At 39.4% G+C, this 72089-nt stretch overlaps 3 long non-coding RNA genes across 4 annotated transcripts; 2 read left to right on the forward strand and 1 right to left on the reverse strand.

Annotated features, from left to right (window-relative positions):
• Window positions 1–6572: 6572 nt before the first annotated feature.
• LOC123957094 lies at window positions 6573–7340 on the reverse strand. Its single transcript, XR_006821716.1, has 3 exons — window positions 7201–7340; window positions 7035–7107; window positions 6573–6943 (listed from the first exon to the last, which is right to left on the reverse strand). It is a non-coding gene; the product is annotated as an uncharacterized LOC123957094 (long non-coding RNA).
• A 37972-nt stretch (window positions 7341–45312) lies between these two features.
• Window positions 45313–57275, forward strand: LOC123957869. Of its 2 annotated transcripts, none has more exons than XR_006821924.1 (3): window positions 45313–45426; window positions 54085–54323; window positions 57185–57275. It is a non-coding gene; the product is annotated as an uncharacterized LOC123957869 (long non-coding RNA). The 2 variants fall into 2 exon arrangements; XR_006821923.1 differs by lacking the exon at window positions 57185–57275 and adding an exon at window positions 54685–54785.
• LOC123957870 lies at window positions 48560–49928 on the forward strand. Its single transcript, XR_006821925.1, has 2 exons — window positions 48560–48750; window positions 49389–49928. It is a non-coding gene; the product is annotated as an uncharacterized LOC123957870 (long non-coding RNA).
• Window positions 57276–72089: the final 14814 nt, after the last annotated feature.

A 72089-nucleotide genomic window follows, 5' to 3' on the forward strand; every position in this document is an offset into this window, starting at 1 on the left:
CCCATCATTTTCAGCAGAATAAGCGGACATGTCAACTAGATCTAGCTGGAATTGCCAATCTATTGAATTCACTAAAACCTTGTTTCTCTTAAAATGTACTGGAGCCGTCTTGTGTAGAGTATAGTCATCTTGCTTCATAAGCCAGTTTTCTACGTCTGAATCTGCGTACCGAACTCGCATAGTGTATATTTCTCATCACCTCCTCCATGATACAAAGACTGACGCTTCAACGTCTGTGACGCAACATATCCGTCAGCAATGATTACATGTATATACTTTTCAGAAAATCAGTACAAGCACCTATGTTTTTACAAACCAAAGATTCAGTAAAGCAATACATCACATCAGCAACATCGACATGTTGTTTTCTGGTTAGCATTAAAACACACAAATCAATGCTAAAAGTACAAAAACAAAACACATGACCCGTATGAAAATCATTATCGTTCACAGGAAATACATTTGCTATATCGAGTAGAGTAGATTTCGCATCTGCATATTTATCCGCTGTCATTTGTGTTACGGGTACCGGGCAGCTGCACACATTGGCAGCTGAAATACAGGAAAAAGGGTGAGACAGAGAGACGTGGTATATCCTCTCTGAAATCTCCGCAGTTATTGAGGGAAAACAGCGGAGCATGCGCTCTTGGTCATGGTCCCTGAGGGTAAACCACAGTCTCACACTGCCACCTACTGCCGGGAGGCTGCTACAGCAGGCCAATCTTTCACATTTCCAAAGCCATCTTACTTGTTTTACATCACATAAAATCCTCTTTAAATAAAGGAAATAAAATACAGATATCACTTTAGCGGATCTTATACCATAAAATCAAACACCAATGTGATTACACTCTAGTGGGCATCACATTTGCACCATGGTACGCCATCCAGAGGTCATTCGTCTAACACATTCTGTCTGTTTGTCAAATCTAGAACAACATAGTGTCCTATCTGTGTCACATATCGCATTGTTAACAGCTTCACACAACAGTGTTCTCATCTTATACACGATGTATCTCTTTTTGACATGGTTTAGTAGACTAGACACATTCCCCATTGTTTTTTTAGTGTTGCTCCCCCCTTCCAGATGTCCAGAGATTCCTTAACTATTGTGCTCACACTGTCCTCCACTCTAACTACGCATTTAAGCGAAGCAATGAGAAAAGGATTCCTCAGCCAAATCTGTAGGAGCTACTACTGCAACGTCTCGAATACTGCATTCAAACGTTGGCACCAACCCAAGACCACGTAGGACATACTTTTGATCATCAGCGAAATCTTTGTTAAAAAGCTTCTGTGTAATTTCCCTCTTATGTCCTTTGATATAAAAGATGGGTAGCGTGTCAATGCATGTGTGAGTTTGTTTTCTGCTCCATTCGTCTGTATATGCACAATACACATGTTTGTATAGCTTTTTGTTGCAGTATATCATATAAATAATAAGCTACGGTTACCTGTATAATACCGCTAGCAGTAGTGTTAGGAGATGTGTCCTTGTCGCAACAGTCCAGAGCGTCCAAACAGGCACCCTTAAACGGCTTGCTCGACGACAACATCCTGGAGTAATGGAAAATATTTAGGGCTGCTCGATAGACCCTCATCCGCTGCACATGTCCTCGTACCGGTACAAAACATTTTAATTAGAACAATGTCACTGTCAGCCCTGTCGTGGAGGTCTTTGAGGTTGTCTGTGGTGTTGTTTGTTGTTCATCTTGCTTGTCCTCAGGACCAAAAAGTTTTCTTTTGATCCCTACATAGCTAACATAAGGTTTATACCATCTGAATAATTTATCAATGTGCGAGAAGACTTCAAGGGTTCTATCCCATTCTCCCCACTGGACCACAAAGCCTGTGCTGAACCAGGTCTCTACTCTTTAGACGTGATGGGGTAGCCTTTTTGTTGCTCTGGGGTTCCCATCCTTGCATTTTGAATGATAGAATCATCCTTGCATGATCTAAAAAAGATGTAGGATTCTGGATCGTAGACTTCAAGGTCTGTCTCTACATGGTAGAGCTCTCCAGGCACAGAACCGCACCATTGTGTCGTATGGACTCCTTTTGAAGCACTCATATCTTTACAGACTTTGTTTCTGAATTAATTCCAGTCTTTGGCTAAAAAACTAATGTGCGGTGTGCTTTTACAAAGAAAAATTTCATCAAGCTCTCTTGTATAAAGATGAACTGATCCATGCTCAAACAAGAATCCCGACATTCTAAAATCTTCCACCGTCCATTCAAACTGAGGCGCCCAAGCCTTTCGGTCCAGAAAATCAACATTGAGTCACACGAACCCCCCTTTTCAAATGAAGAATGTAAATGATGATGAAAATGTATTCACGTGCACTGTGCGCATCATGCACGTGCATGTTCACACGCACGCCCTCAAAAACACTGGTGGAAAAACACTGAGCTGCAGCACACCTCTCCTCTCTTCCAAACACTTGCTACCCTCCAAGCAGTCAATGGACATGAAGTTGTTACTGTGATGTAGAGACAGAGCTCAGTTAAAACATTATAGATGAATTTTTGTTACAGATTAATAAGTCACCACTCTGAAACTCTTGCTCCAGTCCAAATTGCCAACCTGGTCGGCAACATGTAGCCTACAGCTGAATCAAAGCTGTTTACCATCTTTCCGCTGACCCGCCTTTCTCTGCTTTTGATTGGCTATTGCCAGCCTTTCGCTGACCTGCCCTTCTCTGCTTCTGATTGGCTAGTAGTCCTTAATTATGCATGTGCAACTCCCAACAAAGATCATTTAGAGACGTCACTCCATTGCTAAAACGAAGCCTTCAACACAGGGTGAAAAGAGGAGCTGCAGCAATGTGCAGTATGACAAAAGAAAAGTTGTTTTTTGAAAATTAAACCATGTAAACCTGTTCTGGTACAACCCCTAAATAGGATTTTGAACTTGAAAATGAGCATAACTCCACCTCTTTAAACTGAACAACATTGTAAACTTAGTTAAAGTAGTTTCTTCAACTAACTTTATCATGTTTCTTGTATATAGTTGGTCTCAATGCAAAACTTATGGTAGCACAACTTTGAAATTGTAGTTGGATTCAAGTTGAGGCCAGGTCAAGTACCCTTCGCATGCTTCTTAAGAATGGGGTGTACTAAGCAGTCCTGCAGAGGTTTTCATCCACATGTCAGTGTTGGACATGCCAGGACAGCTCTCCTGTTTTCCTGAGAACCTGAAGTCAAAAAGGTGCGTATTTTTTTCGAATATAATACTGAAAGTCTGCCTTGCAGTAGTCACATGTTTAATTTTTTTTTTCAAATTCTCTTTGAGGTTTTTGCATATAAAATACAAAAAGACAAAAACAAAATAACAAACAACAGACTTCAGAGGACATCATTGCCATCGCCATGCCAAACACATCAATTATACATTTGCACCAAAATAATCTATGTAATACATTTCAGATTTCCCCCTCAACAAATATTTAATTGTTTCCAATTTCAAATGAACTATTATGTCTTTCAATAAGGCTGAGTGAGAAGGGGGCATTTTCTGTTTCCAACACAAGAGAATTAATCTCCGCACCATAAAGGTGACAAAACAAACCATACTGTTTTGGGTGTCCGAAAGTTGTACATTGACTGGCCTCCTTGAACTGCAAAAGTCCATGTCTAATACATACAGAGGTAGAATGAACATATCTTTGGGCTTTTGAACATTGATTGTCTGTAATGATCACTCCTAGGTCTTCCTGCCAGGCTCTTTACAAATGGTCCCATGTAGGTGTTGAGTCTTCCTGTGATAGCACATTGTGCATTTTAGAAATTAATCCTCTTTTAAATGGATTAGACAAAAACACCATTTCCATTGTGGAGTTCGAGGGCCAATTAGGAAAAGATGGAAACACATGATTAATTTTTTAGTTAATCGTGTGCTTGATGCTACACTGTAGCTTGCCTGCTAACTAAGTAGTCAGCCAATGTTAGCATGGTAAACAACTGGGTTTGATAAATTCCATCAGAGACCTTTTAGAGGAGACACGCCACTCAATCACATCCTCAATACATCTCTATGGTGAAAGCTCGTAACGGCAAAGATGGCGGTTATTCTTCTACTGCGCATGCATGGAAGTGGTGACGCATGCGTAATAGAAGTATAACCGCTTGGGACAAACGCTTTTTAAACGTCTGTAAAGATTCTCAGTCATCCAGGTCATAGTTACCCAAAGAAGGTTGAAGTCAAGGGCAACTGGACTTGGTTGAAGATACTAGAAGACGTTGCGTCCCTCATCCAAAGGACTTCTTCAGTTCTGACTGACTGGTAGGGAAACTAAGCTATAAAAGGATCAAAACATCACTCTCCTGCAGTACCTGCTGATAAAGGAAGATGCACGGTAGTCCTTAACACAGCGGACTACTGGAACAAGGTCAACACACTACTAATGGACACAAACACATATGAGACACTGAGGCGAGACCCAACCAGCGGATAAAAGAAAAAGGTCATAGAATATCTACAACAGCTACAGAAAGACAACACCATCTCCCGTGAACAATATTTGTATCCTGGAGAAGCCCTTCCTTGCATATGGACTACCCAAGATACACAAAGAAGGAGCCCCACTCAGGCCGATTATCAGCAGCATTAACACGGTCACCTACAACATTGCCAAACACATTTCTACCATCTTAGCTCCATTGATGGGAAACATGCCACACCACATCCAAAACTCCATTGACTTTGTAAACAAAGTTCGAGAACTGAAACTGGACCCAGATGAAACCATGGTATTCTATTACGTGACTTCTTTGTTCACCTGCATCCCCAGCATAGAAGCAGTACAAACCGTAAGGAAACGGCTAACACAAGACAACACCCTGCACAACAGAACTAGCCTCAGCCCTGATCTGCAAATTACTCGACCTCTGTCTAAACACCACCTATTTCCAGTATAACGGAGGATTCTACAGACAGAAGCATGGCTGTGCCGTGGGTTCACTGGTATCCCTGATTGTGGCGAACATCTACATGGAAGAAGTGGAGAGCAAAGCCCTCAACTACTTCAGAGGAACAGCACCAAACCACTTGTACAGATATATGGACGACACCTGGGTCAAAATTAAAAGCCAGGAAGTGCAAGCCTTCACAGAACACATCACCTCTGTGGACAGTAACATCAAGTTCACACGAGAAGATGTCCACAACAACAGTTTGGCCTTCTTGGACTGCGCTGTACACATGCAAATTGGTGTTTCCAGTGCACTCAAGAGGTTTCTTGCCATTAGGCACAGAAATAACGCACTCCTCAAGCCTTGAAAACAGACACCGCCCACATCTGTTTACGTCTCTGTTCGGTCATGGAACTGGCAGTCTGCAGTCAACAAAGCTGACTTTATCGCTACTTATGCTAACGCATTATCTCTTGGGCTACTGGCGCTCACTGAGACCTGGATCAAACCAGAAAACACCGCTACCCCTGCTGCTCTGTCCAACAATTACTCTTTCACCCTGGAAATTTGCACAACTGCTAATCAATATGCCTCCTGCGAATATCATGCTGTCTTGGTGTCAGCTCCGGTAAAGGTCTCTGTGATTGTCATCCACCGTCCAAGTGGGTAACTTTGTGGACGAGCTAGACACACTACTGTCTTCAATCCCAGATCATGACTGTCCGTTACTTGTCCTCTGTGACATGAACATTCACTTGGACAAATCAAACTCAACAGACTTCCTGTCTCTGATTCAGTCCTTTGATCTAACTCAGCCCCCTGACCCACAAAGCTGGCAATGTGCTTGACCTTGTTCTTGTCTGAAACTGTCCCACTGAGTGCCTCCTCTGCACATGTCTCCCACTCACTTTGCCTTAGTGGTAGCATCCGCTCTACCTTCTCTCAACACATTTTCCTCACTCGAGGTCACTGATGCCGCACAATCTCTTTGCTCTACACTGAGCTCGTGCCTGGATAGACTGTGTCCTCTATCCACCAAGCATGCCCGCCCGAACCAGTCCCACCCATGGCTAACTGATACCATCCGTGGGCTCTGTACTGATCTCAGAGCCACTGAAAGAAAATAGCAAAAAACCAAAGACCCTGCTGACCTTAAAGGAGACCTATTAAACTGCTTTTCCAGTTCTATATTGTAGTTCTGTGACTCCTGTATGGCAGCTTTGCATGGTTCAAAAAATATTTTCTTTTCTTTTTATTTCTTCATGTAGGGCTTCATTTCAGCCTCTGTGTGAAACAAGCTGCAAATGCTCCTGTGTGTGTAAGGCCCTTGCTCTCAAAGCCCACTGTCTTCTGATTGGCCAAGACCTGAAGCATGTTACCAGGCTATTGTTGTTGCTGGGCAGAACACGCAGACTGAGCCGTTGCTATGCCCATATATGTGTAGCAAGACGAGGGAGTGATTCTGTATTTAAATAAGTTGCCAACAACGCCACCTGGGTAGTTTCACCCCAGGAAATAATATTAAGAGATAGGTCACACAGGTTCACCTGAAATAAAGCCGGGGCAGAGAGGGTGTTTCACATTTAAACACATAATTTTATTAATTAACAAAATACTAATTAAAGACAACCTAGACCAAAAGTAATTTAACTGAACAAACTATGTATACCAATTAAAAAGGCATGCCATTACTGAATAAAATAGAAATATGGGTCTAATAATTTAAAATACACAGTGGCAAAAAGGATAAAACACACCAAAAATTAATCAAAACATGCAAATCAAATAATTTAAACCAACCTAAATTAAAACAGAAGATTGAAAATAACATACCCAAAGCAAAATGCCAACCATAAACTAAATATACTATAACTAGACCCAAACCACAAAGAAATGCTAAAACCGGCAAGCCCACTTAGAGCCAAGACAGAGCCGGAACTGGGCTGACCAGGCAGAGGGCAATCCCACAGGGGGAGAGAGAGAGATACCCAAAGCCAAGACACGAGCCGCCGTTCAGCAGTGCAGCAGATCACTGGGGGGAGGGGAAGATTTAGCACCATTAATGTTTCGCTTGGTATATATTCAATTAAATGGGCTACAATACGAGAGACATGCATACATACCCCCATGTTTCCACAGCGCACACACATAATCAGCCCACTGGCAAGAGACAGGCAGCACGGCAAACGGTTCGCTCTAAAACTCTCAAGGGAGCAGTGTTTTAACCGCGATGCAATAAGCGCACACAGCAGACAGTTACATCGGCACACAAGCAGACAGCAAACTTACCACACGGATTGAGAGCAACATCGCGTGCACATACACAGATTTAGGACCATTACCACCAGCTAAACTGTTCGGTTACAGGCCATGACAGCCATGACAGCGCTCGCAAACAGCACACCACAACGCAGGACCACCGTCGCCAACTGTCGAGACGCCCAAACAAGGTGAGAGAGAGACCGACACAGGTGCATCATCACCTGTACTTATAGGCCACGGTAGCGGCATCCGGTTGTCAGGGCGCCAGTGCAGTGCCGTATAGTGGCGGGAGGGAGAAAAACCCTCAACCTGCCACACATGGAACACCAGCTCCTTCTGGCTCTGTATTACGTAGAACAGAGCTCTTGGTAGAAAAAGCAGTGTGTTCAGAACAGGAGGAAATCTGAGGTTTTTGCTCACAGGGATTTCTTTTAAATATTTTAACCAAATTTTTTGAAGCTTTGGCCATGTTTAACATGAACATCCAACATTATAACATTGAAGATAAGTCATAAAATGTGGAAAAGCATAATAGGTCTCCTTTAAGGGCTAGCAACTGCTCCTATCCTCCTTCTCAACAAGCATCAGTGCGGCCAAAACGGCGTTCTACAATGACAGAATAAGCAGTGCCACGGACTCAAGGAAATTATTTTCCACTTTTAAAACGCTACTAAATTCTCCTCCATCTCCTCCACCAACAAACATGTCTGCTGATACCTTTGCTGCCTTCTTCACAGGCAAAGTGGCAGCTATAACTAGCCAATTCTCCAATTCTCTATATCTCTCAAAATTAACCATTCTATTCCTGCCCTGGTCAGTTCCCACTGTGTGAGCACGGCACAGGAAAACCTATCATGTAGCAGTCCTTATACATGTCTCCCCCATCTCCCTCGGGAAATGGCGCAAAAGGCTAAACACCAAGGCTAACATGTAGCACTCCATGACCTCCTAGATCCATATCAGTCTGGTTTTAAGAGTGGCCACTCTACTGAAACGGCTAAGGTCAGCTAAAGCTGCAGCCCAATCCTCGGCTCTTATCCTGCTTGACCTGTCAGCTGCCTTTGACACAGTCAATCACATGATCCTCCTATCCGCACTCTCAGCAATGGGCATCTCGGGTAAAGCACTCTTGTGGTTCGAATCCTACCTCTCAGGGCGTTCCGACAATGTTTTGTGGCAAGGACAATTACCCTCCTCCCACTGCCTCTCCACAGGGGTACCCCAAGGCTCAGTGCTAGGGCCCCTAGTGAGAAACTTGGGTGTCATGATTGATGACCAGCTGTCCTTTTCAGACCATGTTGCTGCTGTCTCTTGGTCGTACTGCTTTGCTCTATATAACATCACAAAAATCAGGCCCTACCTCACTCAATATGCCACTCAGCTTCTGGTACAGGCCATGGTTACCTCTCGCCAACTATTGCAATGCCCTCCTAGCGGGTCTTCCAGCTTGTGTGGTGAAGCCCCTACAAATGGTTCAGAACGAAGCAGCACGTCTGGTTTTTGATCAGCCCAAAAGGACGCATGTCACTCCATTGCTGTGGACCCATGGCCTCCAGAATAAGATTCAAGCCACATGCCATCAGAGCAGCGGCGTCCCTCTCTAACTTCAAGAAGCTCTTGAAAACTCATCTCTTCCGAGAACACTTCCTCTCATAACACCTCTAACTCCTAACATCTAACGTGCACTTCTTGTGCTCTTTTTCTTCTCTCTCCTACAGTTATCTTGTATTGCTTGCACTTTTTGTTAACTAAATGTTAAGGCATTTACCCCATTGATGCGATATGTGCCATTAGCACTTACTAGTATTTATTGCTGCTTTTATTAATGTGTTGTCAGTTGTAGATCTTGTGCTGTATTTTATGCTCTGTTAATGATTGTATGTTGTTCCTCAAATGTAAGTCGCTTTGGATAAAAGCGTCTGCCAAATGAGTAAATGTGAATGTTTACAGAAAACCCACACAAACAGATCAGTACCTAGTCTTCGATTCCCACCACCCACTGGAGCATAAGCTAGTGGTCATGAGAACACTGCACCACAGAGCAGAAAACATACCAACAAGCACCCAAGCCAGAGAGAAGGAACAGAACCACCTGAAGGGGGCACTTATAGCCTGTGGATACCCTAAATGGACCTTTGTAAAAACAGCCACAAGATCCAGGAAGAACAAAACTACAGGGGATGAGAAAAAAGGTCAAAGGCAACAACATTGCGATTCCATACATGTCTGGAGTATCAGAGAAACTCAGGAGGATTTTCACCAAACACAACATCCCTGTGTTTTTTAAACACAAGAACACGCTAAGACAGATGCTGGTACACCCCAAAGACCGCACACCCAAACACAAGAAAAGCAATCTAGTGTATGCAGTCCAATGCAGTGAGGAATGCACAGACCCCGTATATTGGGGAGACTAAACAACCACTACACAAACACATGGCTCAACACAGAAGGGTCAACTCCTCAGGTCAAGACTCTGCAGTTTACTTACATCTGAAGGACAGAGGACACTCGTTTGAGAACAACCAGATGAACATTTTAGACAGAGAAGATGGATGGTTTGAAAGAGGTGTCAAGGAAGCCATCTACACCCGGGTTGAGAAGCCGTCGCTGAACAGAGGAGTGGGTCTACGCCACCACTTATCCCCCACTTACAATGCGGTCCTTTCATCACTTCCCAGGAAACTCAACAAACGTAACTTATTGGCCTCAGGTGATGCCAACGATGGTCATTCAGTCTTGGCCTCAGGTAGTCTTAACAATCATAATGACTGTCGTTCCAACAGCCAGGAACACTGGCTGAAATAGCTTAGTTTGCCTACCAGTCAGTCAGAACTGAAGAAGGCCTTTGGATGAGGGACGGATCTTCAACCAAGTCCAGTTGCCCTTGACTTCAACCTTTTTTGGACGCTTGGGGCAAAATCGTCAGAGTATTTCAGCAATTTTTAACTGATTTTACTGCTGATTCTATTCATGTAGTTTTTATGTAGACCTGTCAAAGTGCAGTTCTGGCTTTCTCCCCATTCATTCAGATAGGAGCCTGGTCTTGTTAGTCCGAAATAGCTGCCCGGAGGCGTTGCCAAGATGGCGGCCGAGTGGCATGATTTGCCTATAAGGACTTTGATTCCGTGGTTCAGAAGTGCATTGGGTGCGTCAATGACAAAACAGCCGATTGTCAGGGCTCAGAGAATTTTTAACCACTATTCGTTTAAGTATTACATCAAAATGAATACTGCTAAATAGCGTAATTTATTTTTTATGGCCAAATAGCCTACAGGGTTTCCCATAAATGTATTTAAGTGTGCCCCACCCACCATGTCATTTTGTCAAGGGATTTGCTAGTTATCCAGGACCGAGAAAACAGCAAGCTTACTAGGACAAACAGAACAAAACAGTCCATACGCAAGCCACTCTCTTAAAGAGGCAGCACAAGTTATGTTACACTCTCTTTAGAATTTATAAGGTACACATAGACAAAACTAATGCAGTGCAATACAGTGGCTCTGCATTAAAACCTTTCTTTGATAGGTATTATGGTTGTAAGTTTATTCAATGTGTTTGAAATTTTAATGGTCAATTTGAAGGCTGTTTATTGTGCTAGTTAACCATACTGGGTTATACTGAGAGGGGTTCTCAACATTTTGTCAACTGTACTTTTTTTATATATGTAAAGGATGGACTAAATATTTGGAACACTTCTCAGTGTAAAGTAACTAAGTATACCATGACTCAAAAAGTTAAAAACTCATTATAATCCTCTGTATTACATTGAATTTGTTCTTGGTGTACATAATAAACTGACAACTGTGCGAGTGTATACACGCACATGCCCACTGAAGCTTGTGCTGCTCCATGGTCAGTCTCACAGGGAAAGGTGTACTGAGTTTCCATTAAACACAACCCTCTCTCGTGTGCTAGATCGGTATGTTCACATGCAGAGCTGCTATGTTTATTTCCAGTTTTCAGAGGCAAGGCTGTGGATTTTTTTTCGGGAAACACACAGAACTGACAGCTAGCAGACTGTAAGTTGATGTACACAAAAAGTGTATTGAATTAAAAATTGTGAATTGTAAATAAACAAACTTTTTTTTGACTTCATGGAATATCTGCTCGCAGTCCACGAGCCAGTGCATGAGAACGTGCTACACACTAGAAAACGTAAGGTGTGTGTTTGTTTTGCTGTTTTAATTTCAATCACAATTTAAGAAATACAGTATATGCACAGCCTGAATAGAATGCAGCGTGGTCGTGCACAGTACACTGTTAAAGTGTGTAAGAATATTTTGTTGTATAGATCCATTAAAAGTAAATTAACTGATTTGCCTTTTATTTCTCACTGTCCTTTCTCAGTTATCCTGTGTGGGTTCAGCTCAAGTCAACAAGATCTATTGAGCCATAGACTACGACACGGAAATTGTGTTGAAATTGGTCGTCAGATATACACTATTTTAAAAGTTTACACTGGACTTGCATGAATAAATGAATGATACAGTCATGTGTTTCTTTAATGTTTGTTGAAAATAAACATGGAAATTGAAGTGGCTTATTTTTGTGGAAATTTATGTTTTTTAACATTTTTTGAGGCCAACTCAAAAGTTTGAGTTGCAGTAAGTTGCCTTGAAATTTGGAGTTTTCAGAGCCTTTATATTTTTACAGTGTACCTGTCTGTGTGTTACTTATGTACTACTGTTAGGATAGACATATATTTAGCATTATAACAAAGTTATTTTTAAGAGAATTCCTTACTGCTGCTTCAAGCACATTGTGGGGGCTACGGTTTACTACTTTGTTTGTCTTTTGGTTTTCAAGTATGGGATGATGCTCAACACAGATATAATGCTGGCGAACTGATGGTCTAAGTAAAGTAAATAATTTCTTTCTATATGTTCACAAAAAAAAAGTAGCATGTATGTTCTTTTTTTTCCTTTGTTATGTGCAAGAATTTTTAGAAATAACAATGTTGTCATTCAGGCACACAACCACATTTCCAATAATATTATGAAACACGGCACCACTAGTGTTATAGTGCAGTCAAACAGCACAGTGAGGAAATGCAGTCCTGTACATGCGTCATACACACCTCTGTGTGGAAATGCTAAAGCAATAATCCATATTGAGTTTTGCTTAGGTAAGCATGGCTCCACTTTAGAAAACAAACAACCAGAACAAGAGCTACACTTGTATGGCAGGGAAACATTGATGTCTTGTAGAGTGACGGCAGCTTTGCTATGTAGACATATTGCAAAGGCAAGCTTTTTGAGCAGGGTATTGTATGGAAGTAAATGGTTTTCAATCTTTTCTGACTCTAGACAAAATAGACTCTTTGAAATGTGCCACACCATGAGAAATGAAACATTGTACTTACATATTAGGCTGTCGAAGATAACATTCACCTTTAAATAATTTTATGTTGTACTATATTTCAGATTTTGAGTGGACATGCACTTAGAGAAAAATACTAACATTAACAAAAGCTGTCCACTCTCTAAGACCTTTGAGAGAATCTTTGGGTTAATTGCTATTTCTTGTTTGACTGTGAATCCAAATCAGTCATATCAAGGGCAACTCAGACAAATGAGGTCACAGGAAAGGCCAAAGAAAAATGCTTATGAAACCACAAACATCAGTAACTTTTTTTGACTGATGACTATTTGAAACAGCATTGCACACAATCCATAACTTAATTAATTAGCAAACACCATATTTATTATTTACATTTTTGGCAGTGACACTTACATAGCTTGACTTACACTGAGAAAGCAGATAGGTATTCAGGCGTCTCGAGCACACTTTGACAGCAGACATGCCTGCTGATGGATGCGTAATGGCTGTTGCAAGAACTGACAGTATGACCTTTCAGATACAAGATGTTCTCCTAACCACTGGGACTGTTCACTACCACAACATCCATAAACTTTGGCCAAGGAACTTCTAGCTCAGTGAACAAGCAACCAAAAGTGCGCAGGGTCGAAAGGTTAGCCAAGACTGCCCCGCAACTTGTGGCGCTGTCAGTTATGTGTTCCAGTGGACCTGACAACATACTTAGGCAATACTTATCTCCAAAATCACAACAAGAGGCGATAATAGACTAGAGTTCTGTCCTCATTTTCCAGTTCATTTTTCATTTCCCCCCACCTCTCTTTTCCCTTCTCCACTCTCCTTTTCACCAGCGCTTTGTGGTGGATTGTTGAATTTCCCCTCCTCTAGCTATCATCCTCTGTGAGTTAGCAGAATTTTTCACACAGCTTTTGGCCTGAGATCAGTGAAGCACCTTGGGCACAGAACAAAATATAGAACCGGGACGCAGAGACAGACACAACCTCCCGCAGCAATCTCCTCCCAAGCAATTTTGATAGCAGGGGTGGCGGTGTGGGTTATTCCCGCTGTAATACACTATGAGGCCCTAAGCTTGTTCCCTGCACAGTAGAGAGCACTCGCTCCCCTCTGCATGAATCTCTCTTGACAGTCAGACAAACAGACATCCAATCTCCGGTTTGGATGATTACGCTGCTATTGACCATGACCTTATCATTCATGTGTAATTTGTGTGAGAGAATTCACACTCCGTTTTATGGCGGCAAGAAAAGTCTGTTTTTTTGTGTCAACAAAGACAGTACAGAAACTTATTCAAGGCTGGTGGTGATCATTTTGCTTTACAGTTGCCTTGACTATATAAAAAAAAACAACCAAAAAACGGATCGAGGTGGATCTGGGGCCAGTTCCAAAAAGCAGGTTTACTGAATTATCTGGATAACTCTGCTGAGTAAAACCTGGAATCCTTTCAAATCAGGAACATGGTTTGATATTACTAAAGAAAAGACTCCAGCTTACTCTTTAAACCAAAACAGGCCTCTGGGTGAACATTTAGCCTAACATTTGAGCTTATTTTTGTTTTCTTTGATGGTCCACCAGTTATTTCATTGATCATGTTGATAACAATGGCAGCCTTTCAATGAAATATGAACTGCCAGTGAGAGAAGCTTAGCTTTCTCATTAAAAAACCTTCTGCATCCATCTATGCCACTTTTGATGCCTGTAGTTAGGGCTAATATTGACGGTTTATGTGCTTGAATCATGTTTATGTAGAGAAATAGATCAAGCTGATGTGTTATTTAAGCTCTCTCATCAGCTCCTCTACGGTATTCACAACAAGCTGAATCCCGTCTGCGATACTGTGTAGATAAGAGAATTAATCCATGTCACACTAACGGGACAAAGGACGAGTTAGAATTTACATTAGCTCATCTTCCATTGTCAACTAATGCAATTACCAAGAACCTGTGATACTTTTACAAAAAAGTAGTGTTCCTCTGTAGCTGGCTCAGGCTCTAAGAAGGAATGAGTTACATGGAGAGATGTTATTGTTTCAAAAAGAGGCTTTAAATTTGCACAGCTGAATGCAAATGAATGCCTTTGAAGTACAGCAATCTTAGAAAATGAAGGATATCCATTTTTTTTTGTTGCATGAATAAAACGGCAAGTGGCAAAAGTTGGCACAAAGAGAACCTAGATGAAATAAATGAGAGGGCTGTTTGGTTAGTGGTCAAAAACAACAACATCAACCATCACATCCTATGAACTGTTTCAAAAAGGAAGAGTCTGTAAATAGTGTCAGTCTTTTTTGCGTTAAAGAGCATATTTTTGTTATTGAAGAGGAACCTCTATCAGGGATGTGCAGGCAATTACACCAAATGCTCCCATGCATGAAATCCCAGCTGGTTGTTATTGATAAATTTCCAAACACCTCCAAAGACTTTTCAAATTACCTCTCTCCCTTATTAAAACTTAACTCATGCATTTCACCCCCCTCTTCTTTTTTTCCAAGGGTATGTGCGAGCGTGTTTGTGAGATAGTGCAGGAGCAAGCAGGAAAATATGCTCGAGAGTGAGTGAGAAAGAGACAGAGGAGGAGAGATAAACAGAGACAGGGAAAGAGACTCAGAGAGAGAGAGAGAGAGAGAGAGAGTATGTAGGATTGGAGTGCTGGACATATGAACAGACAGCCGCCATTTATCTCCTCCTGGAGTACCGATGGGCAGGGCTTCATTATTAGTAGGGAAGCCATAAGCCGAACAAATTTTGAGACTCCTCTGTATTCAAGCAGCACACCTCTGCATTAACACAAGCCATTTCTCTTTACATGGCTGAATGAGATTCCCTTTAAAACCATCTGAAGGTCAAATGAATTGCTATACTCCAAGGGTATCACAAATCTCAAGTTCTCCTCCCTAAATATTCCCTTGCTTGGGTGTTATCCCGCAAGGATAGGTTTGCTTATTTGAAATGACATCTTAATTGCGCTGAGTGGAGATGAATGGATTGCATAAATGCAAATGAATATCTAAGAACAGTAGTTTAAGTAATTTATTTCCTCTGGAGCAAAACACCCTTCAACATGTGAGGTGTGTTTAGACTTTTCAAAACATGAATGCCACTTAATGTCTTTTGTCCTCAAAACATATTAAACACACAATTCAGTTGTGTAATCACACAGCACATTTACTATAAACTATAAAAAGAGGTGACAAGATGCTTTTCCTGGCCCTTTCAACTCTTATTTCAATAAACCATTTATCTACACAGCCATGGGACATTTCCTCTCACCAAACACTGAAAACCCTCTGGTCACATGAGATCTGTGCTGCGGTTTGTAAACAACTGACCGGCCATTCATGCAGGATTCCCGCTTTGGTTTGACAACCTCTGCAGAGAAGTCAGACAGACCACCACATTTGTTGCCTCTGCTCCTGAACCCGTCCTGCCCTCCAGCCTAAGCCTGGCAGATAAGAACATCCCGCCCATGAACACATTTAAATGTAAATGTGGCTCCACGTGGAGGCCTTCATGAATAAAGACACAGTCCTAACTGCGACAAGCCTTTATTACAGTGTAATTAATCATCTCATTGGGTTAGAGATTAATAGCGAGGGAAAATTAAATGCACCTTTGCACACTCTCTGCAGAGATTGATTTTATAAGCCTCAGAAAAAATAATGAAAGGTGCAATAGGATTAAAATAAATGGCACTGCATGTTGTTCAGCCCTCAAATATTTTCAGGGCGTAAATATTTATCAGCAAAGTGTTAAGAGACACAGAATGCCAACCATCATCAGGGCTACTTTAGAGAGGAGCACATTTCACCCTGATGGATGTGCACTTTTTTTCCCTCTGAAAGCATAATAATGCACACCATAGATGCCTGAAAATGCTACATAAAACAGCAGCCCCTTTTTAACACTTTTTACATGTGTCACACAGATGTACTCACAAGGACCTACTGAATGAATTACGTATTCCTCTCATGCAACCCCCCCCCCCCATCCTGTCCTTTGAGACACAGACATAAACCCACAGCTATAAAGTAAATGCACAGTAACACCTCTCACCCCGATAGCATACAGGCCACTGGGGCCACGGCAGCGCAGACAAACAGCAGAAGTGAGAGGTACTGGTGCCATGCAGCGACGCAAGGAGGCAGGCTGCCACTTCTGACTGGTCTATGGGCTGCAGAGGCTGGATTAGTATGCATTGGCTGTCTTGAGTCATGGTGGGGCATTGTGTCTATCCTGACACAGCACAGGTGGGAAGAGTGAGTGTGCTAACAAAAAGGCAGGTTTGCTTTGATGCTATAACACTCAGTCATCCCAACAATATGTCACTGCCTCCTTTATTAGTTCTTTCCCACTGATGTTCTTGTTGTGGAAGGTGGCGGTGGTGATTGTTGAGCGAGATGTTAAAAGGAGCATATGCATCTGTTGTGTGGAACAACAAACTCTAACAAAATGAACATGATGGATGGCTTTTTTTTATTAATCCTTAATTTACTGGCTGAGTTCACTAAGAACATATTCTTATTCATGGTGACAACGCAGGGGATCAGTAGCAGAGAGAACAGGAGTAATACACGGCCACATAGCTGGACAGAATAATGGGGTTCTTACCAGAAGCTAAACACCTGCTGCTCTCATCACAGAACTGGATTTATAGCTTTTGATGGCAAAGACAAGGATGATGATGAGGGTGAAATTAATACTAAAGTATTACTATTTTACTGTACATAGTACTGCAGCCCCCAAAAGCAAGTGGCAGTACTGCAAAGGCTACTCTTGCCGTTTGCCCCATATCTTTGACTGCCTCTGCTGCTGGCTGCTTTGAGGCGATATTTTTATATTAGAGAGCTGCTCTGATTCATGTTTGACCTCCTTGCAACACCAGCCCTTTTGAATGCAGTGCTGGCAGAATAATAAATGCTCTTGTTGGTATAAAATGGAGGAGTTTCATGACTGTGAGGATTAAAAAGTAAATTCATAAAATGTTCACGTAGATGTAGTGTAAAAAGCATGAAGAAAGGCAACCACCGGACTGACAGTTAATTCCTCCACATCAGCTGAGGTGAAAGTGAAATTGGAATACTGATTTTCTCCATGTGAACACACTTCAACTGATTTGCATGGCTTGTGCTGCGTGAATCCTGCTTTTATACTCATGGTTCGTGTCTGGTTTCGGCAATGTTCCCAGGTTACAGCCCGAATAAGCTGTAACAGGGCATGGATCTGTCAACGTAAATGGGATTAAATATTTCACAATATCTATTCTTCTTGAAGGTCATTTCTGACATTTGCTGGTCAACAACATGATGTCATCAAATAAAGACAGGACCAATGTGTTTCACCTTGCTTCCAACATCCCTAAAATGTATGCAATGTATAAAATCTATATTAAATGCCATGACTCATAAGCCACTGCTTGCCTCTAACAAAAGCAGACACCAGATTGCAAGTCTCATCAATGGTGCACTCCATTTAACATGAGCTGACAGACAGATTGCAATTTGTTTTACACACACCCTTTATGACAGCGTCCTTTGCCATCCAGCAAACATCATATCATGTAGGTACTTAGTGTAGAGTTTTTGCTCAATACATTTCCCTCTTGACCTTGAGATAAGGTGTCATATATTACGCTGTTACCCCCGCAAAAATTAAATCTCTGTGTGTGTCCTTGTATCAATGATTAAAGTTACAGCTGTCAACGTTGTGTTGTTTAATTTGCTTGGTTGAAAATAATTACATAGCAGCACTTGTGATTCCATCGCCTGTTAAATTCAAAGGACACAAGCGTAAGCAATGGATGGTGTAACTCAGACTGTTCTGTACTTGCGTACATGATTGCTCCACTAGCTGCTTTTATGAAGAGGTCTTTGTAGCCTCCTGGCACCAACTACCCCACCAGCCCCTCCAGCGCTACTGTTGATTCATGTGAAGGGGGTGACACGTCAAGGCACATACCTGCTGGGAGCTGCTCCTTTCATCCAATAGTTTTCCTCCTATATATATATACACAATCCTATGTTGTCAAGTTACATCAAGCTGCATGACTTCAGACGCCTGCTGTGCATGAACTCTTGTGTACAACTTATCCTTATCCCATCGCAAAAGCACTGTGTTGCGTTGTCAGATCATATTATGATGGCATATGCAGTAATACATCAGTTACACAGAGGGCTACAGCCCCTTTGATTCCTACAGCTGCGCTCACCTCCCAAGGAGCGCTTCCTGCTCTATCGGCACGTGTGACCTGCCATCAGTAAACATCAAGGGCAACCTAAGTGATCTATGTTCTGTAACTTTTTGTTTTCTGTTGTTCTCTCTGATTCCAGCATCCACATGGCTTTTCACCTGAGCACCTCACATCAAGGTTTTCGAGGAAAATATATATTTGTTGGGAGGTTTTATTACCCCCGCCAAGTAGGTTATGTTTTCCGTGGCGTTTGTTTGTTTGTCTGTCAGCAGGATTACAGATAAACTACCCCAACACATTAGAACTATTTCTAATGAAACTTGGTGGAAGGGTGTAGCATTGACCAAGGACGAACCCATTACATTTTGTAGTGGCTCTGACAATTCACAATTTACTTTTCACTTTTGGTAACATTGCGAGATCGGTCAACTGAAACACTGGTGTGGCAAAATTAACTGAATTTGAGGTGCACGTCGCGAAAGGTGTGCAAACATACAACAAAACATAAAAGCCATTTCCAACATCACTGTAGAAACACATGCATAGGTATATAAGAACAAAGTAGGGATGGGATTTTTCTGGATAAATATAGATTTCCAGATTTTCCTGGCTTACTGTGTTACTGTTGTTGTTGGTATTTTGAATATTGAGAAAAGAATATCCTGCACATTGCTCTTGCACAGCATCACAATTTCAGAATCCGAAGAATCAGAATCAGATGGAGCTTTATTGCCAAGTAGTTTTAGACATACAAGGAATTTGCTTTGGTGATAAGGTGCTACACGCAGACAGACATACAGCTGACATAAATAGATGTAGAAACAGAAGAATAGAGAAAAATAATACAACTGACAATATAAAAAAATTAAAATAAGAATAAAAAAATAAAAATAACAATGGAACAATAACAATTTACAATTAACAACAAATTAACAACAAATATGTGCAATTTATTGATCATACTGACTGGTCCCTCTGGACCTTCGTCAAGAGAGTTTTTAAATCATTCTAAAAACAATCTTAGGTCCACTGTGTAATATTTAAGAGGATCTATTGACAGAAATGCAATATAATACATTTCATTACTATGTTTTCAGTGTTGTATAAAGACCTCACATAATGAACTGTTATGTATTTATTTCCTTAGAATGAGCCATTTCTATCTACATACACCATGGGTCCCTTTACACGGAAGTCGCAATGTTGCGCTGCCATGTTTCTACAGTTAAATATGTACAAAGAAGAAGAAGTAGCAGTAAGAGTTAGAAGTAAGAAGAGACGTGAAATTTGGACAAATGGAGGGCCACAAGTATTATTTAGCACAATAGCCGGCAGAGCATGTCGGCCACCATGGCTTCTCTCCGCCGCTTGCAAAGGGAGGGATGAGTGAGTGGTTAGCGAGCTGTTGGTTGTAATCAGTTTGCAATTCGCAACCCTCACCTCTAGATGCCACTAAAACCTACACACTGAACCTTTAAATAGATAATGCTCTCCTTACTCTGTGTGCACATGTGTGAGACAACTACTCTTCTGTGTCTTTCAATAATTGACAGCGACATGTCTGCAATTTCACATATAAGAAAAAGTGAAAAGAAAGACAGGAACAAGTGAACCACTATGACACCTAATCAAGTCTATTTGCAAGAATATTTACAGAAATTGCACATCTCATTAATGAAAACATCGGCCTTGCGGCTTTCACAAGTCATTTCAAGTTGTGTAATCATATAGACTACTTGTATCTTGAGTGTACCATAAGTAGGTTTATAAAATCATGAAACTCCTTAGAGCACGACATGCCATGGTATCTCATCATTCAAGTCTTTGGAGGATAAAGTTTGCAAGTTAAATATCCAGCACAGTTCACTCATCACTGTTACTACCTCTCTCTGGCAGAGTCACATTTTCAGTGCCCTGGGACCTAAATGATGAGATGTCATGTTTGAAGTCATTGAAATGTACTGCTATTGGGTAATCTTTATCATTTATCCTTACGGCACTCTTGTGTTCATTTATTCTCACTTATTCATTTCATGGTGTTTCACAATTGTCTGCCAGATGCATAAATAGGCATCTGTTTGCTAACATGTTCGCCATATGAGCTTTATAATGTTATAATATGTCAACGTTGTTTTTACAGCTTGTTCTCTAGAGGACAAGGAAAAACACTAAATGCTGCTTCAAATTCACAAAAATAATTAAAAACAGTATATATATTTTTTTAGTACACAGACACTCAATATCTGAGACAAGCCCATTCATGTAATCATAAACATCCAAAGGGACATAATCCCAAGAACCCAACGATAACGCAAATACTGGAAATTTGTTAACATGATAACCACAGAGTTATACTCCCAATCTCTCTATTAAAGTTATCTCTGTACAGGATCAATACCCAACAATGCAAATACCTTTCAAACTGGGACAAGGAACATCAATCACTTTACAATAAAATAAGACACCGTAAAAATACCTTTGAAGGTTGGGGTGAGACATTCCTTGACTGTAAATGGAAGATTCACTTTACTTTTGAACTCTGAAATTGCGCCGCAAAGACGGCAGTGAGTATCTTGTTCTCCTGATACATTCAGTGATGCCCCAGAGAGACCGGACTCTTCTGAATCAGCTTGCATCTGAAAAATCCCAGGGGAAGCCCTGTGTGATGATAAAAGAAAAAGCTACCCTAAGGTAGACAGATGTCCCAATCACCTTCGGCTCTGGGAATTGTCAGATAGCTCTTCTTTGCATTAAATAACACATACGTGGATCAAAAACATCCAAGAATGGCTTAGATCCTTAAGATTTGCTTTGATGGTAAGTTAGGAAGTGTGTATGGGGAGCAAGCTTAAACAACCATGTACCCTTCTCTTTTCTCCTTGCAGTCAGGGGGAAACCCCCGAATTTTTTTTTCTTTTTTCTAAATGTCTGATGGGTAGAAAGACCTCTGCTTCAATGTGCCAAACAATATGCTAAGCAGCGCATGTTTCTGATTCGGCGAACCATACATGGCTTATGAAATATATGGAAATCTGATATGAATAAAAATCTCCAGAGAACCTTTAATATTATAGCCAAATGTCAGAATTTTAGATGCTGAAATGGGACCTAGTTGTTATGCTAGTGCACTCTTGGTTTGTGCAAAATGTAAAATCTCATCTTTTACCTTAAGTGAAGCAGTGACTGTGGGCAGCCTGAAATCTCTCACTTTTCTGTTCTATTCTGGCCTTCTTGAGATAAAGACTCCAAAGTCAATCTGCCCACTACTGATCACTGACTCTAAGCCACTTTTATCCTCACTCAAGTGACCAGGAATCTAAAGTAGAAGTCCATTCTTCCAACCCCACAAAAGCGAGAAAACGTACACCACTAAGCTAAAAGCTTAACCTCCAGCTCAAGTGGTGCTGTTGAGCTTAACTCTGCAAAGCTGACATACTCACATCAAGAAAGGCTGCAGCAGAAAGGAAAGAAATCGCTGACGTCTTCATATTTGATATGATAATGAATTGTTTTGGAACACAAAGCACTAAACTGAAAGCTGTACTCTTACCATATGTACCTCTTTTATATGTGATGCATTATTGTTCGTTTGCTTGTCTGCGACCTGAGAGTATCTCAAAAACCATGAAATGTGCCGTGCACATTCATGCTCCCAACAGGGAGAAACCCATCGATTTTTGTGACCCGACTTTACTCAAAAGCCACCTTGAGGTCAAGCATTGCCGGCTCAGGTGGCACAGTGCCTGGGTGGTTAGAACTGTGTCCTGGGTTTGCACTCCCCTAAGGTTGACTAGAGTGATAGAAATGCAAGTTAGGTACAGCATTAGCAATGCTTTGAGTAGTGCTATTGACCAACCCAGTAGCTTTAAACAAGACAACCTTAGTAGTGCTGTTGACTGTTGGCATTTGTTCAATTGTAAAAGACAAATTCTCAAAAGGACTAAGAGCAATTTAAAATGATACTTGTCCTAAAAGCTATCATCAAGTATCAAACACTCAAACTCTATATGCTTGAAAAGTGGCTGTAAAAAATTAGTAGTTTCAAGACATGCTTGCATTCACGTGGATTACAATGTATTCTAATTGTGGCACGCTTTCACTGTGTTAAAATAAAGACACAGAAGATTCTGCTCTAAAGTGTTAGCAAGCTAACATTTACTAATTATCACAAAGTATGACTGATGATGACTTGGAATATCATTTCACAAACTAAAATTTTGACGTGATGATGGCGCTAAAGGAAAATTCAAGGAATCAATGTAATACAGTTCATTCACTTGGGGACCATGAATGCACCAAATTTAACAGCAATCCATCCAAAGTTGTCAAGATTATTTAATAAAATCCGAATAAAATGTTGGCTAACGGTGGTACCTGTGGAATAGTCTGGAGATCACCAGTAAGTAAGATTTGTCCTGTGAGAAACATTTACCTAATTTCATTGCAATCCATCCCACAGTTCAGAGATTTAAATCTGAACAAAAGCCTGCAGGTAGTGCTAGAGGAAAAGTCAGCGGACCACCAAAGTTACTAAAATGAATTGTCTGGGAACATAGAATGTCCAATCCATGACGTAGATGCTGAGAAAACTTTGACCTGTGCTTGTGACACTAGAAGAAAAGTCAGAGGATCACCAGAGCAATGAAGAATTTATCTACTTATCTGTAGCAAATTCTGGGGCAACCCATCTAGTTGTTGAGATATTTCAATCAGGGTCAAAGAGTTGGGCTGACAGACAGACCAACCAACAGTCCAGAATTGCCATCCCTATAATCCACTTGTCCATGGTACTGCAGGTACATACAGATAAACAGTGGAGAAATGGATTATGATACAGGAGTGGTTTGAGAAGAACATTTATATTCCTTTTACCCCCCTGAAAACGTGTCATACACATTACTACTAAAGTAAAGCAAGTAAATTTTACTTTGTTTTATTTCATCAACAGAAAGTTATGAATACAAAAAGTACCACTAAAAAACTGTCCAGCGTCAGTAGATTGACTTTGGTAACTTATTATATTTTTGCTCTTGTGTGCCAGCAATGCGTAAAATAATAACACTTTAATACTATACCTACCATAAAGGGCGGAATTGCGTCGCTCCTTGAGCAATAGTCTTTTGAACAGGCTATTGAAACTTGCAACTTTGTTGCAATATCGCAGACATCCGGAGCAAGTAGTGGACTGCTGAGTGTGTTTGTGTGTGTTTTCGTGTGTGAGAGAGGCAAATGTTGAATCACGTAAAAAGCAAAGATCTCTCTCTCTCTCTCTCTCTCTCTCTCTCTCTCTCTCTCTCTCTCTCTCTCTCTCTCTCTCTCTTTATTTATTTATCTCCGCCGGTAACATGCAATCTGTATCAGATCTGTATCAGATCGCATTTTAATACCAGGTGTAAATGGGGCGTGAGACCCTCACGAAGCTCAGATTATAACTCGAACCCCGTTTGTTGCGGAGTGATACGGATCTCTGCAAAGTAATTCGACTTAATACCCGTTATATACGCTCATTATATCCCTGCTATGAACCAATCAGATTGCTTTATTTTTCATCAAACACTGGGTGTCAGTTTGTGTGTTTAATCATAAGAAGTGAAAGCCGTGCTCAATCGCAGGCCATTCCTCAACCTCTCTTCTCTGTGTAGAGTCGAGCTCTTGTTTTTGCTGACACATCAAAGGTCACGTTGAGACGAATTGTCATCGAGAAATGGGTCCTAGCAACTTTGACACTACTGTGAATGTGTGTTTGTGTGTGTGTGTGTGTGTGTGTGTGTGTCTGCTTTGTAACTTGATGCAAACACTTCGCCCAGGAGATGCCTTGTGCCAAATATTTTGTCACAACTTGTTATTAAGGCTTTAATCGTGTCAGCTCCTTTATTAAAGACAAACAGTTCAAATGAATTCAAGAATGTTTCGGGGGAAATTTACGAGAGCTCTGATCAATTTCATAGAGAACTACTAACTATGTGGCGCTGAAAGAAATACCTTGTGTAATTTAATCAGTCAGCCCTCTTTAAATTGTTGACATGCTTCTATGTGATTGTACAGTGAGAACAAATGGAAACGTCTGACCTATTTGTTCAGTTTACTTTTCAAAAGTGCACTTGTAATTAAAGGTGGATTGTGTGCATGCACACCAAAGTCACATGCATACACATGCTCCAGGCTAACTTAATATCATGCCAATTATTAACGTTTGTAATGCACAAGGCCTACTCTCTCCACGCATCTGCAGCCAGTATCTGACCTCTTCACCTCTCGATCTCCTTCGATCCCTCCTCCATGCAGTAAAGGAACGCAGAAGCAGCATGTGAGTGTGATAAGGAGCAAAAAGGGTAACAAAAATGAAAAGGCCTGATAAGGCACATATGCAGGATTAACCCAGACTCTTTCTTAAAGCTAACTGAGCGATCCATCAAAAGTATTTCTTCACTCCTCCTCCTGCCAGCTCAGGTTGAAAATTTAAGACAGTAAGATGCCAATTCATGAAATTCTCATTCAAGTCTCAGAAAACGTATTTGTTGCATGAATTGCAGAAGTTTGGAATTTGTTTGACATGTTCATATGACTAGGTTTTTATTTTGAGATGCATTGAAGGAGTTAACCTCCTGGCTCATTCAGTTAGGGCTACAACTAACGATTTTTTTCTTTATTTATACGTCTGCCAATTATTTAGTTTCAATTTCTCAGAGACCAGGGAACAATTGCTTGTCGTGGCCAATTAATAGTTAAACGAGAAAGATCAGAGAAAGACAGGAAAATCTCAAATTTGAGAAGCTGAAATCAATAAATGTAAAAAAAAAAAAAGACTAAAACAATGAGTCAATTACAAAAATACAAAAAGTTTCCAATTAACTTTCTGTCACTTGACTAACCAACCAACTAATGGACTAATCGTTTTAGCTCTACATTCAGTATACCATGACACTATGCCAAGGATCACTGCCCCTTCCAGCACAAGATAACTGTTTTGACCAGCCGACTATTCTCCTAGGAGAGAAACAGGAGATCAGAGCATCTACAACCGACAAAAGAAAGTAAAATTATTCCTGCATCCTTTCAAGCTTGTACTGTGTCAAGAACACCTCAGCTCCCTCAAAAATTTGGTAAACAACAAACCTACGCACCTGCAGCATCCCTTACTGAGAGTTTCTTTTCTTTTCTCCTCTCCTGCGACTACATTAACACTTGAAACTCTGTCTCGACTCACCAAGCCCACATATCTTACCTGTGAGATATGTGTCAGTAATCAGTATCGTGCCCAACACCAACTCGAATACTAGTTATTCTCTCATAACTCAATTTTGACAAACATTAACAGCTTCTGTACATACCAGATGCTGTCTAAATGGCGAAAATGAAGTTGCATTTACATGAGATGTATTGTTACTATTCTATTGTGAATGTAAATGTTTTGACATGCAAACCTGTTTAGTGTAAAGAGAGCTAGAAGAGTTGTGAATCATTGTCTGGAAACAGACTTCCAACTCTATTTGCGAGACCTCTGCTCATCTCCCTCCTCTACATCTAACAGCGTGACAGTAAAGTTGATCTCAAGGTGGGTCTTGTGTTTACAGTTTACGATTGATTTTATCTTCATAAAATGAATACTGAAATCCCTCCTGCTTCTTTCTACCAAAAGATAGCATAGATGCAGACATGGCAACATTTCTTAGATATATCAGTCACTTATATGTGTTTCACACAGTTTTTTTAAATCTTTTTTGTTGCCATCATTGGATAGCATACAGTAGAGAGCTGACAGGAAATGAGGGGAGGAGGCGTGTGTTTGGATATCAGTTGGCAAAAGAGCTTGGTTGAGGTGTAATTTATCAATTTTAATTCCTCATCTTCCGTCTGATCCAACAACACAGAGGAGGAAGGTGTGGATGGAAGCAAACAGTCTTAGACTTAGGCCAAAATTAAACTTGCCGGTTATCTGGTTTGTGTGCTTCCTACAAGCCGGTACAAATCACTGTTGCAAAAATAAAAGTAATTTCTGATCTAACACTGCCTTGGTTAAATTAGGGCATAAAACAACTTGTTTAGAACTGATGTTTACAATGCAATGACTGAACAACTTGCTTTGATCATAACATATTTCTTATATATTGTGTTTTTATTCTTTCTTTATTTTCTTTGTTTTCATTCTTTTATATATATATATATATATATATATATATATGCACACACACACTCTCACAAGCAGATTCTGCAAAGATCAAAGCACAGGAATGGGAAGTAAGTCCAAGACAGTTCATACAGACAGAGCCGACGCCCTTGTTTCAACAGCCAGGCACAAAGCCCAGTGCTGTCTGATAACTGGTGACACAAATGAGTGCCTGATACACTCAATTTTACACCTCTAAGGGCAATTGCTGAAGATGCTTTATAACTACATAAGCTTTCTCTGGACTTGTGGAGGTTTGGTATTATGCTGTGCTCTGATATTACCCTTTCAGTTTGTTCTTATAGTTTTAGTTCACTGTGGATTCAAGCACAGTTCACTGTTAACAACTTAACGACAGATCACGACCTCAGCTTCCTCAAGAACAACAGTACTTTTGCCCTCTCGCATTATCTGCCCAGGTTACGTTGACCTTCCGCTACTTGCAGGCCAGCACAATCGGACAAAGCCCCTCACCCCTGAATGTTGACAGATGTCACCAGCTGCATCTTAATGACAGTAATGACAAGCAAGAAGTCAGTTTTCATTACAACCTCAACCCCCAGCTTACCACCAGACTCTGACTCCCCACCTCTTTGAAAGAACTGAAGCATCCCTTGGTTGTGTAACATCCGAACATAATCCAGAGTTGAACCTGAAGCCTCGGGGGAAGAGAGTGAAGTAAATAGTAACAGTAGAATTTCTTGCTTGAAGCTAGCTTGTTCATGCTGTAACCATAAGTGAATTACATTCACAATTTTTATTTGGAAATCAAAATGGAAATCTTGTGAAATTCAATAAAATCATCACTCAACACATGAGGTTCTGTCTGAAAAAGGAGCCAGCCAATGGTCTGAAATGTGTTGTTTGAACACCTGCATAAATATTAAAGTGTCTTTGTTAGTTGTAAGCAATGTAATACAAGTAACATAGGTCCAAGTATATCAGTGCAGAAAGAAAGCTATTTTCTATAAAGAAACAACAGACAGATTTTAAAAAAATGATCTTATGACCTATTCAGCCAAAAAATCAAATATCTGGGGCGGACTTTTAAGTGTACAAGCCAAAGAGGGTGAGTTTATAAATTCTGCATGTTGGGTTCTCACTCTCAAGTATGAAACAGGCAGTGTCACCGTCTACACACACAGGTAACAGTACAGTCTCTTAAGGAAGCCCTTTACTACTCTGCTGCCTGTCCGACACACTGCTCTCGACACAAACAAAGTGTGGCTTGTCCTAGTCTGTAATCCAGGAAACGACACTGCTGTCCTCGTGCATCACTGAGCCTCTCTCTGAGCAGAGGGACTGGATGCATCCTCACCTCTCGATGCTTTTAGCCTCTTCACAAGGGATAAGCAGTGCAGAACAGTTAGACTAAACAGCATACTGGACTTTAGCCTACTTTAGAGGAAGTCTGAGACACTTCTGTAGTGCCATCAATCTTTTTCATTAGCACTGTTTGGATTTAAATCATGTATTCATGACAGCTTCTGTTACAGTACTTCCCTCTACATTTTGTGTTTTTACCACATGGAGTGTTGTAATCTAATGATGCCCTGATAGTTTAAGGTGGATAACACTTTACAGTGAGGTTAACAAAATATTTTTGCACTGCTTAATTTGCTGACCTCGTGTACCATGATCTGCAACCATGTGTCAATAATTTAACATGACTTTTAATAAAATAATTTTAATAAAAAATTTTACATTTCCTTTACATGTTTAATTTGGGCAAGATTTAGTCAAATTAAAAGAGGGTTAGTGCACTTATGCGACCACATAAGCAGGGAGGCGCTGTTTAATAGACTTTATCATGAGGAAGAAATTCAAGGATTTTTTTAGGACAGCATGATGGCTCATTGGTAAGCACTGCTGTGTCACAGCCAGACGCTCCAGACTGTTTCCTTGCCTTCTGCTCAGTGCATGCTAAGACAGCATCACTGTCAGCCTGATCAGGAATAAGTAGGTTTATAAAGAGCATCAAGGGCTGAAACATTTTCCTTCATCAAGGGACTTTAAAATGATTGATTTTAATATAATCTATAGCATTGTACAAGGGCAAATAATAGTGGTATTTCTCTGTATACCAAAACACAACAATGGTAGCCTGCAGCAAGATTTGTATGATTAATTATAGATAAAAAGCTCACCTGAAATCAAGTAAGTGCTACTTAGTGGATTGAATTATACTTGGATACTTGGATTATAACACATTTCAAGTAGATCCAAACATTTAAAATAAAAATCTTAAATCATACCCTCCACTAAACACACAATTGCTTTTAATATCCGCATTCACTCCCACAGATACAACCCAAAAGGGAAAGGCAGTCCGGCGTTATGCAAATGAGGTCTTAGAAATACTGACATACCAGTATATCCATAGACACATTTTAAAGATAGAAATAACACTGCTGCCAAAATATTTTTGCTTCACGAACCGCTTCAACAACTGCACTTGTGTTAATGGAGTTTTGGGCCAAGTGGGGGCAGCGCAACAGGCTGTAAACACAACAATGAGGTGTTATCACCTTATAGAGTAATAATGTAATAATGACAAACATGTAAGCAAACAGTTTCCTATTACACACCTAGCAGACATAGAGCAACATTAGCATGTATTTCAAGTTGTGTTTTTAGTCTCCCGAAGAAAGTAAGTCCTATATTCACTCTTCTTTTAGCTCTGTTTTGGTGTCCACCAGCTCTAAGAAACATATTTAGCTCTTTAATGCTCACCAGCTTGTCACCGACATTGATTGTCAGCTTTTCAGTGCTTGGCTAAGACCTTTTTTAATCAGAGCTTTGCTCAGACTATTAAGTACTTGCTCAAATCAACTCTCATAAACCTGTCTCAGTCTGCCGTGGCTGAAAACAATGCAAGTGAGAGCAATGACAGTGAACCAAATGATGGAGTGGTGGGCTATGAAACCAAAACAATGAGCTAAAAGATACTAAAATGCACCGTAGAGTTGAGGGGAACTGCAGAATTGACTGATAACTCTACTGAGACTGTCCTGTGAAGAGGTAATATAAGAGGTTGGTGTTACTCTTCTGTAACAATGGTAGCGAAATGGCTTCACTCCAGCAGAATACATGATGTGATAAGCTAAAAGGGTGCATTACAGAAAATGGGTGCCTGCAGATGAATAAATGATAAAATGGCTTAAATCCATGTGATAGTTTCTCTCTGTGGCCCAGAGCAGCATGTTTAGTAAAGCATGTGAATGCCAACATTAACAAGGGCACTGATGAGACTGCATATGTGACGTAAAAAGTAAATACTTTCTTTTAAAACTATTTGAACAAAGTCTTCTGTTAAACATATATAATAATAGACATGATTATTTTCATTGTAATTAGTTGTTCCAGATGCTTTTTTCTTTTGCCTGGTCTGAACCAAATGCTTTCCAGTTCCAGTATTGAACCAGTCTTAGAGAAATTTGAAGACCTGTAAACCTTCTATGGGAATAAAATGTGTACTATTGGAATACAAATCACCTCTGCTGCTCATTGCCACACAGATAACTGCCTCACTAGATTCATTAAATGTTGTCTCTGCTTACAAACCGATCAATACCATAGCCAAGAGGAAGCCCTCTACTGTGCCCTTGATATTCAGCACTGTACAGTAAAAGAAAAGAAATCTTGGACATCGCTTAGCAATACACAGAGGGTAGACAAAATAATGTCAACACTTCATGATGAAAGGACTTTGAAGTGTGTAAATCACCATTATAATCGCTGAGCAATGGCAAGTCAATGGTTACATGCTAATTAGCAACATTTTTCAAAGCCATATGTACTGGATACTGTGTGACAGCTGTGCCTTCTTTATGTTGCAGGAGTGTTAACCTTGTCACATTAAATCTTTTAACTAAAGGAGATTATTTGTCCTCTTTGGAGGTCTACTAGTTGTCAAGTAAATTAAAGTGCATATTGTAAATTGTAATTCTTATGGATCTGTACAAGTTCTGCAGTGATCAGGGCAGGAACTAACAATGATTTTTATTACTGAAAAATCTATTGATCTTTTTTTTAAACTGATAAGTCGTTAAGTCTATAAAATGTCCGACTGAAAATTCTGATGCCATATTTCACTACTAACTTACTGTTAGGTTATAGTAAGACTGAGGACCGGGGTGCGGATACAGAACACTCAAGGCCAGTCAAGGTAAAGAGTTTATTCACGGAGGACTGAGGAACTAGTACAAAGTGGTAGTAGGTGAGATGTGAGCAGGGGCAGGCCGTCCTGGGCAGTGGCAATCACCTCTCCTAGAGATCCTCCAAGCAGGACAAAACACCGGATTCTGCAACTTGAAAAAGGAGAAAGACAGAGGAACATTAATCTGGGTTCAGGCAGAGAACACACTGGAAACAAACTAAATGCTCAAGAAGCAAAGCTGGCCTGAAGCACTCAATCAAGTGATGGCTAGGAATAATCTGGCGATGACTCTCAGGGAGCCCCACATCTTAAGACCAGGTGTAGATGACGATTGGCAACAGGTGTGTAGCCTTGCCAGGTGATCAGCTCCCTGCCAAGGGAAAGACACACCCACACACGCCCACAGAACAACACAGGGGAAAAAAGGAAGAAACCTCCAAGTGTCACAGGACCAACTGTGACATTTACATTAATATAAAACTGACAAATCAGCAAATACTCACATTTGAGTTGCTGGGAAAAGAGAATGTTTGGAATTTTTTGTGTGATAATAAACTGAAGTGATTAATATATTAACATTTCAGCACTAGTACTGTATTCTGAACTGGTTTGGTAGAGAAGTAGCTGTGTGCTATTATGTGTTGTTTTATCTGGTGTTGTATGTTTTGTGGATAAATCTGTTAGCCATGCAGTCAGTTGTTCATTGACCAATCTCAGCTGGGATTGGGTTCTGATGCTTGAGCCTAATTTCAAGAAGCTCCAGTCTTAGTCCAGTTTGCTTCCATTTCATTCCATACAGCCAGTGACTGTAACTTTAGCAGCTGAGGCTATGTGGCGAGGCTAATTGTTGTGTCTCCTCAGCCAGAGTCATTGCAAGGGGGAGAATCCATAGAGAGCCAGCGGAGGACCAGCCATCTGGAGAAGTAGGAGTGTTCCTGGTGGACTGGTGGGCTTAAGTTCACCACATCTCATGAGCTGTCTCATAGCCAATTTAACTTTGTGAACTAGAATTTGTCGCCTGAACTGAAATTATTACAAACTGATTTTGACTGATGTGTTTTGCATAAATTTTAACTAACAAATAAGTGTAATGCTGCCTTCAGGGTGCTGTCAGAAGTACGAGAATTACAAGTTAAGCGTGAATGAATGATATAAATGAGGAGGTAAATGAAATAGGACAGTCTGTAATGTCTGTATTTCAATATATTTTTTTTATGTCGGATATAATTATGCCCGTTCATACACACAAGGATACAACCAATAACTGGTGTGTGAGCTTGTAGTTAAAGCCCTTACATGTATAACTTTGTGAATATATATTCTATATTCTAAATTTTTTTACAGTATGCATTGCTTTCAATCACAGTCAATCATTTTCAAATGCACATACGAGCTTCTCATCTTCGGTTTGGTTGTGTTTTCATGAGCCTGATGAAATGCTAAGCAAAATGCATTGCTCATGCCAATGTTAATTAAAGGTCCTTGATCATAAATATTTTTATGAACATTTACATTCGCCTTGCAGTTACCAGAACCTCTTACAACACAGAAAAACAGTTTGTGAAAAGCTTTTTTTAGCTTTGTAAAAGAAACTGATGGCAAAGTAAGATTACCTCTTTGTGACACATTATGAAAAAAAAAACATTTGTCATTTGTGTGATGCTGCCATTTGCTTTCTTTGAGAGAAAACTGGTAATTATAATGAACAATTTATATTTTTTGTTTGTTTTATGAGCTGTTTTACTGAATCGCTTCTCAGAAAGTGGCAATCTTGAAACAAGCAATCAGCTAGCTTTCACTAGTTTGTTTAAAGGCTTTGGCTCACTATCTTCCATTATCTCACTGTGCCATAGAAACTATGCTTTTGTCTGCAGATGTTTTCAGAGGAAAATTATTGGCAAGTATTTAATAACTGCTCCTCATTACAGTTGAGTAGTCATCTTTGAGCCAGCACAAATGGGACACAGTTCAGTTGTGACAATCTGAGAACAGCTTTGTCCTGATATAACAATGTAAATTACTTAGGTATCTAGTTTGAGGACATAGCATTAAGGTTATTGGCAACACAAGCATTGGTAGAGCTAAAACTGGTGGTAACAGACTGAAAAGAAAAGGCTAATTAAAAATAATGAGCTGTACAGTTGCCTGTGTATCAGTCACATACAGTACTAATCAACCTTCATCAGATCTAGTCGTCATTATTTTATATCAATAAGCTTTCAGTTTACAAATGAGAGTCAGCAGCCATCACACAAAATACATCACGTTTACACAGTCCTGAACAGTGAACCAAGGACAAATGCTCTTTCCAATGATTATCTTCAAAACGAGGAAAAATTGTCTCTTCTCCTCTTTCTAATTGTCCTTTTAATAGTATTTCGGTGTAAAGTGATTTATGTAATCAATTCCATTTCCTTGTGCATGAAAAATAACAATTAAGCTTGAAATTTATTATAGATTATATTTCTGTGTCATGAAGGTGGCGGAAGGCGCTCTTTATTATACAACAGGACTGCATGAAAAAAATAATTTTACTCCCTAATTGCGTGTAGACATGCCGTGTACATCCATCCATTAAGACCAACAGTAAAGGGCCTGGTCATGCTGTGTGTTAAATCTAAGCATTATCCTGGGGTCAAAATAAGTACTGATTAAAACAAAAAGAAAACATTTCTTTTAATAAAAAAAAAAAAACATTCATAAACATTCAAAAATAATACACTCATCCACCATATGAGATGTCCAGGAGAGCTGTAAACACTGTAACAGTGCTGGTGCAGCTCAGAGCAACCCCTAGGGGGCCCTTAGGGTTTGCAACACTTCACCTCACTTGTTTATGTTTCTCCTGTCATGTCACACTGTACTAGAACTTAGAGAGATATTAAAAGACTTAACACTTGTCTTGAGCCAAAGAACCAATTGTCTTATATTTGCCAACAGATCCTGTGTGGTATAAACATCTTGCAAAGCTTATTAACAAAAATACACTATTATAGATACCATAGTGTTTGTGATCCATTAGGTTTGAATGTAAGAGTCACGTTTTGGTAAAAGAATATGCCTACGTCTTCTATGCTACAGTTTAATCAGTGAGGGTGGTGATTGGTAGGTGGCAACCAGAAACTCAAGGTCACATTTCTAACTACTAAAACAAAGCAATAACAATAAACAATAACCTAACCTCTCACATTTCAGCCACAGTTGTGACAGTGTAAATATTGATTTCATGGGATTTAGGGATTTACTCGTGTCTTTTCCTATTTTTCCATGTTATTGAAAGGACTACGTAGGACAGATCTTGGCTTTAAGTGCAGGGCAATATAATTGAAACACTTAGGTGGTATGATGTACTTTTCCATTATCAAAAACACTATAAACAGACAAATTAAGCAAAAACTACATTCAACAAAGCAAGTATAACGGGCTCAAGAGTCAAGCTAAATTTGAGGTTTATCCCATCCTTGAAAAAGGACACAAAGATTTCTTTTAAGTCGACAAATGTGAATATTTATCTGTGATTGTGACATTACAGATTCCTAGCTTATGCTGTGTGTTTACTAGTCAGAGTACATCTGGAACTATGACATCAAGCATTTGCATAATAATGTAATGATTATATTTTGTTGTTGAATAGTACAGTACTCTATTCTTCAATATTAAACTGTTCTGTTGTGTGTGAAAGGGATATAGAAATAAAGTGTATTATTGTTATTCTTGCCATTACCTCCTAAAAATCCAATGTGACTACATTTGATTTCAGCCATGGATGTAGTGGCTTTAAGTATATATTGCATTTCATATTTCATCTTGAATGCAAACTAAACACCAGTATTATGAATACATCTGGTTACATCTAGATATTTCTCATCATGGCTTATTCAAATATTTTAATGAATGTTAATGAAAGCCACAAAAAGGTGCTGAAAACTGCTTAAGGCTGAAAAGTAAGCCATACATCCTGGTGACCCAACTCATTATGACTTTTTTGATTGACAATGATGTGTTCCGGTATTCCCAGTAGAAAACAGAGGGTATGTTTCTATAGCCAATTACAAACTCTGGGTTTCACAGACAGATTGTTTTTGTCTCAGGGACAGAAAAGAAAATTCCCATGTCTATTACATCTGTCCCTGAGAGGTATACCTCTAAAGGCAATTAGCCTCAGCCTCCCAAAGGATCACCTCCATAGGGATGACATATGTTTATTGTTTTTTACGTTCTTAATGTTCAACTGACAGAAAAGATAAATTGAGTGCTCTTTATGGGTTAGAAACACAAGCACTGTAATTTATTCCCACAATGTCTAACTCATAGTTTAACTCATCGTTCTCAGTATCAAAGCCTCTTTTGATACTTTGATGAAAAGTTTTAATTGGCTTCATTAGCGACACGTTCAATGTCTCCTGAGTTGTTTCACAAATCAAACATCTAAACTTGTAAAATGGATAAATGCCCACATGTTTTCCCTTGTCTGAAATTTATGATAGCTATTTAGTTATTTAGTTTTAACTGTTTATCTCCCTTGTTGTCTAAATGTTCTGTGGCTCACGCCAATGCCCTAGTCCAACTGTCTCTTTGTGTTCACAGATTTATTCTTGACTTGCATGGTCTGCAAGGGTATTCAAAGGAAATGTGTCCTGAGTACAGAATAAATCCCTTTTCACTGACATCTGTCATATCAGAAATTGTGAACCTAATAGCTTGTGCCATTCTAAGATTTCATGAAGGAATGCCATACCGGTTGAAAGTCATATGTTTGACCGTACTGTAGTAAATGGTTTCCCTTTTCTGATTTTTTTGGTATTGCCGTGGGTCCACCACAGACACAGAGTATCTAAACCTCAGTTGCTCTTCACAATTATATGAGGCTTTTATCATCTCATTATGGCAAGAGGGGCCAGGTATGTCAGCAAGTCAGGTGTTCTTGTATAAAAATTAGATTTTGCAATCATGGTGTACAATAATATGCTTCAGATAACAGCGTCATTCAAATGGCAAAGTTTCTTTTGGTGGGAAGGGGAGGGGGTGGGGGCTCAGACTGTAATGAGATCCTCCAGGATTTGCAGTGGGATGTGAATGTTACCTCATGTGGATACAAACCAGGCGCAATGAATATGAGCCATGTGTGGTGGGAGGGAGGAGGAGGAGGAGGAGGAGGAGGAGGAGAAGGAGAACAAGAAGAAGAAGAAGAAGAAGAAGTGACTTGAATTAAAAGCAATCATGTATACAGGCCACATGTGAATGCGCAGTAATTTAGTCACATAACTTTCGGTATTCATGATCAGTTCTGAAAAGTTGGATTACTGTGGTCTAACTGCATCTTTGTAACGATGCATTTGAGTGAACATCATCATGCTTCTGCATAGGATGCAAAGCATTCGAACTGCAGCATGCCCTGACATTATTTCTTTTATGAAAACAAAGTGATGAGACAATGTCCCATTGATAATTTATGCTATTCCGGAAAAATTCACAACAGGAAGTGACTGCTGTGCCTTCACGTAACATCAGACAGTACTAAACTGGGGGAGGTAAGTTAGATTTGTGAAATTCATCTGGTGGCATTCCCTTTGAAATGTTCATCTCCTCCCTGACATAACAATGTATTATGCTTACATGTGTTCTTATGTTCAGATTAACTATGAGAAAGGAACTACTACTAGGTAGTACTTATCACAACATAGTAGCTGATGCCATATCTTTCCCATTATTTATAACACATAATCACAAACGAATTTAATAATACCACTGTGAGCCATCCCTTATAGCCACATTTTACTATGCTTGTCCACAGCAGGCAGGTTCTCATTGACATATTTTATAATGTAAGAAAAATGGAAATTAATACAAAGCATGCCTAACCTGGGCAGAGTGTAATAATAAAAATAACTAGAACTGCAAGCAGTTGTAAGCGGGGTCCGAGCCTCCCGGCTCAAGCCGCCCCCCCTGGCCCCGCGGAGGGCGCGCAAGTCTGCCCGGGCGCCCTGCCGTAAGGTCCCCACGTTTGGTGTTGATGGGCCATTCCAAACAGAGGCAAAACGTCCTGCCTTTGAAAATTCCATAGGAATTAATTGGATTTAGTGAGAGATTTCAGCTTTTAGCGCCACCTCTTGTCCACATTGCACCAAAATTTTCAGGTGTGATCAGGGCCCCATGGGGAACAATTGCCCGAAATTTGGTATGCATTGAAGTTGTGGTTGCGGATATATGTAATGCATGTAAGTTTTTTGAATAGCGCCAACTAGGGGCTAACTGTACGAAATTTTGCACAGCCCCTCAGGGGGGCATGCCACATAAGGTCCTCAAGTTTTGTGTTGATCGGCCTTTCCAAGCCTGAGATATATTATACTTCCTGTTTTTAGCGTTTTTGCAAATATTTGTTACCTTGCAATTGGGACATTTTTTGTCGGATCTAAATTCCCTCTACAAACTTTCTTCGGCTTGGTCCAGAGATGGTCCGTGCCAAGTTTCGTGCCGATCGGACTTGCGGCTTCGGAGGAGTTAATTAAAATAGGTTTTCCAGTTTTCGCAATTTTGCAAAATGAAAATGTCATCGCACAGAGTCGTGTCCTATACCATCGGAATCGGCAGCATGCCCCAAACACTTAGACATAAGGTTTATGAATGTGCAATGTAGTGAGCCGTAGTTATGAGGCAAAATGTCCTTTGGTTGAAAATCCCATTGAAATGAATGGGGTATTTGAGCTTAGATTATAGCGCCACCTTTTGGGCGAAGTGCACCAAATTTTTCAGTTGTCATCAGGGCCCCATGGGGAACAATTGACCCAAATTTGGTGTCAATCGGACTTGTGGTTATAGAGATATAAAATGCATGAAAGTCAATGAGATTTTTTTTGATGACTTTAATCTGCAATAACAGCGCCACCTATGGGCATATTTGGGTGAAGTTTGGTTCCTGTAGTAAGGGGACCATGCTGAACAATTCGGCACTGGTTTCATGTCAGTGTGAGTTGTGGTTATATAGGAACAATTTTCTTGGATTATATAGCGCCCCCTAGGGGCGAGTTGCCCCAAATTTTGCACAGGCCCTCAGGGGGGCGTCCCACATTAACGCTCCAAATTTGGTGTCGATCGGCCATTCCAAAGTGAAGATATGACATAAGTGAAGATTTGACATAATGATACAATTTTAACAAAATTAAAATTAAAATTTTAACAAAAATTTTCATCAGCTTGGTCCAGAGATTTTCCGTGCCAAGTTTGGTGTCGATCGGACTTGCGGCTTTGGAGGAGTTAATTAAAATAGGTTTTTCAGTTTTCGCGATGTAGCGGAAAAAGAGTTTAGGCGGAAATGGGCGTGGCCTGTACCCACGAGATTCAGCTCGATCCCCCGAACGCGTGGCTATAAGGTTTTTGATATTCGCCTTTGTAGGCTGGAGCTCCAAGCCCAAACGCGTTGACCTTGCTTATAGCGCCCCCTAGAGGTAGAAGTGTGCGGATTTTTGCGCCTGAGTTACGTGCAGTGAACTGGACCTACCCTAGGAGTTTCGCTTCCCTAGCAGTTACCGTCTAGGCCGCAGTATGAGTTTTATGCACGGAAGAATAAAAATAAAAAAAATAAAAATAAAATAAAGAACGAAAACAATAGGGTTCCCAGCCGCTTCGCTGGTACTGGGAACCGCGATGCCTTGCATTCGCGGGTTCCTAGCCCACTTCGGGCTTGGACCCCTAATAATAATAATAATGGATGGTAGAAGAATGGTAAATTAATCAGTATTTAGTTATTATTCAGTAGTCAAATTGGATGGAAACAGGGGTCACTGGGGTCTTGGCTGTCCTCAGATCCACAACCAGCTCCTTAGTCACCCACCAGAGCCCTGTGCTCAGTCTCATCACCCTTGCTGATACATCCAGCCCCAGCAGAGTCATCAGAAAATTTCTGAACTTCTTACACTTCCAACTCCTCATGGAATGACATGCAACTAATGTCCCAGACCAGGAATCAAACCAAGGATGTTCCAATTATATATTATCTGTCTTAACGTGCGTAGCACGCCCTGTTAAACAGAGCAGAAAAGTAATTTTTTAAAGTCCATGTGGATATCATCTGTGAGCTGAATAGAAACAGATTCATCCTGATGCAACTGCCAATTAATTTACAAAGGTAGGAGAAATAAATACCCACTTAAATTCAGTGATACCTAAGTTGAAATTGGAGGTACTTAAATTGAGTTTTTCCAGTGCAGGCAACTTGATACTTCTACTGCATCATTACATTCCAGCGGGAAATATTACTACCTTATATATTATACTTTTTACTCCACGACATTTATCTGAAAGCTGCAGTTAATAGTTACAGAATAAGATTTTACATGCATGAGTTTATAAAATATAGTGCACTAGGATTTAAAGACCAAACAGCTTGTAAATTAGTTAAACCTACCTACAACTAAAACCGTAAAATACTACTTATATCACTACTTATACATTTTATCAATACATTAGTAATAGAATTCAATAACTCAAATATAATGGTGCTGTTTCTCTGCATTATGTGTACTTTAAAGTAGATTTTGCCAATAATACTTACAAACATTTACCTAAGTGACATTTAAAAGTAGTATTGCTTCTTTAACTTCTTCCACCACTGCTTAAGTTGTTGTGACAAAAGGATTATACATTTTTGTGTCTTTATGATTTTATTGGGAAAGGTCTACAACACAAATGTTCCTTATAAGAAAATATCTGATTCTGTCAAGCGCACTGAAAGTTTGTTAGTGAACACAACACTTAAAACTATGCAAATGTTAACTGCGTATAAAATCAAATGTATTTTATTCCTCTGTTCAGTATTTGCATAAAGTTTATTGTAATATTAGCAATATTTTATATTTGTCTATGTATTTACAATGTAACTTGTGAAAAAGTAAGCAGTGTGCTTGTTTCATATGAGCTCAACTATTACTGACATATACTGACTATATACTGACAAACATTTCATATCTTATTATGCTCTTATTTAAGTTGCAACCAGAGCTTTTGAATATTGTTTGCCATTAAAAGTAATCCTTCATCTAGCCAGCAAAAGCTTGATATGATGTTCACTTCTGAAGGAAACAAACAAATGACATTTAACAATTTTAAAATCCATAAAATTCAAACCTTTTATTATAAGTTGACCTGCTAGTCCTTGCTGGCTGACATCAAAATGACATATGTAGGATACAAACACATTGTCAGAATCGTTCTTTTTGAGCTGGAATTTCTCTCCTGTGAACTGTCAAAACAGAGGTAGGATAGAGACAAGAAACCCAAAGAGCGTTCATTATTTACTGTTCATTAGCAAATCTGTTGCTTTAACTTAACCATGTAATGCTGATTTGTTTTTTTAATAGATGCCCTAATCTAACATTGCACTGTGAAGTGCTACAAGGAACAAAAGAGTTGAGGCCATTTCCAATATTAAAATGGCCAGAATGTTGGCTTTCATGATATGCAAATTAAGGACAGAGTTTATTTATTATTAATTAAAATTAATTCATCTATGCCGGTGATTATATCGGCAATATATTCCAAGCAGCCCCCTCTTCTCAGCAGTAAATTACTGTTTTCTATGCAGGCTTTGTATTTGATTAACACGTTTATCTTGGGAACATGCAATTATGAAGCCTCCATTAGCTCTCCATTGTCTCCCCTTATTGAAATGGATTTTTCACCTAACAGTTCGTATGGTGGTCGATCCTTAATTTAATCTGGATCTTGAGGTAGTATGAAAACATCAAAGGTCTCTGAGGCAGCACCTTGCTCCCGGTCTAAATAAAGCCTTGCTAACTCTCTTTCTAAAATAAATGTCCCCATAATTGGTGGCCGCGGCTCCGGCACATGCACACTCTACTTCTTCTTTTTTTTTTTTTTTGCTGGAGCCTCCCTTGCGAAAACAAATCCTCCATTCCCGCAGCCGCATTACTGCATGGTCACTGCGCCAGAATCCCCATGGCAACAGACATGTGCAACAGTCTGCCCTCCCTGCTCCCGTCCCCTCCACCCCCAGAGCTCCTTCCTCCCTAAGAAACTCAGTGAGCTACAGAGTACAAATGTGCAGCATCTTCCACAATGATCTACAGAGGTAGATGCTGTATAAGGGAGAAAAGATATCTTTCATAATAATCTGTCAACTGGAAAATCTCTTTTAGTTCAGCTGGTTGCTATTGGAAACTGCATGAGGACATGGAGTAAGGTGCAACAAGCATGGCAGACAGGCTGGAAGTAGGTGGTATATATTCACTGTGACAAGGAGAGACAGCCTCTCGATCCTGGGGGTTTCTGGTCCACAGAACAACATCAAAACCAGTTTAAAGAGCAAGATCTGCATCACTACACTCTTCATTCAATTTTTGGCACCATAAAGTTATTGGATGATTTGAATGGCACAAGCATGCACGCACGCGCGCGCGCGCGCACACACACACACACACACACACACACACACACACACACACACACACACACACACACACACACACAAGTATACCTTCTCACTTTGTCTCTCTTTATTTCGGTCGTTATCTGGCTCTTTCACATGCTCATTGTCTACTCGTCTGGCCCTCTCTTCCTTCATTCTGGTTTCACTTCAGTCTGACCTTAACTGTAATAATATTGTGAATTGGGGTTACTGCGAGTGAAGAAGTCAGGCTGACCGGCAACCCCTATTTCCTGCTCTAACAGCACCTCATCACAGTAGAAAAGACTTGCTTTCTCAATCCACATATGTCAGTGCTTGCACTTCCTGCTCTAAAGTGAACTGAGGCCCAGCATTAAAGTTGAGTCCCCCTCCCCACTTACCTCAGTGGGGGAACATCTCTGGAGTTCTATTGTAAACTGGACAATAAAAACAGTCAAAATATCCTCATATTGTTCACATCACTTTGGGGACAAGGGTATTATGTAAGACTGAATTTAAGTGTATTCATGGTTCATGTACAATACACAGTAACACAACAATAAACAGTTTAATCCCAAGCAAGTCTGCTAAAGATATTAATCTAGATACTGGTGGTAAAATAGTAAACTATTGATGGACATTCTTTTTGTCTTTATGTCTTTCTTGACATTTTATAAATCCCTAGAATTCATTCTTTATACATCTGGTAATTTATCCAGTTACTGAGTTTGTTTAAGTTACACTATTGATAAAACAGGGTACGACTCACTAAATATAAACCATTTTTATTATAGCAGTATTTTAACACTATATATTTCAGCTGAGGGCTGTGTCGCCTCATCGCAAGAAGGTCGTGGGTTCAAACCCCGGTTGCCCTGGCCTTTCTGTGTGGAGTTTGCATGTTCTCCCCGTGTCTGTGTGGGTTCTCTCCGGGTGCTCCGACTTCCTCCCACCATCCAAAGACATGCAGTCTAGGTTGATTGGCGACCCTAAATTGTCCTTAGGTGTGAGTGGTTGTTCGTCTATGTGTGGCCCTGCGATGGACCTGCGACCTGTCCAGGGTGTACCCCGCCTTGTGCCCGATGTCAGCTGGGATTGGCTCCAGCCCCCCCGCGACCCTGTATGCAGGATAAGCGGTTGACAATGGATGGATGGATATTTCAGCTGAATAACTCACTATACACTGTGTGGAAGGCTAAAACTGACTGAAAGTGAGAGTGAAGTGAGAGCGGTGGATTGCCCCATTGTATCATGCTGGCTCCCTTTCTTTCACTTGCAGCTTGATTTAAAGGTGCAAGGTCATCAAGTCCACATGACATCCAGTCCAAGGTTATAAAAGGGCGGGCTCTTTAACCATGATTAGCAGCAGCACTAGACTACTTCAATTAGTGTCTAATCGTCTCCAGCATTAGAGGTGAACGGCCTGACGCCTGAGCGATTCTCAAATACCATCACTCTCCCGCCCAATGCTACCAATATCAATGATGGCCATGATTCGTTCCCTCCCGTCTTCTGCATGTTTCTCCCATTTTTCCACATGTGCTTCTTTAGGACATTTCTGTCCTTTATAGAAGGGAGATCATATCTGTACCTGTCACTTACAGTACATCACTGTCTTTACGTGTCATTTGCATTTGCTGTGCCAGCCACTTCCGGTTCATCTGAACCAAATGTCAAACTCTCTGACAACATAAAAGGTCACTAAAGAGCAGTTTAGGCACTGTGTTTAATATCACTGTGTCTGTGACTGCAATCTGGCCATAAAATAGCACTGGTGGCGGTCTCCTGAGTGAGAGAGAATTTAATGTGAATTATGGATAATGAGGACTTACAAATGAGAGTCAGTATGACTGATGTGTTTCCCATGTTTTGGCGATTGGGATTGGGGTCACTGGCTTTGAGGCAGAAAAGTCAAAGCACAATTGAAGCCGCTTTAGCACTTTTTTCCCTCTTTCATGTGCTCTATTTTCTTTTTTGTCTCTTTGGACTGTGGATGATCATAGCCCACAGCTGTTAATTTCACAGTACACATGTGCAATCGCAGAGGAGCAAACACATGAGGATGCATACACACACACACACACACACACACACACACACACACAAACATGCCCACAATTCTACCACAGTTTTCTTGAAGATTTATTTAGTTGCACGGAACAGACTAAAGGATGAAGGAATATACTGCAGCATGATTCAGCCTCATTAGAACAACTACATGCAGATTCTAGCTTGATTTTGCAGATGTACTTCCAATTTGAGAGCAACCAAAAGGATCTTTTTTTCCCCCCAGACGCTATTATTATGTCATGTGGATCAACTTGTGAATCACAAAGAGAAAGGGAGGGAGGAGGATAGACAGAAAAGCAAACAAAAACCAAGTCTGATATTTAATTCTCCAATGAAACCTAATCTTCCTCAGCAAGGGATTGTTTTGTGTCGGCAGGGGTCCATAGCAGCAACATCTCTGAACATGTCTTGGACCATCTCCTCCACATTACTTGCAATTTGGTGGCAAGAGGAACCCTGGGCGCCCCAGTAAACAGTCTTTGGAGACTTTCGCTCTCTTTCTCCATCTCACTAATTGGTTATCTATCCTCATTTTACCCTCCTCTTTGGTATTCAGAAGATGAGCTCCTTTTTCTTTGTCTTGGCCAAATAGCTCAGAGTAAGTCTTGGACGATAAGAACAAAATATCTCTTCATCAATGCCACATTTTCATGATGGGAGTACAGTACTTCACCTCTGGAAAGTGTAGGGTAATATTTAAGGATGACATAATATCCTGGTTTTGTCCCTGTGGCTTCTTTATTAACTACTTGACTCACCATCGCTATCTTTTATAAACAGACCAGGCCATTTATTTATTAAAGGCATTTCATTTGTTTCAATTTGCTGCTAGTACAATGTCACCAATGTCCCTGTAATAACTATATCAAGGGTTTACAGCTTAATTTAACATATCCAGCTCAGCTTGGCCTATCTGCAAAACATTCCTCTGCATTTCCTTCTCATTAGTCAGACTACATATGAATGTATGACTCAGCTCATACTCATATGAACTACACTTCATGAGTCTGTGTAAAACCGTGCACATTTACTGTCCCTCTGCTTTACTTTGTGTTCATTTCAATCCTGTGACAAGGACTGAGGACTCATGATCCATCTGACAATAGTCATGGTTTATGTATAAATGTATTTGTTGTATTGTCCTACAATATGCACATGTGTGCTGTGCCTCTGGCATAACCACTGAGATATGTAATAATGTAATTAGAATAATAAATAAATTTTAAAAAAGGGGCTACAACTTGATATTTCTTCATTTAAGGCAATGAACAATGTAAATTAGTAATGAGTATAACTGATAAGCTCAAAAAGAGAAGCTAATATAAACAATTACAGGCTTTAATGTGTTTTTTATTTGACTTCCCCAAACAGAGATCACATTTGCACACTGACTTGAATGAAAAATCAATGCAGAACAACTTTCTGACTTCTAAAGTAATGTACTATACTGGGAATACGTTAGAATGATTTGGTAATTCTACACTTCACTTTATAAAAATAAAAAAACACCCACATTTGTAATTCTTTTAAATGAGTAGTTTGATATTTTGGGAAATGCTCTCATTTGCATAAAATCACAACGTGTCTTTGTAAACTTCAGCTCTTGTATAAAAACAAACAAGATATATTGTGTTAATTAGTGAGCTTTAAAGGTGCTGGTAAGTAGAGGTTTAACCTTAGGACAGAGCCAGGCTAGGCATTTCCTTCCAGTCTTTATGATACTCTATGCTAACTGTCTCATGGCTTCATATTTAGCATACAGATAGTAGAGTTCTTGTCTAACTGTCGTCAATACAACCAATAACATTTTTTCCCATAATTTTGAACTGTTCTTTAAAACAATGCCTTCCTTATCACCAAATAGTGAAACCATGGCGTATTCCTTAAATGGGGTGGCTGTTGGCTCAATCGGAGCGGTCTTCCCTATATCAGAAGGTCAGTGTTTTGATGAATGTGTGTGAATGGGATGAATGTGTAAAATAGCTTTAAGTGGTCGGAAAAATTAGAACAGCACTATACAAGTACAGACCATTTACTTGATGATGGCGGACTGAATATTTCAGATTTTTTTAGCAATCAAATTACATCCCAGAAGAACATTATCAAAGAACAAACACACACAAAGCCAGTGTTGTCCTGTGTCTCTCATGCCTTGATTTACATTTGTTTTTTCCATCCTCACTACCTCCACCTCCAAGTTCAGGTTTTGTGTTTGTCATCTTGATTATAGACTGGAGGATTATAACTGAATATTTATTGGTCTTTGTCCATGCACAACTCAACATTAATCATTGCTCTTCTAATCCAGCCTGTCTTTTATCTTCCCACATAAAGGGGACTTAATCCCCAAATCCCTGTTTACAGCACGCAGTCATTTCTCCTGCTCACTTGATGAAGTGCCATAGACTAGTTCTGTCAGTTGACAATTACAATTCGGCAAGGTTAGGCATGATACTTCAAGGTATGTGTTTCATTTAAACTCCAATGTGTGAGGTTTGTTTAATGGCCTGCGCTAAAATAAACTTCTGAATTTATTCAGCATACCATGAACCAATTGAGCTTCATAGAAGTCTAGTTTATGCTGCACACATAGTTTTCTGTTTTGGGCACAATGACGCAACTGTTCAGCTCCTCTCCATCATACAGGATAATGTAAGCTCTAGGTCCGTGTTTATGGAGCATCCTAGGCTAGGAAATTAGTCCTTACTGGCATAAAACTCTTAGAGCGGTGAACCTTGGATCCCACCTTAAGGAATAGGAGTAAAAGCAGTTTATCAATGTTCTTGAACCAGGGAAAGCCACCCTGCCCTCCAGGATTTAGTGGAGCTACAGAGCTGTCCTTGGAGATCCCAGCAGGACTACAACGATAACACAAACATTCACACACATTCCTGTAGCTGTTGAAGTACAGAATGTAGAATAATAGATTTAAAATAACAAGTTAAGTGGATTCAAACTTGATACAGGAAAACACTGTGATTATAATAATTTTACCGCAAAGCCTCAATATGATGCATATGTAATAATTTCTCCAACACTACATATTCATTAAGGTTGCCATCATCCAAAGACACGTCTGGGCAGTGAGAGCCAACTGATGGCAGTGCAAAACATTGACTGTATTGTAATTGTAGCCAAGGACACTGGCATTCAATAATAATAATAGGCTTTTAATGCAGTAAACAAAAATTTAATAAGTGAAGTGGCTAAACATCTAAAAACAGTTTTAGATTAAACTGAACTTGTGCATAAAAAAACACTCCTATTTCAATCTGCCTTTTCACTCATCTTTATGCTTTACACAATGCAGATAAATCATACTTTATAGTCAGAAACACACCTAAGAATCAGAGGGATGCTTGTTCAATTCTTTATAACAATACAGAGCCCACTATTTCTCATTTCTTCTCATGCAAAGTTGGTAGAAATTACTTGATTATCCAAAAGACAATACATTCACAGTATAGAGCCTCGACTTTTGTGTTTAAATTTACACAGGCATTACTGTAGGTTTCCCACCTCATTCTTAAAAACTACACTGCTTTGTTATTTTTGGAAAACAAAATTGGAATGAATTTACAGCATCATTAATGAGTGTTGCCATCAGGACTTATGCCAGTGGTGGCATACTTTCCAAAGGCAGAGGAAATGAGCTGGCTAGTATGAACCATTTTGCCTGCCCAGGTCCTTTTCCTTCCAAGCAATCCTATTTTATTCTGAAGTTTCATTTAGTCTTAGGTTTAGGATGTCTTTAAAAGTCCAATCTCTACTATTCTATTATTATTATGAATCTAGAGGCATGTCCCTACCAATGTCTAGCGACTACTGAATTGTCCATGTAACAATGCATTTGATCCAAAAATAAATTAAATATAACCATTGTTGTTCATCAGTGTCTAGTCATTAAATGTGGTACACAAAAAGCTCTCGTTGTCTAATACCAGCCCAATGCCTTTTTTAAGTTTTGAAAGATTATGCCCTCCCCCCTCATATGCCTTCCAGTGGTTTGGTCCTCTGCCTACCTTTTACAGACCCTCAGCAAATTCATTTCTAAAAAGCAACAACTTCCAAAACTAGTGAGTTATTCAGCCCAACTGGGGAAAACTGAGAAATAATACCTTAGTACCTTGTACTAATTGACAAAAGTCCATTAGTATCCTTTGGTCTCTGTGCACCTCACCTCACCGATATCACTGATGCTTGGGAGATGGGTACCAATGATCTTCTGAGCAGTTTTAATCACCTGCTGCAGAGCCCTCCGGTCTCCAGTCAAGATGCTTTCTATTGCTCTGTAAAAACTGAATTTGGCCTTCTTATGCTTCCTAAAGAAATACAGTCGTTTCTGAGCTTTCTTCACCAGTGTGGAGATATATACGATGACCATATCAGGTTCTCTGTGATGCTGTTTCCCAGGAACCGGAAACTGTTCACCTTGTCCACCTTAGCTCCACTGATGTAGTGGAGTGTGTGTCTTTATCTCCTTCTTCCTAAAATCAACGATCAGCTCATCGATTTTGCTGATGTGGAGCAGTAGGTTGTTCTCTGTGCACCACTTTGCAAGATTGTCAATTTCCTCCCAATATGAAGTCACATCATTGTTTTAAATCTAGCCGATGATGGTGATGTTGTCCGCGAACATCACAACAATTTTCTCCATGTTGGGAGATGCAGTCGTGGGTGTACAACATGAATAGGAGGGGACAGAGCACACAGCTCTGGGGGGCTTCGGTTTTGAGCACTAGAGTGGAGGAGGTGTGTCCACCAATCCGAACTGGGATTTGGACTGGGGTTTGTTTGTGAGGAATTTATATTATATTGTAGACTAATGTATTTCCATGCATGCTGCTCAGAGTCAGTGTCTCTCCCTCTCCTGTGCGCACGCAGGCAGAAGTGACTGAGTTACTATGGTTAGGACGCTGTTTGTCTCTGTCGAACTAAAACTTTGTGACACCACAGGATGAGAACAGGCACACTGTGATGGAATTCTCATTAACAGTCAGCTTGCTTCGTGCTTGAGCACGTAAAATTTGGATTTTAAAGACTCATTATTACGGTTTTGTTACACCTAAGTTTAGTTAGTTTTTCCAAAACTATTTCTTTATGTATTTCAATGTGGTCACTTTAAGAAACAAGGAAGTACATCTTGTGGCTAGAGTTCAGGAAGTAAGTGAGCATGGCACAGACAGTTGTTTTTTTAAGATACATCTGAGCTAATCCAGTGACATCTGCATACATCTTACGCCTTTGGCAACATCGTGGGTATGGATTGATTGTTTATTGTTATCTACAACCTCAGAGTTTATTATTTTAGGACAGTTTTATGTTTGTGAAGTTTGATATGAGAATCTGCCATTACTAATGACAGCACAGTTCTTAAGTCATATTGGAAGTTCATAGAAGGACGAATACAAATTAATCAATGAACAGATAATTGATTGCATGTTAAAAACACAATGAGATTTAATTCATTTTAGAGTTTGAGTTTGTATATATTTACGTTCTGTATCTCTGTACGTGTTAAAACCAAGCATGTATTATGCTTTTGTACATTTCAGTTTCACCTTTCCTTGCAACGTCATTAAACTTGTTAACAAGACACAAACTGTCTTTAGAGTCTTGATGTTAGGAAGGAGTTTAGGAGCTGGCTGTCAAACTATATACAACAGATTTACTGAGGACAGTACATTTGCATTTCTCTGTAATGTAGCACAGTGTGAACTCAAAACATTTTTTGATTCCCCAAAAATATATGTTTAAATAGTTAAATAAATACTATAAATGTGCAAGGGGTCACAATGAACCCAAGCTCTTGAGTGAATTAGACTCAAACCCAAGATCAAACTTCAGTACATTCAACCCTAAAACATGGATTAATCATCTACTGTACTTACTTTCAGGTTGTAAATATGGGCTTACTATAGCATGGACTCTTCACTACGGGAAGCTGATCATTTTACTTGATTAACAAACTAGTGAGAATGAACATCTGGTAGCAATTAACCTTCAAACCTGCCTTCATGCCCGTGGACCAGCATGCATCAGTAGAGCTGGGCTGAGCTCCAGTTCTCTAAAGCCCATTTCTTTCAACAACAACTGTTACACTCTACTCTTGATTGTTATCTGTCTGTATCATTTGAAATAGCAAACTTACATTAAGACATTCTATTGAATCTGCAAATGCAGACTGTGTCATTCCCTCTGTTAAGCAGAATCTTTGCCAAATCTGAATTAAAAATATTCACAAATTAGCCATACTGCAGCTCAGATCAAGTTATAGATAAATTGTCTCTTGTTTGACCTTGTTGCCATGGAGGATGATTTTGCCAGGCTGGTACAAATCATCTGGGTCTCAACATTTACTCTTGCCAATTCAGAAATGCTGTGTGTGCATGGCACTCTGGGAGAAATAAACAACATCATGGAGCCTGCAATCTTTATTCACCTGATCCACTATTTTCTGGCCAAGGTTATAGAGGTAACACAATCTTAAGAGAGTTCTGTGTAATAGCGAATAGATCCTTCTTGTGTGGGATGAGGACAAAATTAATGAAGGCTGCTCTGTGTCTGTGTGGGGTGGATTCAGCTGCTACTGTGATGCTGTGGACAAAACTTTGGTGTTGACTGTCGAAACTGCACTGCAATGACAGGCTAAATTGTAATATACTAAAATTCAGAAAATAAACAAGACGTCAGTGTATTTGCCATCACTAAGAATGATGTAGATTTGCATGTTCTTGCATTAAAAAGGCTGTGGTTCATCAATAGATAGATGGAGTTTCCTTAGAGCACATGAACGCACCACAGCACAACAAGTGTCAGCTATGCAGCTTGGAGCAGACTTCTCTGAGCAGCTTGCTAAACCAAATGGTGTAAGCATAAAAAACAGCGATCTGGCGCTTGAATATTGTCATCACAATGAGAAAAAAGTGAATTTACCATTCTTTTAACATGTGTAGCAGAGTGGATATGTGCTGTAATTATAGTATTTATTTATTGCTTTAGTGGAATATGTGTTACTCCACTATGAATGTTATTGTTATAATGTATTATCCATGCAGAACTGCAGTTCTGGATCTGTTCCAGTCAGAGCTGTGCCACCTATCAGCAAGACGAGGGAGCAGCTGCAGCAAGCTGCTAGAGCTTTATCTTTTGTTTAATATATTGTAGAGTGTCCAATCTGAATATGCACAAACGATAAATGGTTTCATTGCAAAGTTATCAGTAATCAATTCATTCAAATGAATAAATGTCCACAAGCCTATACATGTAAACATTTATTTAGTTAGGTATTGTAATGATTCTGATTATTTTGATTCTTTCTTATTAGTAGATACATTTTCAGTTAGGAATAATAATAATGTAATCTTTCGGGTAGTCTCAGTAGCAAGTTATGCTGAGATTGTTTATATTCTTTCTCGAGAAAGTATCAAAAACAGGCAGTTATGTAATAATTTTCTTAAACTTTCCAAATGATCTTATGAACCATTAACAACTCATATATAAATGGTTTGTCATTAAAATAATACTTCGTTTATAAATAGTGAACCGATCATGTATAAAGTATGATAGATAAGCTTATTAATAAAGAATACAACATTTATAACTATGTTTATAAATGACTTACTTCTTACATGTATTAATGTAAGAACAATGGTTTATAAATTATGAATTAAAAATGTACTAATACTTAACAACTGCTTCATAGTGTGTAGATAACAAAGAATAAAACATTTATAACTGTGTTTATGAATGACTTACTAATGTGTATTAATGTATGAACAATGCTTTATAAATGATGAATTCCTTATTTACTAATGCTTAACTAATGCTTTATAGTGTGTAGTTATTATAAAGTGCTACCAAGTACACTCCATCACAAAATGAGACATTAAAATACATTTTCAAAACTTGAAACAAAGATTTGAAGTGGCAGTGGTGGTCTCAGAAGCGAGCTTGTGACCGGGAGGTCGCCGGTTCAATCCCCGTACCGACAGGATAAAAATCTGGGTGTGGAAAATAAACCAAGCAGCTTGCTCTCCCCAATTTACCACCACTGAGGTGCCCTTGAGCAAGGCCCATAACTCAAACAGCTCCAGCCTGAGCTGCTTAGTGGCCAGCAGGTCAGGCTGTTGTTGTACTGGGCAGCTTCCAGGTGTGAAACGGTGTGAATGTGGTCAGGGTCTTCCTGCAAAAGAGAGGCTTCCTCTCAGTGAAGCTAAATAAAGGTTAAAGAAAAAAGATAGTGTTAATACAAGTCTAGTGGCTGTCCGGACCATGCCTCTGTGTTTACATGTTAATAGATTGATGCAATAAAATATGAACAACCTACCTCATGGAATAAAAAGATACTGCCTATACACCAAATCAACCATTAGAATAAAACTAAATAAAAAACCCTACAGGCCATTCAATAAAAAATTTGCACAATTTCTATCTGTACAAAAAAATTGGTAAAATAACCAATACACAAACGTTCAAGTGTGTGACTTGTACATTTTGTTTATAGCTGCAGAAACTCACTCACTCACTCATTCCCTCACTCACCTCACTTTGCTGATGCATGATGCATGGAAAATGTTTGGCATAACAGTCAACAATAGTATTTGTTACTTTTCAGTGGAGTCTATTTGTATATTTGTATTACATTTAGGATTAGGATATTATGTTAGTATACCCCTAAAACATAACACTGTCAGTCATCTATCTCACCAGATCATTGGTGCTTTGTCAGGGCTCTGGGGGCTGTGCTGGCTTTGACTCTGTTGCCCTCCTCTCTGCTGTCTGTCTCACATTCACCCATGTCAGCGCTAGTACTGGGACCACCATAATCGTCACTGCTGTCTCCACTGGTGGCAGCACCAAAAGAATAGCTTGTGATTTTGAGGCACTTTGCTGCATCTGTCTCATGCGACTGCCTTTTTTTTCTCCCTCAACTTTTCAGCACCACCTTTGCATTTTGTCGCATGTTTTTTATCCAGCACAAATAACCAGGCTAGAGGTTAGGTCTATGTTTTAACCGTTTTAATATGTGGCCCAACTGTGCAGCGGCCCACTGAGAAAAATCACGGTACTCCCTGTGGTCAGTCTGACCTTGGCCACAATGCTTTGGATGTAAAAAATGATTGACAATGAATTTAACTTATTAAATTAATTAGAACGAATTGTTGTCTTTGTTAGTACTTTGTTGCATTATTGTGAAATCTTTTCCTAATAATCATTTGTGTGTAATTTTATTTTACCCAAATTATCACCAAGATTTTCTTGAAAGGGATACATTTTTATAGGGCTGACCCCGAATAGTGAAGATTCGATGCTTCGATGGGCGGAGCCTGATTCGACTGTCAATCTCACAATCGAAGCTTCGCAGCGAAACAAGGATCGTGCCTTTTTGGCGATATGGGGGTGCTCAACGTCTGATTTTGCATAGAACTACCAGTTTTCTCCCAATAAGTTAATATACTGCCTATTACAATATACATTTCAATGTTTAATGCTGTAAATAAACATATAAAAAGAATAAAACTTTCAATAAATGTTTTTAAAGTGCGTGAATAAATCCAAAATTGTCACCCTAACCCTGGTTCGTCTGTGCGCATGTGTAGGCGTAGCGTGGATATGTGTAGTGGCAGTGAAGGAACGCTTGCTGAAGAGAAGGAGCTGCAGCTTTACGGTGTCCTCGCGGGACTTTCGGATAATTTATCACCGTTGATGAAGCACATAAAGAATATTTTATTGTTTTTAAATAGCCGGCTACTTGAAATAGATCCGCAAGGAAACGCGACATGCATGCAGTTATCGGACCGGTGAATGACAGGCGAGAGAGTGAGAGCGCGCCTCAGTTTAGCTGGAAATTTACAGTGTAAGTTGAATGAAGAGAGACTGCAGCTCTGCAGCTTCTCAAGATTAAAGCGGAGCTACCTTCGACTGTCAGTCGACTATAGGCAGGGCTTGACGATTATGACTCGACTATGTAAATCCTTAGTCAGGGACAGCCGTAAATTTTTTACTTAAAACAGCTTGCAGATTTCCAGGACGTTGGTTGGATCCTTTAAGAATGTATTTTCAAGCTGTAGATCTGAGTGTAATGCTGCAGGATGTGTGCTGTATACAAGAACCTTAATTGACAGAGTAACAGTAAAGTCTGCTGATGCTGACAATGGCTGTTGATTTTAACTGGAACATCCTGAGAAGATGTCCAAGGCTTGCTGTGTTTCTACAGACAATCAACATTTAGGCTTACATGTTTTTACTAAGAAGTTTAGAAAGGGAAATTAATGATAAAATAATTCACAAAATTTTGCGTCACCACAATATTTAAATGTACTGGGGTCGGTTATTTATCTAACACTACAGATTCAAATGAACCCAGTTACAGTTCATCGGATTTGTGATATAAAGTATTGGCTGAACAGAAGACACCTCTGTAAGGAAACATTAGTTAAATAGCCTGATGTTGTCAGCTCAACAAAATCAGTAATTGAATGGCTTTTGTAAATCTTTTAAAGGAAAACTTTGTGATTTTCAACCAGCCTTGTATCATTACAATGTGTATAGTATATTCAAATGAATAATGGTTCTTCATTTTCGCATCAGCAGGCGGACTTTAGCTGGCTCTGGGGCTGCCGCCTCCACGGACAGTTGGATCAAGAGAAGGCTGCTCTGTGCCAGGGGCAACTAGTGGCACCTCGGCCATAAATGTGCACCAATTGAAACAGAAGTAGAGTTGCTGTGTGTTACACCAACAATTTGGGCCACATATGGACACAGGAGTGATTGAGACACACTTCAAAGAAACCGTAAAAAAACAACCAAAGCCAGCGTCTGAGCACAGAGTAAGTGTAATTGCGACAGTGTGCTGTAGCACGGCAACCTTACAGTGTGAAAACCTACAATACACATTTTTTACGAGGCCCTTTTAAGACTAGCATTGCTATCAGAGTTTAGCTTAACATTAGTAGCCCTGACTAAGTGTTTGTAGTAGTTGGGGAAGTTTGGGAATGGGAGTGGCCTTGAAAGGCAACGGGGTCAGTGCGTTCTGGTTGTTGTAGGATTTCTACCTTTTGACCAAAGAGATTACCGCAGCTGTAACATTCGCTGACTACAGGGGGTGCAGGTGTTGAAACTGCTGCAGCTATAGCTTTCTTTCCCGAAGTTGGCAATGTCATCATGTCTACATCTGTTACTCTCCTATAGGTGAGACAGTGGCAGTGACTGAACATGAACAAGTTTTTGTGTTTGGGAGTTACAAACCTGTTCCATAGGGTGCGTCACATTTAATAAAAATATTTAAATGACCGAAGGCTTTTCATTCCCCCTTATGGGATTCATGCAAATAAGTTTCAGACATTGCAATTATGGGTAACAGCAGGCTAACAGTTTTCAGTAGTTTTGGTAATAAACACAGAAATCCAGAGTCACTGGCAGTTACACTACAGGTAAACATATAGTTTTCTCCATCTAATTTCCAAAAGTCAATTAGCTTTTCCCTCCAAGTACAACAGCTATTTACAAGATACCTTATGCACAGGCCAACTTGAAAAGAACTTGCTCCTCATTTTTCAGACTCTGTTTAAGTTGATTTGACATACACTCACATTTTCAAGTACGCTAATATTTTTTTCTAAACGGAAAAAGATCTACCAACAGATGGCCATGACAAATGTAAAAAAACAAAACAAAAAAACATTGTAATGCGTTTGTTAACCTCCTGTTTTGTTGAGCGTGGAAAATATCAACGAACAAATCGAATTAAAAAGCAATTTTTCAAAATGAAGCTAAATCCTTGGCACTGTACATGGAAAGGAGGAAAAACACCTCATGATTGATTGTGAGTGTTCAGATTTGGCCACCATTGATTAACTATGTCCTTAGTTGGCAGCACCTCAAACACTATGCCTAAATGATGATTAAAAAGAACCAGTGGAGAGTGTTCGAGAAGGTGAAATAAATATGTTCCAGTTAATTCGAATAGATGTAAATAACGTCAAAGTCTACGTTTTTGTTCTTTTTCCACTTCATTTACTTTGTTGAAGGCTACTGATGAATATTAAGTATGTTTACCCAGTTTCCTTTGTCATTGGAGATGGCTTTACACTGCCAAGATTGTGTTGTTGTATTAATTTCGCAAACAAAAGCTATTCATCAGTGTTTTTTCTGTATCTATCAGACTGTTTAACACCCAGGTAGAAATTAGACCCAAACAATAAGAGATCTGATTTTTCCAGTTAGCAAGACATTTTGGCATATCCCTCATTAACCTGATGTCATCGTGATGTACACTGCAACAAGACACACAGCTGATCATATTATTCAAATCTGTAGCTGTCCCCCACAATCCATTATAGTCAACAAATTAACACAGGGACAACAAACAATATTCATTCTATTTTAGCAAATCGGTTTGGGGTTGTTCTACTTCATGCATTGAAAACTTTTCGAGATGGTTTAGTTGCTAAATATAACTCTGTGTGGAGGGAAATCTTCACTATTGCCATGAGGAAATTTTTTGTTTTCTTCTTAAATAGTAAGTTAAAAGTCTTTAAATATAAACTGGTATTTTACCTCATGGCAAAACTGGTTCTTGTTGAGTTGTGTTAAAATTCTCTCCAGCCTCTCAAAGAGTATTCATTCCCTCTCCACAGTCCCACTCAGATAAACCCATATCCTTCTTATCCTCAGCAAATCAATACCTACCTCAGCTACTTTGGGAATCAGCCATCCACACACATCAACTGAGAAGTGATGCTTCAGAAGCACAAAGCAGAAATCCTTGGTGGGAATCTTTGCTTGCGTTAGCATCTCCAGGTGTATCTTGGTGGTATTTGAGCTTTTAGAATATACAGATGAAAGAGAAACAAGGTAACTCATCCTTATCATTACACAAGCTGGTTATTAGTGGTGTTATTTTAATGCGATGAATGAGTATTTGTCTCTGAATGGAAACACTTCGAGCATGTTACCAAACCGAACATCAAACATTGAAATATCTGGTAATCACACTGGACAAGAAACTCAGAGACTATCAGCCATCTGTAAACTCAAAAGACTCTATGTCGCTCCCTATATCCCTTTCTCCTCACTCAGAGCTCAGGCGTCAGGCCATCGCATGCATTGCAATTACAATAGCACGGGGAAACAGCACACACCCACTCAATCGCCACTTCACTGTGCTGCTCTCTGGGTGCAGGTACAGGTCCCAGAGGTGCAGAAAGGCTCGCTATGGCAAAAGCCAGGTACCCAAAGCCATAGCATCTCTAAACAGGGTGACTCACTAGGGGAATGACTAGTCTCATTTTCATGTTGTTTTTACCTGTCGTCATGTGCTGTTGTGTTGTGTTTCATGTATTTCTATCTACTGGTGTAGGATGATGTGTGTCTTCCCTGTGATGTATAGTGCTGTGAAAAAAAAATACCTGCAGGGACAATAAAGTCTAACTAACTAACTAACTAACTAATTAACTAACTCTGTCAAGTCCCTCATTATAAATGAATTCCCAGTAATTATTAAAAGTGCCTTTAGTGGAGGTCAGTGAGGTTGGTTCAAGCCATTAATCTAATTGTGTGTCATTTAAATATCATAAATCATATTGTACATGTTTACATTTGACATTTCTTTGCACTTAACAGTGCAGTAATATCTATGCCTGCTTCCTGTAATCATCAGTGCATGAATATTGATGTGGTATCTCTCCAGGCACTTCATCTAAAATGAATGAAGACGGGCCTCCAGCTCAGACAGATCTGCACAAACACAGCATGCTCATTAAAGACCAATTGTATAATAATGTGCACCTGTCTGGAGAATTGAAAGGTAGCCTTCCTGAACGGGTTTGCCCAGAGATCTGGAATTAGCCATTAAGATATATATGTTTTCCGCTGTTTTATGAGCAGCGACTGTGCCTGTTATGTTTAGTTTTACAGGAAGTTGTAATGATGTATTTACTGCCAAATGATTAGACTTGAGGGTGACAAAGTGGATTTACTGAGGTTAAGTGATTGCTATTACTATCACAATAAATAAATCACTTGTTAATTTTATTATATAAGCTTTTACTGCAACATTTGCCATATTTTAACATCATGTTTATTTGTCATTTTGCAAAGAGCATGACTGAAAGTATGAGGTGATTAATTTAGAATTTCCAGAAAACGTTTTGGTACAGCCTCTTATTTCTAAGTGCAGGAACCAAGTCAACAGAAAAAATATGTCTTTCTCTGAAATGATAGGCAATTTTGAGCCAAAATTGCAAAACAAAAATTATAACTTCATCAGGCTTCTACAGATTTTCCCTAAATGTGACAGACACTAGGAAACATTATTTAAGTTGGCCTAATGTGGAAATATTTAATGGAACTTCTATGACAAACCTACTGTACTTCATTAATACTCACTATTTCTTCATAACTTTTATATCTGTGGTGTTTGTGTGGCACCATGGATTTTACAGATTAAGGAGATACTAGATAATTTATCTTTGACTCACACAAAAATATGACAACAAGATCAGTTTATACAGTATTGCCAAAGCAAACTGAAAAGCAAGCAATTGTACAATCTTAATGTTTTTTGATTTGCCGGCTTTGATAGGAATCAGACTGTCTGTAACTTTAGCAGTGACCTTTGTTTACGTAAATTCTGTTTCACTTAATTTCTGACAGGTACCATTGTTTTGTTGTAATTGTATTGTATATTTTGTGTGTACTCTATGCCATATAACCATGGTCTCGGGTCTGAATCCGAATCATTGAACAAATATTTTGACAAGAATATCTGAATACCAGCTTCCATTACGGTAAAGCATCACGTTCTGTTTGCTGGAGGGTTTTTTCAGAAACCTCTGTTCACAGGTGTTAGTAATGACAAATACAAAAGCTTTCATGAACTGTGTAAAATGTACAGCCAGCACTTTGGGTTTTAGTCTTGGATACCCTTCAGAGGATGGCTCTCTTCTCACTTTACAGCAACTTAAATATTGCAAACTTAGTTTTATTTACAAGGCCCTGGATAAAAACACTGAAACTGTCAGAATATTTCTATGAATATTTGTGCTCTCTCAAAAAATGAAGGTGACATAGGAATAACATTCTTTCTAACAGCTTTCAAGAAGCGCTTCGGTAAAGTACTGAACGAGTCCCACCGTCTTGTAAGTAAACCATCAAGGCTACATCCTGCCTCCACAGAGCTCATGATGACTGATAGAAATCAAATTGTCTGCATCAGTAACTCATGCAAGTCATGTCTGCTGCTGCATCTGGTCTGTTGACATACTGCTCTTTGAAGCTCGCTGAGTACGAGCTGCACCAAAAGGCTATTCTTCCTTTATTGCGCAGCTTATCACTTTCATTTTTTTGCTTGGAGACTTTCCAAAGAGCTAATTCTTTTTTTCTGGACGGCTGAAGGCAGTCAAGCCAATCCTGTGGAGCAGCTTCTGCCATGCTGCACTGCACCTACTACGATCCAAATAGGGTCATGACTAGAGGGTATCTGCATGCTGTTGAAGTGACATTCCTCTCTGCTGAGTTGGTGTGTTGTACGATCCAGGCAGCTGTCCCTAACCCTTAGCTACATCTACCGTAATTAGTTGTTTTCTCAAGCTGAATACTCCATTAATTACTCAACATATTCTTGACGTCATATAGGATCATTGATTTCTTCCCATTTACTTTAGAGGTGTTATTGAAAGTTTTTACCTCTCTTTAGAAACAATGCTTTTACTGTACCATCTGTAAAAAGTATTTATGCTCCATACAGCAACAGTAATAACCACCATTACAATTTTCCATCCATCCATTTTCTGCCACTTATCTGGCAGTAAGCAAGGTTATTGCGCTCACAATGAATAAAAATTAATTTTGTGTGATAGTAATGTTTTGTGTTTACAGTGCCTGACTACTGAGGTCCTGCATTTGACTACACAGCCTGTAACATCAGTGGCATGGCAGAAAGTCAGCTTGTCTTGCCAATGAAGGCATATGTACTGTATTAATGATGCCTGCTGAAGGGGCAAGGTTTTTGTAAAATATTGGTGTAACAAATTACATTTTCACTACGCCAACATGTGCGTAATTGACTGTTCATTAAACCTCTTCCCCAGACAGTGTTTGTCCAATTCTTGCTTAGTAGAATCTTGCTTTCGAGCATGTGCTTGTGGCTGTACAAGAAAAGTCTAAGGAATGGATCAAATAGCGTGCTAGTCCGTAAGCTGCAAAAGTAAGCATTCTTGGGTAACTAACAACAGCAGTAAACTCGGACTACTTCCAAAGCCATCATTACTGGTAGATTTAGTACAGGTTACATTTGAAAAAGCCCCAACAAGTTCATTGAGTCGGAGCCACTTCTTTGTAAAAACTAAGGCGCACCCACTGTGGCAAATCTGCCATTGTTATTATTGGAAATAGCATAATGTGCTGTGCAAAAATGGGATGCTTGATATGCATAGCAACAGTGGTAGGGCAGCTGGGCTCAGCGAAAGGTCAATTAGGACACCTACAGTATGTGTTAAGGATACAAACATTTCTGACTTTTGTGACTCATGATGGAAGCATCAAAGACAATATTGTTGCTTTATTTATTTATTTTTACTTCAGGTTTAAAGGTTCAGTGTGTAGGTTTTAGGGCATCTAGTGGTGAGGGTTGTGAATTGCAACCAGCAGCTCACGGTGCTCCTTGTATGGTCCCGTTTCCCAAGTTGTGAAGTGAGTTCATGTGCTCTTAAATCAGAATGTGGAATCAACATGGACTCTACTACAAAGATGTGTTGGATCAGCATTACCAGAGCATATAAACAACACGCAGACATCTAGTTTACAATACATGGACAACAAACTAACCGTTATAACCATATTACAAATCACATGTTTTTGAAATATGTCTATGCAATACGTGATTTTGCATGAATCAAAGTTCTGTATACTTCTTTATGTTTCATGTACACTTTATTTCTCTTATTGCAATAAAGTTTTAAGGAGGAAAAAAGACTTGGATTATTCCGACACCACATGAATGCACCATTAGTCACTGCTCATCCCTCCCTTTCTTAAGGTGGCCAACATGCTCTATAAGCTCTTTTGCTGAATAATAATAATAATAATCTTTATTTGTAGAGCACTTTTCAAAAACAAGTTACAAAGTGCTTTAACAAGTAATAATACAAAGTAATACAGTAATACAAAAACAATACAAGATAAAAGCAAGAAAACATTGAAAAGACTAAAATATACGTTTAAGATAAATATAAAATAAGTAAAATAGAAATAAAAAATATAAAATAAAATAGATTAAAATAAAAGGGATAAAATAAAGTCAAATAAGATCGGGAAAGGCTCTCCTATAAAAGTATGTTTTAAGAAGGGGGAAAAGAGTTCACTGACTCAGCCGACCTGATTAATACGTGTGGGCCTCTATTTGTCCAAATTTCTCTTCTTTTATTACTTCTAACAAACCATTCAACTACTACTACTACTTCTAACGTTACTTGTTCTTCTTCTTCTTCTTCTTCTTCTTCATACATGGACGTTTGTCCATTTGGGCTACTGTAGAAACATAGCGATGCAAAATGGCAACGTCCATGTAAGGGGAGCCACAGTTTATGTAGATAGAAATGGCTCATCTAAGGTAGTAAAAACATACATAACATTCATTATGTAAGGTCTTTTTACACCACTGAAAACATAGTTATATATATTATATTGCATTTCTGTCAATAGACCCTCCCAAATATTACACACTGAACCTTTAAAGTAATGTGTGAAGATGTGTATGAGGGCTAAGTTTTTATAAAGTATAGCATTTAATACGCATAAAGATGAATGTATAACCATGAAAAATAACTGAACTGCAATGGTGAGTATCATTTTCATACAGCACTTTCGAAATTGCGGATGCTCTTTGCCACTGCTGCATTGTTTCCTATGGTTTAACAATTTGGTAACCTGGCAACACTGAGCAAATAAAACATCACTTCAACAAAGTGTAGACACCCTGCAGACATGAGACCTTAACAGTCTACAGGGTATGGCATCATTTTCATCCTTCTTTGCTTTAACACATAAAATGTTTCTCTTCCTGTTGTTGCAAGGTGATTTGCTGTGACTGATACAACCGCACCAGCACAGATGACACGAGAAGGGGCGTCTCATAATGCTTTTTTTCCGTCCTCGCGAATCATGATGTTCTAAAACAATTGAACTTTTAAGGTTAATGCATAAAGTTTGTCTAAAAATGCAAAAAAAAAACCAGTACTGACATTTTCATTCTTTAACCTCTTTTCTGCAAATTGCTTAACTGTCATCGCAACTGGGAAAACAATTTTCATAAGTGGTTAACCTCACTGGTCACTGAATGTTTAGCAGCTGTAACGTGGTAGTGTCGCTCATAGGCAGAAGAGCACTGGCCACACCAGAGAAAAAAGTCTGCACTTTATTCTCTCTACTACAGAGAAGCTTGGGGCACGTTCAGCACACACACACAGTGCAGGCTCCCTCCCTGCATGTGTGTAAATAAAGTTCACTCAAAAATAAGGCAACATATTACAATGGCTCAGCTGTACACACATTGCCTCAGGTCCAATGGTAGTCTTGCATTTACCCTGGCAATAAAAAACTGAATTTTATATTCAGTACCAGTCTAAAATATAAAACAAGTCACAATTTAGCATGACCCCTTACAAATGCCTCAAACTGTTTTTTTGTGTGATTGCAGGCTAGTAAACATTACGGATTTAAACTTCAACCATCTATGGTTACGCTTACAGTATGTTTTATTATTATCACAGAAAAGAGGTCAGTCTGATTTAAAGAAAACAAAAACATTTATGAAAGGGCTTATCACATAACTGTTAAACAAATGAGGTCTTATTTTTATGTAGTTTAGACATTTTTATGGATAAATGGCATAAAGCTGGAAAAGGGCTGTGACCACAACATGACCACTGTCAAGTCAGCCACAATACAAAAACTGACAGCTGCTCATAATTTCCACCAATAAAGACAGCTGACAGAAGCATATGAGCATTTTCGAAAATATATTTAGGGATGACTCTGTAGAGATTCAGATATCTTTAGTAAACAAGTCTGTGACTTTAATAAATACAGTTTATTGAATTTATTATTAGAACACGCATATCCACATGTGGCTTACTGCTAAAATAAAGCTATATGGGCTCATTTACTCATTTAGCTGACACTTGAATCCAAAGCAACTTACAACTCAAGGACACATTGGTAGCTGTGTCATAGTGGTAATTGAACTTCCAACACCATAGGCATGTGTGAGGTAAGATCATCATGTATCATCTTAATCCTGTAACAAATGCAATATATTGCAGCAACTTGAAGCTACATGTGATAACAGACTTTTTTTTTAAGAAAAAGAGAATTTTGGTGTATTAACAGCTTCACCTACAGCTGTAGGTGCTTGATATTCTATTCACTATTCTTACTACATAACTGTAAAAGAAAGTGCTAGCAAAGCTTATGAAAACGATCATTTAGCACATGATTTACTTTTATTTTATGTTAACTGGTAGTTAGTTACAGTGGTCATCATTCAAGCATGATTTTAACAGGCTTCAGGATAAATTGTGAATACAAACATACTGATATCTGCACGGTCGCTGAGATGCATGTTGACGCTGGCTTGATTTAGATCAGACCATCTTTCATTCACGCTGTGTTTACCCACAGTGAGGGAAAGTATTTTTCACAAATCCTGCCTATGCTGTCTCATTAAAAGCCGATCCCTTAAAATCCCCCATGTGGATCTCCAAAGAATAGCTGCACTCTTAAAACTGCACCTTTAATTTTAATTTCACACTGAAAGGAAAACTGTGATTACTAAAATGACCTTGCCTAAGATTTGTATTTGTACAAAGAATTATATCTAAAATATCTGTGAATCTCTCGGTGTGAAATCTGAGGAAAAAACAACAACAGAAAAACCTCAGTGGAGTATTTGGTGTCGTGGCCGTTAAAAAGCTCTTCTTCCTAATGTTGTTATAGATAGTAAGAGATATAAGCAGGCTCCATGCAGCGGCAGATCTGCTGCTCATCTCCACTTCAAACCAGGGTACACAGCCAGACGCACGCTGCCGCTCTGTATCCACCATCTGTATCTACCACTGACTGGGTTTATATAAGGTGTAAGAGCTTCAAGCAGTGGGGAGGGAAAAGGAGACAGGGAATGAGGGAAAGATCAAGAGGAAGGAAAATCATACTATACTTGTGTTCAGTCATGCCTTGTGGACGGCACAGCGAGAAAACATCCAAAACATGGTAAAGAATGTCACATGCTAGCTAAATGTGCTTTAATATAGACACATGCTGCTCCTCTGTCTGACCTTACCTCACACTCTAGGCTTACCACAAAAATATTTCAACTCCCTGCACTCAACACACCCACAGTTTTCTAGCTGCTGGAGACAGACTGCGCTCTGAAAGTAAACTTTACTGAAAAGAAAATCTACATGGTTCATGGGCGTGCTGTCGACTAGATCCAGATAAAAAAAAAATAATTAGAATGGAAATTACTTTGATATATTATATGTTTTACTTACTTATTACAAACTAGCTAACTGTCGCTACAGTTGCTGCTGCAAAGCTAACAAACAGAGAGGACGAGGCAGTCCAATTAGAGCCAGCACACCAGCTCCAGACAGCGATACTCACAGTATCACACTCACACTCAACAGTATGTCTTGGCAAATTAGTAAGCAAGCTGAATGTCCATGGGCAAGTAAAAATCATGGCTGCGATGAGTGGAATAGTGTTGTGTGGCTCGGTCCGAGCCACTTTGTTTGTTTCCCATTTACAGAGCCAGGGCTGTGTACAAACACTGGATTTATATACTGTTTATTGCACTTATGTCTTATTTGTGTCCAATTAAATCAGTCTGAGTCTTTTTCAACTTAAATATGTTGTTGTACTGGAACAGCGTCAACTCAGGTGTGACATCATTCCAATGAAATGAAATATCAAACTATGTTTGTTGTATTTATGTTGTCAGCAGTGTTGGGCAAGCTACTTGGAAAATGTAGTGAGCTAAGCTACTAGCTACTCTACATTAAATGAAACCCCCAGTGAAATGGAGCAAGCTAAGCTACAGCAACTTGGTAGTTAGGTCTATATATATATATATATATATATATATATATATATATATACACACACACTCTCTCTCTCTCTCTCCTTCTCTCTCTCTCTCACACACACACACACACACACACACACACACACACACACACACACACACACACACACTATAGGCCTAGTTTATATTGAACTAACTTCATTCTACAGTAGCAATAGAAGAAAGACTAAAAACCTGCTCCAAACAGTGTGTGTGTGTGTGTGTGTGTGTGCAAGAGAGAGCTAAATCAGACACACAGAAACTCTCCTACTTAGTACCATTTCATTGCAGTTAAATGTATTTCCTCATGCAACAACTGCAACAAATGGAGAACCATTGTTGTTTTTATAAAGTAACTTAATAATCACATTATTAATTATATATTTTTTATTGTTTATATGTGAATTTGTGCTCTGGCAACATTGCAACCTAAACAACCTAAACATTCATGGCAATGGGCGAAAGAGAGAGAGAGAGAGAGAGAGAGAGAGAGAGAGAGAGAGAGAGAGAGAGAGCGAGCTCTCATCTCATGGAAACAAGTTTCTGCCACTACATATCAAAGTTTCCTCCTCACTAGAGGAAGAGCTGTCCATTCTGGACCCTGATCCTTCTCACAAGAGGTGTTATAATAACTATCGTAATAGAAAGTAAAGTCGCAAACATCAGCCCATGGATCTGTACGTGATGTCACCGTCTCACGGAAGCGCTTCTGCCGGCTGCACATTCAGGTCTGTGTGTGGCGGTGGCGTCACTTACTGATCCTTCAGAAACTACCGCGCTTCTCGGTCAAATAAAGGGCTTCGTTACGGAAAAGCTATTTAATTCAGAAAATAGCGACGCTACCACCAAGCTACTGAGAAATGTAGTTAAACTAGTAACGCCGCTACTTGTAGCGACGCTACCACCCAACGCTGGTTGTCAGACATGATTTTTTTTACCATTATGGCCGTAACTGCCTAACCATGTAGCTATTATCAATAAATATAATAAATATTTTTGGAACTAAATGTGGGCTTATTTGTGACTTTTTATAGGAAACTAAAGCCACTTTCATTCAGAGATCCCACAATAAACGTGGAAAGAATATCTGCCAATATAACACATTTGCTCATTCATACTAATTTAACCTTTGCTGCATAATCCCACAACCATGTGTGCTTTCACATCCGGCTTTAAGGACCAGCAAAATAGAAAAATACTGTTATGTCTAATACAACACCAGCATGCTGGCTGTGGCGTCTCACACAGGTATTCCATCTCTGTAACTACCATTGTTCTGGCTCCATACTGTTCATACAGTTCAGTAAGCCAGCATATTTGCACAATATTGTGCAAATATTCACAGTACAGTGTGAAAATGGCACAAGGTACTTACAAGTTGGCTTTTCTTTGTCTGAGGACCTCAACTACAAGCAACTGTATTATTTCACATCATTCTATTTATGTAGTAATGATAAATTTGCGACTCTGCTTGGTTTATGTATCTTACAATACTGTGTAGACCAATGTAGACAGGCAGTCACCTCTGGAAATGTATCATATCTCATATATAATCTCATGCATGAGGTTGTTTGTATCATGAGGTCTGACATGAAATCCCGTGGTGTTGGCGGCCCTTGTTGTGATTCAGGGAATCAGGGAATCACAACAATGAACAGTTCCACTTCCTCGACAACAGGGTGTCTGTGCTGGTGACCATTTCGACATGTTGCTGCAATCAGTTGCTCAAAGGGTGCAACTGATTGGCTGACAAGTTCAAACATCTGCTCTCCTCAAATGTGGCTCCAGTCAGTCAGAAAAGAGGAACGCAATCCATAACCGTCATGTCAACAAGTCATATCACCATATTTCTGAATTATTGTTCAATAAACCTTTCTCACAGAGGACATTTTGACATGTCACAGTAGAAAAAGCACAGGTGTAAATAATAAAATGAATGATGGCTGAGTTTTAGTTTTAGAGGTTCTGGTTTTGTGCATGCTGGCTCACTGTCACGGCTTACTGGGGCATTTGAATAAAACACCATTAATGTTATTAGCAACACCTGTGCTTTTCCTGCTGTGGAAAAGGCCAATTTCAGGAATTCAAAGAAAGACAAAAGTTAAAAAAATAATCCTGTAAACATTCAATTGTTCATTTAATTATTCATTTGGCCGGCACTCCTCTTCTTGTGTCGGGCTCATTTACACAGGTAGATATATTAGATGTAGTTCACTTGAAGGTTATAAGGGAAAAAGTGATGAAGCAGACTGACTGGTCCATCAGTACAAATTAACATAAAAAAGAAGCACAGAGGCTGCAGACTCACAGTTGGAATTGAAGTTTGTGATCAAACAGTACAGGTTATTGGCTTTAATTAGGCCTAACAGCCTTGGGCTGCATTTGTAGTTTTGGCAATGACATTTGGGAGCACAACAACCTGAGTGCAGTGATCATTAGTGCCCACCCCTAAACCACCTCAGGCACAGTTAACAGTGTTAGCTGGACAGAGATGTCTGAGAAAATAAGTGGAGTCCCGCCACAGGTAAGAGTTAGTATGTGCTAAGGTTTTAGTTCAGACAGATTTGTCTTTAAAAAGGTAATCTGACATTATTCAACAGTGGACAGTATATATACACAGAATATGCAGTTTGTGAGCACTGCTTTGCCAAGTTGACTACCTCAGAGTGAACCACTCTGTCCCATAAGGCCACGTTTAAATGAATCATTTTTGGGCATAATAGCAGATGTTGGTGGTGCATTTTTAATGTGCCAACCATCTAACCTGTACACAGAAGTATACTGTTAATGTATTTTCATGCACATCTTCATCAGGACTTTCTTCTGTGGGGTAAAGCCAAAGGTCAGGACTTTTCAGCTCACACCGGCATATTTTACATAATCCAAAGCCATTTCCCACTGCTTGCCTTACCTATAATGAGTAGAGCACAGTAAAGGGCATATTCTAAATGTCATTTCATGCACTATTCAAACGGACAAGCTAAGGATATATTGGTAAACATTACAGTGTTGCTTTGCAAGATGAAACAGTATGTGTGAGGCAAAGATCAATTTCACAGCCAGCTATACGCTCTTTTGCTTCATGAATTTAAATGTTTATCCAAATATTTTCTGCCACCCTGAAGCTCATGTACGGCTTGGAGTGCTAATGTAGACAAAAGGGACTTCTGATGAATCTAATGTCTAAATGAAAACACAATACAATATGCTTGTCCTTACATTTATTTTGCTTCCGTTGTTCATTATTTCAACACCAGCCACCAAAAGCTCTTATTCATAACCCGGACTTTGTTGCACCTCTGCATTGCACCTCATACACTAATTTCACACGTTTCTTACGCTCACCAGAAATCCTCTCTTACTTTTGCTGTTCGTTACTGCTCTTTTGAACTTTTAGTTATGGTAACGTGGCCAAGGAATGTGGACACTACGATACTCAAGCAACGGTTCATGACACAGTAAATAAAATAATCGTCCCCTTTGACCTTAAGATGAAAGATAAGGGATCACAGGTACTATAGATTTCCAACATAAAGACACTTCCGAAACAAAATCAGAAAACGAATCCCTGTCCATTGTTCCCTTTGCGTCCAAAAGTATATACCATCTGGGCTCCATTGAAAGTAATGTAATTCACTGTTTATTTAATAAAACACACAAGAGCACTGAACAAACATTTACTTAATTTTTAATGTCTGATTGATGACGGCTACTGAAAAAAATGGGGCATCTGGGCCCTTTGGCTACTCTTATGCAATCTCTTTCATTTGTATTATGTTTTGCTTTTTGCTTTTTCTCAAACTCTTAAAACAAACTCTAATTCTGGCACTGACTGTGAGATTCTAGGTTATCCATTAGCACAGTTAATGAACTAAATGCAATTTGGCTTTATGATATAATGCATTATGACAGTTGACCAGCCTTTTATTGTATATTTGGGCACTTAGGAGTCTTTTTCAAGATGAACACTTGTAAGATAATTTAATCTGTGGCTTAAGGAAATCATTAAATAAATGCATTATTGTTCTTGGAATATTTAAGAGCACTTATGGGGCTAATTTACAACTTTTATTTTCATTGAATGGGTGATGAATGTGCTAATTTAAATCCTTTAAATCCTTTACCCAGAACTATTTTGTCATTTTTTATTACTTACTGTAAAATTGACAATAGGGAGATGCTGAAACTGTCCCCTGGAATGATATGTGTTAAAAAAAAAAAAACTGTGTAGCTGAAAAATTAAAATGAAAACCAGTGTAAATTACATTGAGCTTGCAGGCAGAGAATTTTCCCCCTGTTGTATAATCGTCATTTATCAGAGTTTAATGGAGCAAACACCCTGTAGCACACCAGTTTGTTACCTGCTAACACCGCAGTCTTCTGCTGTCTGTTGTACTTCATTTTAACTAAAGCAGTTACAGTTTAGCGCTGTGCAAATAGGTTTTCTGCTTGTAGTTGTTTAATCCCCCCTCTGGGATTCAAGCACTTGACCTTCTGGTCACAATCTGGCTTTACTGACCTCGAAGCCATTAGCATCTACAGTTTAATGTCTCATCTTAATGCTGAATTGCTTTTTACTTTGGCACACATTTAAATGTGCTTTTCCATTAAACTACAATCATTAAATGTGAACTTTCACACAAAAATCAGCACCTGCTTATAAACCTGAAGTCTGATTCATGCACTTAAGTCAAAGTAAATACAATTTAAACTGGATAAGTCTCACCTGAGAATCATCCAGTAATCAAGACCTGCAGTATATATCCCCCAGCTCTTCATCCCATTCTTCGCTAGATTGTCCACTCATCTATGTGGTACTCATGGCACAGCCAAACTCTGGGCTCTTGTCCAGTGTTCATGTTGCCTGGTCTTTTGCCTGACTCTATTTTAAGCTTATCCAGATAACTTCGGGGTTAACCCTGGGTTTTCAGTACCACGACGGTGGTTCACTTCTTAGCTCGCCATGGTAACTTATGCTGAATGGCTAACCTGCTCAGAGCAGGTTATGTTCCAGATAAGAGATCAACTCTATAAAAGCACCAACTACTGACCAATCAGTTATCTTGGAAAATGACATCACCATCTGTAGGACATCCCACAGATTGTTTTATAGGCTGCTTTATGTTTGCTGTGATGCGGCCAAATGAACAGCGCTATCATCCTACAGAGACTGACTGAAGCACGCTGCTGAAGCCTTGTTGGCTACGTACTTGTAGGCGTTTAAGATGGGACCGTAAGCTTAGCCTACTTACCGCTTTGAAATAGAGTTTTATATTTTTTATTTGCTTTTATTTGGGAAACCCAGGGTTGACTTACTGAGCTGATAACCAGCTTTGTGTGACCGCTTATCCCCATAGCGATTGTTAGAGTTACTGAAGCCAGACATCGAAAAGAGGTCCTTGTATGTTCACTCGCTTTGGGTATAGGCCTCAGCTCACTCTGCCTGCTTACGACTTCTTGCAAGAAATTTCAGTTGCACATTTGTGAAGATGTGAAAAATACTGAATTTCCTTTCATGTTCAGTTGGTCTAATATGTATGTGTGTGTGTTCACCCCATTGAGCCAGCATTGTCTTTTAATACTCTTTAAATGCAGCCTGATATCTGAACATTAAAACATTTAGATGAAGACGTTCAATCTTTTTTCTTTTGTAAATACAGAATGGAGACATCTTGGAGTTCTGCTTCACCTTGGAGGTGACAGTGAAGATGTCTTCATTTCTGACAATGAGCATTTGGTGGGAATTAGAGAAACTGCTTTTAATTGGTTTATATAATATCTCTTACAAAGAGTTGTCTGTCACCTTGTTCACTGCTCTATCATCTTCATCAGATTTTAGCTGCGTAACACCTCTAAATCCCTCCAAGGTTATATCTCATTCTCCATGTCAGTGCACCCACTTGATCGGATAATTTCTTATGCTGATGAAACACAGCTCTATGTACCTGAGAAAACTGCTGATTGAAGACGCCTCTGCAGTCAAAAAAAATATGTCTCAAACTTTGTTCTACCAAAAAACACCTCATTACTAAACTAAACTCATTTAAGATGTCATGAACTGGTGAGAGTATTTCAATTATTTGATAAATTTTATTTATTTATAGTATTTTTTCTAAGATAACTGAGCTTTCTCAAAACAAGTGAATTCATGCATGCATAAAACTCACATGTTTAATCAATGAGAGGTTTAATTGCAGAGCTTTGGGAGGAATAAGGGGGAGTTGTTTACAGCTGTGACTACACAAGTAAAATGCACAAAAAGATGTTAAAAGTTGTATTTTCTCTTTAACAAAACACACTGGAAAACTAGTTCCAGTTGATTGGTTGAAGATGTTACATCTGATGGAGGATTTAAACTGAATGGATGTCTGAGCTGCAGAATGCCATGAGGGTCGGCCACCTCAATAGAGGATTTGACACAGAAAGAAAACATTTCAAGCTGCAGTAGGTAGGTTTTGATTTTGAGTTAAGGATCCATTTAAGTTCAGAAAATGTAATCCTCCTATTGGTTGAAAAGCCCTGAATAATCACCATTGTATCAGAATCTCATGAGCTGGGCTGTAAAGTATACCCCCAACACTCCCACAGGACCCTGCCATTCAGTGATGTTTTAAGTGTCAAGACTTGGGTTTAGGTTAGAATTACGTTAAGGTTAGGGGGAAAGCACTGATAGCAACATTGGTCTGCTATTTGTTAGCTCACCTGGTAGACCCATGAATACACCACAAGGCTGAGTACTTACCAAAGTGGCCCTTGTTTGAGTCTTTTGCTGCATGTCATCCCCTCTCTCTCTCTCTCTCTCTCTCTCCCCAAATTTCCTGTCTGCCCTGCCAAAAATAAAGAAAAAAGACACCCAAAAATTTTGCAGCTCAGGTTTCTCTACATTCGAGGCACACTCTGGAGCAGGAGAGCGTTCTTTGAAACTTACAGCTTAAAAAACATAACCCTGCAAATTCTTTAAAAGCAAATTTACCTTATTTTGCATGCCACAACTTTCGCCAATTACATACACTGTGAGCTCATCTTGTCTCAATCATTGGTTACTCAAACACAGTAATTGTTCTCCAAGTAACAGGAAAGGGTAACACATAGCTCAATAACACTTCCTCTCTAATGTGCTCCGCTCCACTGATTATCCTCCATGATGACACTATTACTCTTCTCCCCTGGCAAAACTGACAACAAATTGACTGTATAAACCAAACCTCAACGCACCAATACAGACATAAACCAGCGCTTTTCAGCCTACTTTTCAGGGTGTCATCTGGAGGTTTGCTCTCCAATGGTTAATTGAGCCAAGAAAGTTTTGTGGCTAATTCTCAGTGAACCCTCTGCAGTGCAGCACTTTTCTGTTCAAGATGAATCTTTTAGCTTAAAGCATTTGGGGCTACAAGAAGATGGGCCTAATGCACTTCTCAGCTTAAACACTGCACTCTACATTTAAGCGCTCTGAAGTCTAAAGGCGCTGCTGCAT

The sequence above is a fragment of the Micropterus dolomieu genome, linkage group LG19 (assembly GCF_021292245.1).
Source record: "Micropterus dolomieu isolate WLL.071019.BEF.003 ecotype Adirondacks linkage group LG19, ASM2129224v1, whole genome shotgun sequence".
NCBI classification, from domain to species: domain Eukaryota; kingdom Metazoa; phylum Chordata; class Actinopteri; order Centrarchiformes; family Centrarchidae; genus Micropterus; species Micropterus dolomieu.